The sequence below is a fragment of the Lycium barbarum genome, chromosome 4, assembly GCF_019175385.1.
Source record: "Lycium barbarum isolate Lr01 chromosome 4, ASM1917538v2, whole genome shotgun sequence".
Taxonomy (NCBI): domain Eukaryota; kingdom Viridiplantae; phylum Streptophyta; class Magnoliopsida; order Solanales; family Solanaceae; genus Lycium; species Lycium barbarum.
Window position 1 is genome coordinate 44,430,177 of NC_083340.1, and position 72,089 is coordinate 44,502,265.

General features: G+C 39.2%; 1 protein-coding gene across 3 annotated transcripts; it reads left to right on the forward strand.

The window, feature by feature from the left end:
* The first annotated feature begins 10,553 nt into the window (after positions 1–10,553).
* On the forward strand, positions 10,554–25,406 carry LOC132635973 (E3 ubiquitin ligase PARAQUAT TOLERANCE 3-like). Of its 3 annotated transcripts, XR_009580872.1 has the most exons (14): positions 10,554–10,876; positions 11,590–11,677; positions 13,203–13,263; positions 13,391–13,527; positions 13,629–13,759; positions 13,964–14,134; positions 14,221–14,520; positions 15,419–15,466; positions 15,609–15,649; positions 16,179–16,266; positions 16,347–16,542; positions 16,670–16,801; positions 17,909–18,616; positions 18,761–25,406. XR_009580872.1 is itself a non-coding variant. In XM_060352593.1 (13 exons), the coding sequence occupies exons 1-13, from the start codon at positions 10,708–10,710 to the stop codon at positions 18,519–18,521; spliced, it is 2,175 nt and encodes a 724-aa protein (XP_060208576.1). In that variant the 5' UTR covers positions 10,555–10,707; the 3' UTR covers positions 18,522–25,406. The 3 variants fall into 3 exon arrangements, 2 of the variants coding, with proteins under 2 accessions (XP_060208576.1, XP_060208577.1); XM_060352593.1 differs by having other exon boundaries at positions 10,555–10,876; positions 17,909–25,406; XM_060352594.1 differs by lacking the exon at positions 15,419–15,466 and having other exon boundaries at positions 10,555–10,876; positions 17,909–25,406.
* The last annotated feature ends 46,683 nt before the right edge of the window (positions 25,407–72,089 follow it).

Consider the following 72,089-nt stretch of genomic DNA (forward strand, 5'->3'; position numbering starts at 1 on the left):
AGGCTCCATCTAATACCTCTCCCACTCCACTTGTTTTAGAGGAACAAGAGGGGGCTTCGATTTCGGCTCCTATGCCTACAGTTCCTCCACCGGCTGCTTCGGGTCAACAAATGACCGAGGCTATTCACTTATTGACACAGTTAGTTGCCGCCCAGGAACAGGGGCAGAATTCGGGTCCAAGTGACAGGGTACTGTATATATGTTTTGGGCACGACGGGGTCCTGTCCCGTCCATATGTCTAGTACTCTAGTAGAGGCTCGTAGATACGCATGTGTGGGTAGTATGGTCTCACGGTTTCCCATTGTATATATGTATTATTTTGATAGCTAAAGGGCTTATGTATATAAAGGTAATTATGTTTCCAATGAAAATGGTTTTCCTATGATTATAATCATGAGAATAATGAATAAACGTGGGATGAGTAATGGAATGAGTGGGGCTTGGTGGTTAGCCCCGGGTACCCGTCATGGCCCTAGTCGGGTCGTGACAAAAGTGGTATCAGAGCCCGTGATTTCATGAGTTTGAATCCTCCGGAATTTTTCGGGTCAAAGCCGGATGAAGACCCGCAAGGTTTTATTGATGAAATGTTGAGAACATTGAAGATTATTTATGCCTCCAAAACTGAATCAGTGGAGCTAGCATCTTATAGACTTGTGGCGGTCTCATGGTATAATAATTGGATATCATTAAGAAAAGAGAATGCGCCTCCTCCAGTTTGGCAAGAATTTGTAGATGCCTTTATCCGTCACTATTTGCCACATGAGGTCCGTCGAGCTAGATCGAATAAATTCTTAAATTTGAAGTAGGGGAATAGGAGAGCCCGGGAGTATAGCCTTCAGTTTAATTCATTGGCTAGATACGCTCCCACTATGGTGGCCGATATGGGAGATAGAGTGCATAGATTCGTGAGAGGCCTAGGGCCGCATTTGTTTAAAGATTGCTTGACAGCTTCATTACATGAGGGGATGGATATTTCCCGTATTCAGGCCCACGCCCAGAATTTGGAAGAGTAGCAATATCCGCAAAGGGGTGAGCGCGATATTGATAGAGGGCAGAGTAAGAGGGCTAGATCTATGGGCGCCGGTAGCGACGATAGAAGGGGGATCGAGGCAGTCATATTCTAGACACTCAGGCCAGTCAGCGACTAGTGTACCTCCACGATTTGCAGATAAGAGATTTGACCAGTTCATTCCGTAAGGACAGGGTCATAGCTCGAGAGTTTCAGGTTCCCAGTTTAGGGGTGATTATAGCCAGGGGAGACCACCAGTTCCACGATGTAGTCAGTGCAGAAAGTTACATTCGGGGCCATGTAGTCAGGGTACAGATGCTTGTTATGTTTGCGGACAGACTCGGCACGTGATGCGCGACTGTCCCTTAAGGTACGGCATAGGTGGGATTCAGCCCACAGGATCAGCGGCCGGTTCTTCTTCTGTGCGCCCAATAGGGCAGACTCCCCAGATTCTAGCAGGTCGAGGCAGAGGCAGAGGGGGAGCTTCTCGGCCCCGTATCTATGCTTTAGCCGGACGACAGGATCTTGAGTCCACCCCGGATGTGGTTACAAGTATATTATCTGTATTTTCTCATGACGTCTATGCATTGATAGATTCGGGTTCCACGTTATCTTATATTACTCCCTATATTGCTGGTCGTATTAGGGTGAAACCCGAGCTAATTAAACCTTTTGAGGTGTCTACTCCGGTTGGTAATCCCGTGATAGCTAGACAAGTGTACAAAAATTGTGTAATTGTGATATGTGATCGCCAGACTAAAGTTGATTTAGTTGAATTGGAAATGCTAGATTTCGATGTGATTATGGGTATGGATTGGTTGACCTCATGTTATGCTAATGTTGATTGTCGAATGAAAGTAGTTTGATTTCAATTTCCAGGAGAGCCTGTGCTCGAATGAAAAGGGTAATACAGCAACTCTAAGAGGTAGTTTATTTCCTACCTTAAGGCAAGAAAGATGATAGCTAAAGGCTATATTTATCACTTAGTCCGAGTTCATGACACCGAAGCAAAGTCGCTAACTTTTCAATCCATTCCGGTAGTAAATGAATTTCCGTATGTATTTCCAGATGAACTTCCAGGTCTTCCTTCGGAAAGAGAGATTGATTTCGCTATTGATGTGTTGCCGGACACCAAGCCTATTTCTATTCCTCCTTACCGAATGGCTCCGGCAGAATTGAAAGAGCTAAAGGTACAATTGAAGGATTTGCTTGAGAACGGGTTTATTAGACCCAGTTCATCACCGTGGGGAGCACCAGTTCTATTTGTGAGAAAGAAAGATGGTTCCCTACGGATGTGCATCGATTATAGACAATTGAATAAGGTGACGATAAAGAATAAATATCCTCTTCCGAGAATTGATGATTTGTTTGATCAATTACAGGGTGCCAAGTGGTTCTCCAAAATAGACCTGAGGTCAGGTTATCATCAAGTGAGAGTTAAAGAAAAAGATATTCCCAAAATAGCCTTCCGAACGAGATATGGCCATTATGAATTACGGGTGATGTCATTTGGGTTAACTAATGCCCCGGCAGTGTTCATGAATTTGATGAATAATGTATTCAGGCCTCTCTCAGATCTGTTCGTGATCGTGTTCATTGACGACATTTTGGTATATTCTCAGACAGAATCAGAACATGCAGACCATTTACGTATTGTTCTTGGAATTTTTTGAACTCGAGAATTGTATGCAAAATTTTCAAAATGCGAGTTTTGGCTGAATTCCGTGACATTTTTGGGTCATGTTACTTGAAATGATGGAATCTGAGTGGATACTCAGAAAATTGAAGCTGTGAAAACTGAGCCAAGGCCTACAACGCCTATGGAAGTCCGTAGTTTTGTGGGATTGGCAGGCTACTATAAAAGATTTGTAGAAGGATTTTCCTCTATTTCAGCCCCATTGACAAAGCTAACCCAGAAGTCAGTTAAATTTCAATGGAATGATGCTTGTGAATACAGCTTCCAAGAGTTGAAGGACAGATTAACTTCAGAACCAGTCTTGACACTCCTAGAAGGGCCAGATGGTTATGTTGTATATTATGATGCTTCTGGCGTTGGGTTAGGATGTGTATTGATGCAGTACGGTAAAGTCATTGGTTATGCTTCGAGACAGCTACGGAAACATGAAAAGAACTACCCAACTCATGATCTCGAATTGGCTGCAGTTATTCATGCATTAAAGATGTAGAGACATTACTTGTATGGTGTTGATGTTGATATCTATACATATCACAAGAGTCTTCAATACATTTTCAAACAGAAGGAGTTAAATCTGCGGCAGAGGCGGTGGTTAGAATTATTGAAAGATTATGATGTGAGTATTTTATACCACCCGGGAAGGCAAATGTAGTAGCTGATGCGCTTAGCCGCAGATCAGTGGGCAGCCTATGTGAAGTTCCTCCGGAGAGAAAAGAATTAATTCATGAGCTGCACCAACTAGCTAATCTTGGAATTCGTCTAATTGATTCAGGCAGTACAGGAATTGATGTCAATAATCCCACTGTTTCATCCTTGGACATGGAGGTAAAAGAGCGTCAATATGAAGATCCTCAGTTGAGCCACAATAGAGACACATTTCACGAAAAAGAGAAGTCTCCATTTGAAACTTCTATAGATAGAGTTCTTAGATACCGAGGCAGGCTATGTGTTCCGAATGTTGCAGAATTACGTCGTCGAATTCTAAGAGAAGCTCATTATTCTCGGTATTCTATTCATCCAGGTGCAACAAAGATGTATCATGATCTCAAGTTGATGTATTGGTGGGATGGAATGAAGAAAGACATAGCAGAATTTGTAGCTCAATGTCCAAATTGCCAACAAGTGAAAATCGAACATCAAAAGCTAGGAGGATTATTGCAAGCAATAGAGATTCCAACCTGGAAATGGGAAGTGATCAACATGGATTTTATTGTGGGGTTACCTCGTTCCCGAAGCAAATATGATTCCATATGGGTGATCGTGGACAGACTCACGAAAGCAGCTCATTTTCTTCCAGTCAAAACCACATACTCAGCAGAAGATTATGCAAGGTTTTATCTCAAAGAGATTTTGCGACTCCACGGTATCCCGATGTCTATTATCACAGATAGAGGAGCACAATTTACAGCTAAGTTCTAGAAATCTTTCCAAGAAGGTTTGGGTACTCAAGTAAAGATTAGCACGACATTTCATCTTCAAACTGATGGGCAAGCCGAACGTACCATTCAGACCTTGGAGGATATGCTAAGAGCATGTGTTCTAGATTTTGGTAGTAGTTATGATGACCACTTACCACTAATTGAGTTTGCATACAACAATTTTTACCATTCCAGTATCCAAATGACTCCGTATGAAGCTCTGTATGGAAGGAAGTGTAGATCCCCAATTAGGTGGTTTGAAGTAGGGGAAGTACAGCTAATAGGCCCTGAGTTGATTCAACAAGCAGTAGAAAAGGTCAAGGTCATCCGAGATCGATTGTTGACAGCCCAAAGTCGCTAGAAAACCTATGCGGACAACCATCGACGAAACCTAGAATTTCAAGTTGATGATTGGGTATTCTTAAAGGTGTCGCCAATGGAGTGATGAGATTTGGTAAGAAAGGGAAGTTGAGTTCTCGATATATAGGACCTTATAAAATTGTCCGCAAGGTGGGTCAAGTAGCTTATGAATTGGACTTACCCTCAGAACTAGAATCAGTCCATCCGGTTTTCCAGGTCTCAATGCTCCATAAGTTTGTTGGGGATCCTACGAGGATTGTTCTAGTATATGATGTTCAAGTGACAGAAAGGTTGACTTATGAAGAAGTACTCGTTGCCATACTAGATAGGAAAGTGTGGAGACTTAGAAATAAAGAAGTAGCTTCAGTCAAAGTCTTGTGGCGAAACAATAACCGAGAAGAGTTAACTTGGGAAGCGGAGGAAAACATGAAGTCCAAGTACCCACACTTATGTCAAACCTCGGAAGAGATCCAAGATGAAACATCAAGATTATGAGGTATGTATGTTCTCGTTTTATGCATATGGGTCGTGTGTGGCCAAAATTTATTGCTATTATGTTGTGGCCCTATGAGGCATTGTTATTATGGGTTGTGTCACAGGATGGTAGTGCCATATTACAGGGGAAACTCTGGCGAAATTTTTGTAGAATTCCCGAGTGCTTAACATTCGAGGACAAATGTTCCAAAAAGGGGGAAGAATGTTACACCTCGAAAAAATTTCTGTTAATGCACAGTGAATAGGCTAATGAAGGGCACGAAGTGTACGATGTTTCAATAAGTAAGAAATAGCATTTGATGACCCTAATTGAGATTTCAAAGACATGCGAGGCAAGAGAAAAAAAGTTCGCCAAGAAAGGCAAGGTATACGTTATGCATCGGAAGAGATTTACGAGTAACAAGTTAATGATGACTTAATAATGTCTTGGAGATACAACGTCCCTTAGATTGTTAATGAGGTGTTAAACAAGTGTTAAGAAGGTTCCATAAGGATTGAAGATCAAACGAGTCGACGAAAAGGAGTTCGAAAAAGCTGGGCATTATACGGCCCAACATATTGGCCGTACAAAACATACTGGCCGTATGTTCTGCCCAGAATGGGACTTCCACTGGACCAAATCTACGGCCATACATACGGCCAGTATAAAAGATACGGACCGTATGTTGGTCCGTAGAATGGTGTCGGGACAGCTTCAAAAATTAATATAAGGGACCAACCTCATTTAATTCATTTCATTCTTTCTCTCCACACCTCAAGAACCCTCTAGAAAGATCTCCACACTTATTCCACAAGAACCCAAGATAAATTCATGATCAACTTCATCAAACCAAGTGAATCAAGTGTAAGAAACTCATTGGAGTTCGTCCAAGTCAAGAAGTTCCATTGGAAGTGAATTAGGGTTTTGGCTCAAGTGAAGTATTTCCACTCAAAGCTCATTCCTACACTATTTAAGGTAAGTTTCATGATCATTCCATGTTGTTTAAGGTATTGAGAGGTTGAAAGACTTAGATTATGAAAGGAGATAGGAAATGGGTCACAGAGATGAGAATAATGAGATTTTGAGTGGTAGCTTGGGATGAGTCATGATTCTTGATATGTTGTGATTGTAAATATGTTATAAATGACATTAAGAATATGGGATAAGCATTATATGTGAGAAAACGTAGTAGTGTACTACGACCATGATTATGGATGAATTGAAGTGAAATTATGAAATGTGGATAATGTAGATGAATGAAAATTGTTGGTTATAATGTTGTGAATGTTATTATAGACGTTTGGGAGTTGATATATGATATGAGGAAAGTTGTATAAACAAAGGAAATGCTGCCCAATTTTTCTCTAGCTTTAGTAAAGCACGTTCATATAATCGATTAGCTAATGTTAATACGAACTCTCTTGAGGGTAGAAACGCGAAAATTGAAGGAGAACGATCAAGCGATAGAATAGCTAAACGAAAAGGTATGTAAGGCTAGTCCTTCCCTTCTAAGGCATGACTACTATGGCATGAATCTTTCTATTTTTCCATGATTTTCCTATATAACGGAAATTATGAGTCTATGACTACAAAGAGCTATGTATGTATAAGATAAAGAAAAGAGATAGGACACGAGCATGATAATGATGATGATGAGTTTAAGTCTAAAGAATCCTAAAGTAAGGTACGATGTCCATGAGGTTAATGATCCTAAGTATGGTTCCATTGATATTGTTCCTTGTGTACACTCACCTTAAATGTTAGTCCCTTCAAGGTGAGATATGATGAATATGATCACTCCATAATGCAATCGGGGGTTCACGACCTCATGCCACCCTAACATAGCTATAGTTGCCTTTAAGTTCTAATGCATGTTTTATGATAAATGTATGATGATGATATGTTTATGATGATATGATTCCACCGTGCCTAATTGGTTGGGCATGTCACCGCGAAGGCGGGCTGCATATGATTCCACCGTGCCTAATTGGCAGGGCATGTCACCGCTAAGGCAAGCTGCTTATGATTACACCGAGCCTAGAGGGCCGGGCATGACACCACTAGTGGGTGGCGTATGATGATTACCCGGACGCGGGTTAACGACGGGGGTGTATGTGATATGATAAACGTGATATGATGATATGTGTGATTTCATGATATATGTGATATGATTAAAATGCTCACACTCTTAAAAGTCAAGCAGGTTATATCTATTCTTCACCTTATATCTTATGATTTCTCTATTATGTTCATTTCGTTCATGTCTTACATACTCAGTACAATGTTCGTACTGACGTCCTTCTTCTTTGGATGTTGTGTTAATGCCCACAGGTAGATAGGGAGGTGATCCAGACTCGTAGGAGCTATTAGCAAGCCTTGAGAGCACTCCATTGTTCCGGAGGTGCCATTGATTTATTCTTTTGTGTATATATGTTTTGGGCACGATGGGGTCCTGTCCCGTCCATATGTCTAGTCTCGTAGATACACATGTGTGGGTAGTATGGTCTCACGGCTTCCCATTGTATATATGTATTATTTTGATAGCCAAAGGGCTTATGTATATAAAGGTAATTATGTTTCCAATGAAAATGGTTTTCCTATGATTATAAACATGAGAATAATGAATGAACATGGGATGAGTAATGGAATGAGTGGTGCTTGGTGGTTAGCCCCGGGTACCCGTCATGGCCCTAGTCGGGTCGTGACATAAACCCCTCCCCCCCAAAAAAAAAGATCTAAAACAAAAAACGAATCAGATCTGAAAAAAGAAAAAGAAAACATTGGATTTAGGGGTGTGACGACGGGTGGACGACGGTGCCGGTGGGTGGATGGTGGCATTTTGGAAAAAGCAGGATGGAGGATGATTATGTAGGGCTAGGGTTTACTCACTAAATCTTTTATTTTCTTTTTCTTCTACCTCATAATCTTTTAATCATTATTTTGTACTCAAAATGCCACATGTACGCAGTTAATTCACCACCTTGTCACGTCATTGGCGAGCATTTTACACTATCTTTTTTTTTCCTTCCTTTTTTTTTTTTTTGTTGATTGTCAAAAAAGTGTCTAATAGGTACTCACTTTGTGTATTGTAGGTCAATAGGAACAAGTCTTAAATAAGGCATATGTAGATAACTTTAGGGTGAAATCAACGAGTTGAAGTTCGATTCCATCTCAATTATAGATGGAAGCTAAAAAAATTTAAGAACGTAAACGCTCAATATTACGTTCTATAATTAAAATAAAAATTTAATATTTAATAAATTCAAATTTTGACCTCTCAGTTATAAATAGATTACTGAATCTATTGTAAGATTTCATTTAACTGATAATTGGTTATTGAAATCTATTACAAGAATTTAAATTGTAATATCATTTTTTGTAAATTAAAGTATAAATGTTTTTTTCGTTGTATTACTTTGTAAAGGAAAACAAAAATAAAATTCTATTAACCTAAAGTAATTGAAAGGAGAAATCTTATACATTTCAACTTTTACATCCTACTAATTTATGTATTTATATGGACTAAATATTCTAAGATAGTTGTCAAAAGTATATAATAATGGTGAGATCAACAAGTTTGAAGTTCAATTCTGTCTCAATTATAGAAGAAAGCTAAAACCTATTTTAAGAACGTAAAAACACAGTATTACGTCCCATAATTCAAATTAAATAAATTTAATACTTAATAAATTTGAATTTTGATACACTTCAATTATAACTAGATTACTGAATCTATTGCAAGATTTTATTTTCGCTACATAAATTGATTACTGCTATCTATTAAAAAAACATAATATTGTTTTTTGTAAATTAAAGTATACACGATTTAATTGTTGTATTTTAATACTTAAAACATTTTACTATTCTAAATTTTTATCAACACATATTATCTTTAAACTCTTAAACAAAAATCTATAGTCCCTCCGTCCTAATTTATGTGATGTAGTTTTGATTGGATACGGAGTTTAAGAAATAAAGGAAGATTTTTTAATCTTGTGGTCTACAAGAAGTCAAAGATATTTGTGTTGTTATAAATCATCTCATTAAGCGTAAAGGTAAAGTTTAAAGTCAAATAAGAAAATTTGTCATTCTTTCTGGGATTGACTAAAAAGGAAAGTGTGTCATATAAATTGAACAGGCGAAGTAGTCAAGAAGTTAAAATTGTAATACAATTATGTAATATTTGATAGCAAGTGCATCACACGCACTAAACACACACATACACTATATTCGGTTTTCACCCAAAAGCTACCGTTTGGACCCGAAGGACACATGTTTTTTAAGTTCCAATTGTCTTAATAGTTTATACAACGTAACAAACATGCCGATAACACGTGACCCTAACACCTTAGTCTGTAACGCCTTTTCCTCAATATAAAATGCTTCTATTGTATGCTAGTGGTTGTTTTCCAAACTTTCGTTGCTCTTACCTATTAAGCCCTCTTTCTTTACCCCTGTTTGAATGGTGGTTTTCCGTGATTCATTAATGTATGGTTTTCTATGAAATCATGTTTATTTTTATTGTTTTTAAAAGGCCAAATTCATCGACAGACACTTGTGGTCGTCTACTTCTTTCACTTGAGAACCTAAAGTGACTCTTGTTCCATTTAAACACTTCAGGTGAGTCATTCCTATTCCACTTAAACACTTTTTGCACCGTTATCGGAGCAAAACCAACACCAAAGGGGACGCCACCTCATTGCACATCCAACCAGCCCAAAAGCCCCAGTTTTTAATGGTCAAAACTCCACGAATTTACAAATTAGTGAATTTACAATTAAAATGAGTTGGCACAATTTAATCGAGTTGACATAATTTAAATGAGCTGACATAATTTAATTGGCCACTTAATCCACGTAGGAGACGACTGGTGTTGGTTTTGCTCCGATAACGGTGCAAAAAGTGTCTAAGTGGAATAGGAATGACCCACCTGAAGTGTCTAAATGGAACAAGGGTCACTTTAGGTGCTCAAGTGAAAGAAGTGGACGACCACAGGTGTTTGTCAATGGGTTTGACCTTTTTAAAATTATGTGGTATGGTGTTGTAGACTCGTGGTTCATTCCTGATTATATAATCATGAAAAGTCCCAATTTTTGTAATAATGAATTTGATGGTTTTTCTGTGATTATGTATTTCATTTCCCCATTATACCCCACCCTCCACCATCCAGCCCCCACCCTTACCCTACCACTCATCCCTACCCCACCCGCCACCATCCATCCCACCCCACCCTACCACTCACCCCCACCCCGCCCTACTACCCATCCCCACCCCCAACTACCCCACTCCTCTGCCATCCACCCCAACCGCCCACTACCCCTCACCACCGCCCAACCCACCCCACAATAACTCACCCCACCCTTATCTTACAACCACCCACCTCACACCAACTTCCCCTCCAGCACCCTACTTATTTTTTAAAGTTTCTATTTTATTAGTTTTATTAAAATATATAAACTAATTTCTAATTAAGAGTTAATGGTATTTTAGTAAACTTATAAGTTATTATACAGTACCATACGGTCAAACCAAACAACACAAATATTATATTCATTAATACAGTACAATACAATACCGTTGTACAATACCATACTGGACATTAATGAACCACGGGAAACATCCAAACATAGGGTTAGAACCCTCAAATCTCTCTACACATACACATATACAGATATCTCTCTACACATACATATATACAGATAGGATTATCAAAGACTGATTGAATTGGAGATCTGGTAGAATAGAAAGAATGTCAATTCAGTTCAAATTTAGGAGCTGTTTAAACTTTGATTCTGTTGATGTAGATGGTAGGCCGTCTATATCGTTGCGGGAACTGAGGAAGAAGATCATGCGCCACAAAAAGCTCAGCATTTGTCAGGAATTTGATCTCATTTTCTCAGACGCCCTCTCCGGCAAAGGTTGTTTAATTGTTTTGATTCTATTCCTTCTGTTTTTTGTTTTTGTTTTTGTCGTTGGGCTTCTGTGTAAGTGATTGTGTGGATATATACATTCATGTTTCTGAACTTTATATGAATTCAAAGCTACTTAAATCTATGTATAGGTAGTGTGTATGTATTCATACGTTGTTTGTCAATGTTGAGATGCATTTTTAATGTGTGTGTGTGTGAGAGAGAGGTTGGGGAGGGGATAGAGAGAGAGGGGGAGGGGGGTTTTGGGGGAGGGAGATAGAGAGAGAGGTAGAGATAGAGAGAGGGGGAGGGGGTGGGTGGGTGAGGGGGACGGAGTGGGGGGGGGTGAGGGAGGGGGAGGGGGTGGGTGGATGAGGGGGACGGAGTGAGGGGAGTGAGGGAGGATGAGGGAGATAGAGAGATAGAGAGGGGGAGAGAGAGAGAGATTTTCTAAGTTTCAGGTTCGTTTCTTTTGAGCCGAGGGTCTAACGGAAGCAACCTCTCTACCCGACAAAGTTAGGGGTTAGGTCTGCGTGCATCCTACCCTCCTCAGACGCCACTTGTGGGATTACGCGCTGGGGTGTTGTTGATCATATATCTCTGCATTCCCATATATGTTGTTTCATGTGTGTTTTTTCTATGTTATAATCCACTAGAATTTACACCAAGTCTGAAATTTATTTTAATTTCGAGTGAGACAATTCTTGTGGTCTTCATTGCAGAGTATAATGACGAAAATGTACAGATTGCGAGTGGGTCAAGTGTAATTGTCAAGAGAGTTCCTGCTGGAACGATGCCTTCAGCTGCTAAGTGAGTTCTTACTACTTGAATATGCAAAATCCTTTTGAGGAATTTTACTAATATATGTCTTATTAGGTATTAGCTCGATGAAATTCTCAAAACGGAAATATAATAGTATGAACCTGAAGCACCATATCAGTATAATCCATTTTTTCTACTTTATGCACGTTTAAGGCCAAAACCTATGCTTTACAAGGGATTTCTATTGAGGTCATCCTGTTTTTGGGTCCACTATGCTGCATAATGTTAGTTTAGCCTCCCTTTACATTGGCTATGCATTAAAATCAGGTATTAGAGGAGAAAAATAGGATAATTAAGAAGTTGGTTTATCTTTTGATATCATCACTTTGCTATTATATACTGAAGTCGGCTAGAGGACAACTCTGGGAGAAGAGGGAGATGGCTTCTATTGAATATCATTCATTGGTATATCATGCTAAAATCCAAAACTCTTGAATATTCATGAGAGCCAACTCAATTCGCATGTGTTATTTCTTTCTCCTCCTTTTCTTCTTCTTCTTCTTCTTAATATACCTTTCCTACTTTGAGCCTGTTTGGATGGGCTTATGCCTATAAGCTGCAAACAACTTATAAGCTTAAAAAAAATAAGTTGGGGTAGTTTAATTTTTTTTTTTTTTGGCTTATAAGCTGTTTTCAGCTTATAAGCTGCTTTAGATAAGCTAAGTCAAATGGGCCTAATTATTTTTTTGAGCTTATTTTAAGCACAAAATGACTTTAAGCTGGTCAGCTAAACACTCAAACAAGCTGAAAACAGCTTATGAGCAACTTATAAGCCAATCCAAATGGGCTCTTTATCTTGACACATGGCAGTTTGAGGATTCCACTGTGACCTGTTTATGGAAACATGCTCCTCTATTCATTATGATACAGTTATTAGTTCCCTCACAAGCGAGCTGCCTGTTTTACTGCTTGAACCTCTAGAAATCTTGGCATTTTAAATAGAAAATTTTTCACAAGAATTGAGGTACTTTTGGGGATGGCTTTGAAAGGATTTGGTATAGATTGACTTGCTGAGTTGCGTATGCTAAAGTTTTAACAAATTGGAAATGAATGGAACCTTGGCCTGTTTGTTGTTTGATGAGTCCCAGCTTTCAGAAGTGTAGTTGAACTTATATGTAGTGGTTACTAGCTTGAAGCTAAGTTGGTGATGCTTTTGAATTTTTCACCTGATATGCAAATTCTATTTTCAGTCTTATCACATAAATAGGTATAAATCTCAGTGTGCTTTTCCTGTGTTCACCGTACTTATCTGGCAAGATTTTTAATTTGTTTTCCTTTTGTATGTTAAGGCTCTTCGTAGGCCCTCTTCATCCAAAAAAAAAAAGGCTCTTCTTAGGCCTTACTCACTGAATAGGTTCTGTCTTGTGTGGAATGTTTTTGGTGTCGGTCATGATTCTTGTGCTTCCCAGAACAGTTTATTTGTCTAGATACTGAGGTGTTTTATTAATGATATGTCATTTAAGTTTGTTGCTGCTTTCTGAAGTTTCTCTTATATAATTTGACATGGTAACAGGCCATCAATTGGTACCATGAAGGATTTAGGGCTGAAAGATGCTGATCCTGTTAATCATGTGGTAAGTGTGGTTACGAATTTTACTTGCCGTACCCATGCTATCTATAACCGTTTTCCTTGTAGATAGTCACTTGGAAACCCAAAAATTCTTTATGCATGCTTTGGCTTATGTCTTGCATATATTACAGGTTGGGCAAGCCAATGTGTTTGATGACTTTGGGAATGACATTTGTCCAGTGGCTGAGGGAACATTTCTTGGCAGTGATATAGGATATGGTAATAAGAACTGCCGGGACTTTGAAAAAGAGAACCTCTCTGGTCCAAGGTATGAGCCAACATTGCAAAAGTATTGCATTCCCTGCCTTCTATTTTTGTCATTCATTTAGCCCATAAGCACGGCTGATGTTTGTTGTCTTATGGATGAAGGGTGGTAAGGTCCAATTTTCCAGCTGTTCCTGGTAGTGGTTTGCGTGTAGAACTGCAATGCCCTCTCTGCAATAATTTCTTGAAGGATGCTGTGCTGATACCTTGCTGCCAGCACAGTTTTTGTGAGAAATGTGAGTAGTATCGTCCTTTCATCTGTGTCTGCTTCATTATGCATTTGTTTCTTTTGAAATTTGAGCATCATGTGTATTACCTTCACTCATTGCATTTGTATCTATTACTTACAGAATCGTTTTTGAGCATCTTGTGTTCTTGGATAATATTGATTTGAGCATTGAGAATATAATTCTGCTTTTTCTGGGTGAATGTATCTGTAGGCATTCGGCTAGCTCTTCTTGAAAAGGCAATGTGCCCAAAATGCCTTTCTATTAGATGTAGAGTGGAAGATCTGCTACCGAATTTATCTCTCAGGCAAGCAATTGAGCATTTTCTTGAATCCCAGATGGTTGTTGCTGAGTCAGAAAATGCTTTACGCAGATATGCTCCAGGTGAAAATCATTGTTATGTGAGAATTGTGAATCTTGAATAGAGACTGTTAGTGAATGAGGCGTGACTGACCTGTATGTCAATGCAGATGGTGAATCTGGAATTCATGTGAGGGATGTTTGTTGTGCTGTAACTGTTGTACAACGGGAACCGGAGATGCCTCAGTCACCCTCAGCTACTGGAGAAGGATCCAATCAAGTTATGGCAGAATCTTTAAATGACTCACTTATTAGGAAAAAAGCGTTGGCAAGGACAATGCAACAAATGGATGGAGGAAGAGGTCGATATGCTAATCATTGGAATTTTCCAAGTGTAACTGATGATCCAGAAGATTGTCAGGGTGAAAGCAACCCTATTAATTGCCTTTATTCCCATGTTCAGGATGAAGGTATTAGCTCATAACTGACCAGCTTTCTTAGCTATTTCTTCTGCATATGTCATCGGTGGAAAGTACTGGCATGTATAATGCTTTATCTATTGGCTGAACCTCATTATGTTCCTCCTGAATACATGTGGACATCGATGGAATCATCATGTCGGTAGAATTCCTCTATGAGGGAAATGCCTGATGAGATGTATTCATCAATCTTTTTCTTCCTTTTTCTGAAAGAGTAAGTCAGAGTTGAGCTCTTAATGGAGTTACAAAACCTTGGCCCCTAACATACAGTTCAATCAATGCGCTGACTTGTAGATTCGTGAAACATTAAGAACGAGGTAGAAGTTAAAAATCAGTAGATGAATGAAGCCAAATCTTATATTTATGATTCATTTGCCCATTTTATCCTCCAGTTTGAGGTGAAGAGGCAGCTGAAATGTTTATATGGATTTGTCTTTATGGTGAAGATCTCAATATCCAGTATTTGCAAGTGCCGCCAATTTCCCATCTTCCTATTAAAGGAAAACCAAAGTAAATTTTGGTTTGTAATCATTACTTAATATTATTTAATTTTTCTTTTGCAATCAGTATCTTGCATAGATTTGATTTAAAATTTGAGTGAACCATTATCTATGCTCTTGTCTGGTTATTTTAGTAATCTTTTTGCCATGTTCTAGAGCATGGATGTTTTAGGTTTTCGTCCTTACCTACTATGTTGTGACAAAAAAATGTAAAAAGGAACTAAATACTGTTCAAATTGATAACTCTGGTCTAAAACAAGCTGTATCAATGCATGCGGTAATGAGATTTGTATTACTTCTTACAGTCCTCAAATTTGCTTTGTCTACTGGCTTATTGTTTGCTTATATTGTGGTTTTGATGTAGTTATTCACTGACTATTTGATTGCAGCTGATTCTTCCATCAAGAAGAATAAGGACCACTTCTGTGACACAAGAAGTAGGATTTTAGTGCTTTCACTATCTTTACTTGTTGCACTGGCATTATGAATTTATTTCTGGAACTTTTTCGATCTAATTACTGCCTTTTGCTCATTAATAACAAATCTTTTGTTACTGATTGAGGACATGTCTTAATGCAGGTGGGGACATGAATTTTGTGCCTGCTGGCAGAGTTAAAAAGGTACAACTTTTGTCAGCACAGTTAGTACTGTTTTATGGTGTTTTCAAGTGGAATTGTTTGTTATGACAAAGCTTGATTTTCTGTATCTTATCTTGGGTTCTTGTTTCCCTTTTTCTTCTTTAATTTTAAGACGAAATTGACCAATATACTATCAACCATGTTTTGTGTGTGTATTTGTTTTCTGGATGTCTTCGAGTGGTTCTTTCTTAAAAGAACCACTCTTTGGCTGGATAGCTTTAACTTATGTTTTTTGCTTATTTAAAAAAATAAGCATTACCTTCTTATTAGTGGTTTGTGGATCCCTTGAGGCTTGAAACTAATTGGTATTAGAAAAATGCATTGTTCCTGATATCATGGATATGTTGGGAGTTATACAACATTTTTTGTTTATGTGATCAATGATGGCAAGAGAAAGATATATGATCATGATGTATTGAGTGGGAAAGAAAAATATGAGTATTTAATTAGTCATGTTGCTTTGTAGTGTTGGGCCTATAGGCAGAAACTGATGGTAGTTTTTGGTTCCTAGGATCGTAACTGTTACATGTGTGGTTCTCCTGACCATCTCATCAGAGACTGCGCATTTGCTTCCTATCCAAATCCAATGCTTCAGACAGGTAGACCTATTGTTTGTTTAACATACAAGGTATGCAGTACAATATGTGAGATATTTTTTCTTTGGTTGTGCTTGAATCAGGAAACGCCATGCTTACGGGAGGATTTCCAAGGTATCCATCACCTTACTGGAATTGCAATACATATTCCACAATGAGGCCATTTGCAAATATGTATGGTAATGCTGGAAATGCTCCATTTAATGCTTGCATGGTTCCTCCAACACCTTTTGCTCCTCCTTATATGCGATCTATGCATAGTAGCGTGGCTTTACCCGGGTAAGTAGGCTCTATATTTGATGAACTTTTGTTACTCAAAGATTGCTTGCCTCAATAGATGGGTCCTTTATCATTTTAAGATTCAAATTGATGCGAATGAGTTTGAGACCTTGGGAGCTTCTTGCAGAGGAATCATGGGAATGGGTGGTATGGCACTTCCAGCTGGAAACAGAGATGATCTCCCATTGAAGCAATATGAGTACATGGGCCTCCAGCTTGATGAAGATAAAAGGAGAATTCAGCATGAAAAAATGAGAAGGTAAGTTTTGCTACATAAGTCATGGTAGAATGTAACTGACACGGGTTTATCTGTTCTCGCAATATCTAAAACAGGAAATAGCCTTCCAAATTATGTGGCATAGATTGCTTTTGAGTGTTAGCTTGACGTAACACATTATTTGGAGTGGATACGGTGCGGTTTGTAATCTTTAGCTAATTGGTTATATTAGTCCCTCTGCACTCTCCCTTGCTATCGTATGATATTCTGAATTATCACGTGCCTAAATGGTCGCTGATTAATCATAGCATGCATACTTTTCCTTTTGTCTGAGCACTCAAACACTGAATGCAAACAACAATGGGATCATCTGAACATAATGCAATTAACAATGGGATTATCTGAACAAATATGTTTTGGGAATGTTTTGTCTCTTAGTACTTTGACGTGTTTTTCTGGAATTGCTGATTTCAAGATTACCGTGGTATATCTATCAAAGTCAATCATCTCTCTCCTTTGGTTGCTTCTAAGTATCTGCCTTGTTTTTGCTGATTATGGCTCCAATTATTTATTGTTCTTAAAGTATCTGCCTTGTTTTTGCTGATTGTGGCTCCAATTATTTATTTTTCTTTTTGTCAGATGCCATGTTTTGAGTTAAATCAGGTTTGACAAAGGCTAACTATACAATTTTAAGACATTGCTACTTTTTTCAGTTAGAGTTTTGACCTCGACAAACTCACTCCACATTTGAGTGTTGTAGAATATTGAGTTCATTGACATCATCCTCGCGTCTTAACCACAATAAGTAAAAAAATGCGTTTCTTTTCCTAAAGTATGGTCTTACAGGGTTCTCCTGTACCACTTTAATCTTGTGTGTCCAAGCCACTATGTTTTTGGGAAAACATTACGTATGCTAGATAATTATTCACGCTTCCTTTGGAGAATTTTGTTATTTCCTTTCTATTTCTCTGGAATAAGTTGAGAATTTAAAGCACAACATTAGTGAGTGTCATTTCAGTGTTTTCATTTCTCTTTTGCCTTTATCCTGCCTCCACCTTCTCATCCTTATATAGTTCTCTTTCAATTTTCTTTTTCATGTAGCAGTTGTCTGATTAAACTATAATTTTAATTAAAACTACCCTTGTACAGAGGGCAATATTGTCAAGCTGAGTCTAACTTTAAGGAGCCTTCCCTAAAAAATGACCGAGAAGCATCAGGAAAGGTCCATAAGGAGAGGGAACCAAGTACAAGTTGTTCTGGTGATGGCTTTGCTCGAAAAACACACAGAAAGCACCTCCGTGTTGAGAAAAGAAGGGAGAGAAGTCCTCATTCCTCATCTGATTATAGAGATAAGGTGCGTCGTCACTCTGACAGGTCTAATTCTGTCACTGACGGTTTTCCTAGTAGTTCTGATAGGCGTAGGAGAGAAAGTCATCAACACCATAGTCGGGACTCAAGAAAGGACCATGAATGTGATTCTACTTTGGATCACTATCAAGTTTCTGATCGTAAACGTGGAGTTAATTGTCATGTAAGAGGCTCTCATCAGAAACATCACCGAAGTTCTGCACTTGAACCTAGTGCACCTGTGCATCAGAAAGCACGATCCAAGGAGAGGGGTTTGGGGCATGACGCAAGGAACTCCAGGCACCATGAAAGACACTCCATCGATGAGGTACGTGACAACAAGAAACGGATGAGCAGTGGCTCTTATGAAGATTGCAGAGACAGTTATCATCACAAGCGAAAAAGAGTCCATTGAGAGTAATGAACATGACTCATGAGGTAAACTTGTAAATGAAGTTGTTCAGAAATCAGTGTAGGTGATCAACCAGGTTCCTGTTTCCTTTTGAATAGGTACATTGTATTAACTTGGTCTTGTTGTAGCTTTGGTAAATGGTCTTTTATATCCTTATGGAAATATATTGGTCCCTACAACTTGTAAAAGACGTAGGTGTTTCAGGATCTAATTTGCAATATCTGTTGGCTTTGTTGGTACAGATCTGTAGAGTGGTCAGCTTTTGGACAGTAACATCATGACTAACTTTTGTTCATTTTCCTAACTAATCCTCTTCACTTCTTTAGTGTGAGGTCTGGATGCTAGACAAGGTTTTAACCAGAAGCCATCTGGTTACAAATTAGTATTTTGGACCGTTTTATATGCTGCCCAACAATTGTTTTGGACAAAGGTATGGAAGCTGATTTGAGGTATGTTCTCTGTCTTGGTAATGCTTACCGCAAGTAATTTCCACCCTTTCAGTGGTACAAGTTCCTCTTAAGTCCTATTCACTTAATTTGGTCCGCCTACCACTTCCGTCTAGCTGCCAACTAGATCGATCAACAGATAAAATGCTAATTACTGAGATATTCTTCGGAATAAATGATATAGTATGATGATGGCATAAACTACGATAAAGTTATCTTGCAGTATGTTGGTGAGATGCGTACATTCGAACAAGAGATGCATAAGTGCTAAATTAAGATCTTGTATCATGGTACCCCTTCCGTTACATTGTACTGTACATTGAATCGTCTGGCATTACATAGAACATGAGAAGACAAATTCTCCGCGTATTCTTGGATGAGAATCCATTTTTAACAGAGAGGTGTGCTATTGCATTCATTTTCTTAATAATGGTGCTATGACCCAAAATTCCACTGGTATGATCTCCAAAGTTCATAACAGCTCAACTCATACCTAGCAAGTGTAACATTGGTACAATAATCCACGTGTGTCAGTAAGTAGCATTGACCGTCCCAACAAAGTAGTAGCAAGGGTTATCGAAATACTCACTTTCAAACTTGTGCAATTATTATATCTGACAGTAATAACATATATGATCCACCAGCTAAAAGTCTCGGTCGCACCTATGCGTTTCAACAGACTGTCCATGACGCCCAATTTTACTTGCTTTGAACTATGCATTTCAATAGACTGTCCATAGTCAACAATATCTCATCAATTGCCCAACCAACTATGCGTTTCATCAATCGTCCACAGTGGTGGCAACAAGACTTATTTCGTGGTTTTACCAATGCATAGCAATAGACCATCCATAGAACACACCATTACCTGTGGTGAACTATGTGTTTCAATAATCGTCCATGGTAGTGTCACCTCATCTTATACCCGAGCCAACTGTATGTATCATTAGTCCGTCCACAGTGGTTGTCGCCCCGACTGTGTGTGTGAGTTAAGTACTGCCCATAGCGTGTATGATGCTCACCATCTCATATCAAACATCAATCTTATCAATAATGTCACAGACTCAATAGATATGAACTTGAGCAATTACAAAGATAAAATCATTCTAGAATGTAACCTAGTCAAAAAACAACAACAACAACAAACCTAGCGCAATCCCAAGGAGTCTGGGGAGGATAGAGTATACGCAGACCATATCCCTACCTTGTGAAGGCAGGGAGGCGGTTTTTGATAGACCCACGGCTCAAAGGGTGAGGAAAAAGAAGCAGTAATAACAAGCAATAACGGTAGCAAGATAGTAAGATAACGAAGTGAAAGAAACATTACTGAAGATACTTTTGATGTTTTAGATTACTTGTAAGGAAGAATATAGATAGGATATTCAAGCTGTAAGGTGTAACATTTTGAAAGGGGGACTGCATTCTTTTTGATGTAGTATACCTGTGGATATATAGTTAACTCTTACCATTATCAAAAAAAAAAAAAGTGAAAGAAACAATCAGATAGTACTAAAGATGAGAAGCAAATGCAAGGAAAAAAATAATAATCTAAAACTCCTGGTATGGAAAAGGAATACGCCTGACAATCTACTAACCAACAACATACCCAGTTGGATCCCACAACGTGAGGTCTGGGGAGGGTAAAGTGTACGCAGACCTTACCCCCACCTTGGAAGGTAGGGAGGCTGTTTCCGAAAGACTCTCGGCTCAAAAGAAAACAAGAAAAACAAGAGAAACAAGGGAAAAGAGTCAGATACAGACAAGCAAATCAAAACCATGTGAAAATGAGAAATAGCAAGAGCAACGAAGTCTTGATAAAATAACAAAGATAGATAAGACCAACACATAGAAGCAGGATAAAAATACTCCTAATACGAGAAAGGAAACCTCGCGGCCCCCCACTAGCCTTCTACCCTGATACTCGACCTCCACCCCCTCCTCCTATCACCGGTCATGTCCTCGGTAAGCTGGAGTAACGCCATGTCCTGCCGAATCACCTCTCCCCAGGCCTTCTTTGGCCTACCCCTCCCTCTCTTCAGGCCCACCACAGTCATCCTCTCACACCTCCTCACTGGCGCATCAGCGCATCTCCGCTGCACATGGCCGAACCACCTCAACCTCCCTTCCCGCATCTTATCCACCACAGGGGCCACACTCACCTTATCCCGAATCACTTCATTTCGAATCCTATCTCTCCTGGTATGCCCGCATATCCATTTCAGCATCTGCATCTCAGCTACCTTCATCTTCTGGACATGCGCTTTCTGAACTGGCCAGCATTCCATCCCATACAACATAGCCGGTCTAACCACCGCTTTGTAGAACTTTCCCTTTAGAATAGGCGGCACTTTTTTATCACACAACACCCCCGATGCAAGCTTCCATTTCATCCATCCCGCTCCAATACGATGTGTGACATCGTCGTCAATCTCGCCAGTCCCTTGGATGATCGACCACAGGTACTTGAAACTTTCTTTCTTCGGGATGACCTGAGCATCCAGCTGAACGTCCTCGTCCTCTACTTGACTCCCATTACTCAACTTGAAACCCTTCGACTCCAGAGTCTGTCGCCAAACCTCCAGTCTCGCGTTAACACCGCTCCGCGACTCGTCAATAAGCACAATGTCATCTGCAAACAACATGCACCACGGTACCTCTCCTTGGATGTGGCTTGTCAGAGCGTCCATAGCCACAGCAAACAGAAATGGGCTAGGCGCGGACCCCTGGTGCAGGCCCATCGTGACTAGAAAGTGTTCCGAGTCACCTCCAACCGTCCTCACCCGGGTTTTGGCTCCATCATACATGTCCTTAATCGCTCTAATGTATGCTACAGGAACACCTCTAGCTTCCAGACATCTCCACAGCACCTCTCTTGGGACTTTGTTGTAAGCCTTCTCAAGGTCAACAAACACCATGTGCAAGTCAGTCTTCTTATCCCTATACTGCTCCACCAACTCTAACCCTCTACCCTAATTCTCAACCTCCATGCCCTCCTATCAAAAGTCATGTCCTCGTTAAGCTAAAGCTGCATCATCTCCTGCCTAATCAACTCGTCCTATTCTTTTTTGGCCAACCTATACCTTTCCTTAGGCCCACCATGGCCAACCTCTCACACTTCCTAATTGGGGCGTCCGTGCCTCTCCTCTGCACATGCCCGAACCATCTCAACTTCACTTCCCGCATCTCATCCACCATTGAGGCCATTCCCACCTTGTCCCGAGTATCTTCATTTCTAATCTTATCTCTCCTGGTATATCCACACATCCATCTCAGCATCCTCATTTCTGCTATTTTCATCTTTTGGACATGGGTGTTCTTGACAGGAAAACACTCTGCCCCATACAACATAGTCAGTCTAACCATCACTTTATAAAACATACCTTTAAGTCTTGGTGGCACATTCTTATCACACAGAACACTGGATGCGAGCATTCACGTCATCCATAGTGCTCGAATATGATGTGTGACATTATCTTCAATCTCTCAATTGCTTTGGAATACTAATCCTAGTACTTGAAACTTCCTCTCTTGGGGATGACTTGTGTATCAAGCCTTACGTCCACGTCCGCTTCGTGAGACACGTCACTAAATTAAAAAACATCAATAAGGCATAGATAATATGCTTAACTTATCATAACATGGATATGGAAAATGAGGCTACACTCTAGCGTTTCAACTAATTTCCTTTTCAATAATTAATAGTCGTATATATGCTTGTCACGCGATATATACGCTAAGCACATAGAACATGGATTTTGGGAAAATCCCTCGTTGAGGTCAAACCTTTAACTTATCTCGGTTCGAAGCAACTCTAGCCTTCTCAAACCTTCTTTCCGCACTCAAATCCAACAACACGAGCTCCATCCATTCAAAAGAATACTACGAGGTTGGACGAATCAAACGATACTCATATTGCAATTTTAGACTAGGTTGAAGTCAAACTTAAGTTTCGTGGTCAACATTCGAAATTAATTATTCTTATCGGTTACCCGCATCTCTACTCTGCAAGTCCAAATCTTCTATTAGTTCTCAATTTCGAGTTCAATTTGATGTTCAAATCTCCAAAAGTCACTTTCTTAGAGTTGCTGTCAGTATTTCAGGGAGAGTTTTGTTGAGGTAGGTTGAGACCATATTAAGCGGGACGAAGAGGCAACTGTCAGCAACTAATGTTGGAAAAAACTTAATCACATCCAATGTTTACCCTTAGTTCAATCAATTGAATATGTAACATGTGTTTTTAATACAGTTAATGTACATTCACACTCACATTTATCACTAAACCATGATAAATTAATATAATTCTGGTGTAAATATGGAATGTGGATATGTTTTTTCCAACTAATGTCGCTTGATACAATATGTGCCTTATGGTGCATGATTCAGAAAGGGGAGGACTTATTTGTTTTATTTATCTGTTGTATGCTTAGATAAATAGATTGACTAATCTAGGCTTTGCTAAGGACTCCACCCCAAGATGGGTTTGAACTTCCTGGAGTTTTAGGCCCCGTTTGTCCATAGATACCAAAAAAAAATTCATTTTGTTTTTTGGAATTTTGGAGTTGGAGTTGTGTTTGGCCATAGTTTTTGAAATTGTAGTTTTTGGTGAAATATAGTTGTAAAAAAGTGAAAAAAGTGAATATTTTTTGAAAAATAAGTTTTTTGAGTTTTTAGTATTCCGGAATACAACTTCAAGTTGTATTCGGAATTTTCATGGCCAAACGCTGATTCCGGAAAAAAGTGAAAGAAATTTCCGGAATAAAGTGAATAATTTTTATGGCCAAACGGGGGCTTAAACTCCAGGGACGATTCCTTCGTTTGAACATATAAAGGTTCAACGATTTATGGAGTTCGAACTTTTAAAGGTTCGAACTCCATGAAGTTTTTCTTTTCGTGGAGTTTGAATTAGGTTTCATGGGTGAAGTAATGATAAAATATGTAAGTATTAATATTGGTATTATGAGTGAAATAAGTACGTTTAATAATGCGAAAAGGATTATTTCACCCATGATACCTGATTTGAACTCAAGGACAATGTCCTGAAGTTTCAGCTTCTAGAAGTTGAAACTCCATGATTGTGTCCTGGAGATCAAAATAGGTACCATTGAGTTATTTCACCCGTGGTCCGTGGCGGAGCCACATACAGACACCCCTTCGCCAAAAAATTACAGTGTAAATACTACGTAAAAATTTCTTTTTATATATATATACTATGTGTTGAACCACCTTAAATTTCTTCGTATATTTACTTATTTATATTTTGACACCCCTAAGTAAAATTTCTAGTTCTGCCACTGCCCGTGGTACCTCTTTTGAACTCAAGGACAACATCTTGGAGTTCCAATTTGGAGCGTCCTGGAATTCGAACATTGCAGCAGAGAAGTTTTCCTTTTTTTAAAAAAAATTCTGGTTGGAACTCCAGCATAGCGTGTAGAGTTTTGAGCTCCAGCGTATGATGTTGGAATTGCTTTTAGTTGGGAGTAAGTTTTTACTAAAGTTCTTTTTTCATGTGAAAAGAGTGGTTAACATTGATAGCTTTAAAAAAAGCAGCTAATATTTGAGATCAGCTGTTGAAAGTGTCTGTTTACCTTGGGATGGAAAACAGAACGGGGACCTATAACCATTTTGGTGATATCTTCTTTGAGAAAATCTTATCTAAGTCATGCCACAGTATGCATCATTGACAGTTAACCAAAGTTTTAAAAGACAAGGAAAGAAACGATCAGTAATCCTTTTGCTAAACAAGGAAATTTGCTATCAGCTAACATATTCTAAACTGCAAAAGAATTCGTTGTGAGTTCTATTGATGATACATATTCCACGTTCTAATAAAAAATTCATTACTAAATTTGTATATTGCGAGACATATTTATTGATATCAAAATATACTTCATAGAAGCTTTAGGGATGTGTGCTTTAATTTGCTATAGACATGAGGTCATATGACATTGGAGTAACATTCTTTTCCTGGAAAAAGAAAACCTTCTTATAGCTAGTTTGGATTGTTTTTACCTATTGCATTGTGTTAGTTTAAATACAATGTTTGTTTTGATCGTTACTTAAATTTTATTGTATCGTATCGTTAAATCCATTGTTACGTAACGACGAAAAGTCTCATTTTATGTAATGACCGATTTGGTGTTATTGCGTCGTTGCCTTATTTATTTTCTCTCATTTTTTTCTTACTTATCTTCTAATAATCATATTTTATCCTTTATTGTACCTTTTTATGGTAGCTCTACACCGTACTGTAATTTTATTTTTATATTCTTAAATCTGTTGCTTTAAAGTTTATTCTTAAGATAAATAATGTGATTATCCATTAATGTACAGTTTCACATTTTTTTTTTGGCAATTGTCCTCGAGTTCGTGTGTGTTATGAACTATTATGTTATACTATTATAATTAAGTGTAATTGCTTTCCAGGAATAAGACTCTTTTTGAAGATGTAGTTTTGGAACGGTTGAAATTCTACATTTTCCATTTCGCTTGTGCATTTTAACAGTAGTACAAACAAAAATGGGTCTGAGATTGTTGAAATTCGGCTTCACTTTGAGTTTTAACTTGGGCAGGTTGGGTTATGACCCACAATTCAACTCATTTTATCCCAATCCACTTGACCTAAAGAGATTTTGGATGGGATGGGTCTTGACCCATTTAATAGCATAGCTTGTTTTGACCCGTCCAAATTTGGTCAAGCTGCCCATTTCACACCCCTTGCTGCATTACTACTTGGTTGTTTTGTTGCATTACCATCATATCTTTGCTTCGGTTTCTCTTCCCTTGTATTTTCGAGATCAAGGCTTAGTGCAGCATTTTTAAGATGTAATTACTATACAGTAACAGAATTCCTCCTCACATGTGTGCAGAGGCTTTACTGTTTATTTATAACTATAAACATGTTGTGTTCAGTATCATAGGATGCTGCATATGTACATTTAAGGTCATCCTGTATAGATTTTCATTGTACTCATCATGTCAATTCTCTTTTATCATTACATGGATTGCCTCCAGATACTTTATTTGGTTCCACTTGCAAATAAAATCTCGCTCCCGCCTCATGCAACTTCACTGACTGGTCCTCATAGAACAGTAAAACATGGTCAACTAGATAGCAAACGGGAATACACATAGTTTCAACCCAAAAAGAACTCAAGTATGATGGTATTCAAGTCATGGAAACCAAGTGATCATAGGTATTCCTATGGGTGCATCTCTAGTGTCCCTATAACTCTACAAGTGACCTGATATTTTTTGTAATAATAACAAAAAAACTTCATGAGGACCTGCAATGGCAGTGGTTTATGATTATATGCTTTGAAAGCTTGGGCAAATAAAGTAGCCAAAGAGGGAAGTGAAGCTTATGATGACTAACAAACATAATAAAAGATCAGATACATACTTTCAAAGTGGTCGTTTGGTAGCTGATTAGTAGCTAAGTTATTCATGTATTAAATCACGTTTAAGTGATATTGGTTTGATGACATTCTTTTGCTATGTATAAAATTCAACACACTTGTTTGGTTTGCGATTTAGAAATCCGTATAATTAATATATATATATATATATATATATAAAAGTTATGAGGGAATCTATGTTATTATGTTGTGCAAGATAGAGAATGGAATACGTATTACATGAATAATTAAATTGTGCATAAAATAACACAAAAATTCCCTCATAACTAATCCATGCATAATTCTGACCTGCCACCAAACGATCCCTCAGTAACTAACTAGAGAAGAGGAGGTGGGTATCGCAGTAGGTAAAGGAAAGCTTTGCACCCATGGGTGTACGAGACAACCATGCTCAGCTAAACATGTTGTCCATTGATTTCAAGTGACACGTGTTAATCGAAGATCAATGGAGCAAAGCTAACTGGAAGGGAATCCAACCTACAATTTGCCCATGCAGGTTTCACTAATTTAATTATATTGGTGTTCTTAATGTTGCTCCAAATTTTATACCATGATTGTTTCATTTTATATTTCATATCAAACGTGTTCTTAGGAGTCGTTATGGTTTGATGTATTAAAACAAATAATTATGGTATAAAATGTGGTACTCCCTCCGTCCCAATTTATGTGATATAGTTTGACTTGACATGGAGATTAAGAAAAAAGGAAAATATTTAAAACTTGTGATCTAAAACAAGTCTTCGTAGTTGTAAATCATTTCAGTAAGTTAAAAGGGAAAGTTTTAAGTTAAATAATTTCTAAATATAAAAATGAATCATTCTTTTTAGGACATTAGAAATGAAAGTGTATCACATAAATTGGAACAGATGGAGTATTATTTTATGTAATTTGGTTTATATCATGAATCATGTATAATTAATCCAGTAATGTAATATACCAACCTAATGTAGCGTGGAATAACAATACACGGAGCAAATACCAGATTACCCCATATATTTTTATTAATTCATAATTAACACCTTTTCAGTTTTATTAAGTTTAAAAGTTGCAATGCATGTTTTAAGTTATATCCCATATTTTCTGTTTTTAGTGGAAAGGACCAAACACTATAAAAACTAATGTACTTTACATATAATCCCTGCAGCAGTACTAATTTCTTTCTGAACCTAATGACCCCTTGGAGGTATTAAGCACCAGGTATCTAGACTCTAGAAAATACTTTAGGTCAGGGCCGTTTGACTTGTTTGAAATTGGGCCGTCATGACCTGATCTCTCTAACAGGGGCAATTAGCAGGAATGGCCCCTTATTACGGGGTGGTCTTTAAGTTTTGTCCTTCAAAATGGTGGTCTTTAAAGTTTGTCTTTCGCTAGGGATCGCTTGGACACCGGTTCAAATTCTCGCTCAGGCGAAAATTAATTTTTTTTCGTAAGGCATAAGTTTAGAAAAAAGGTAGAGTTACAGAAAGGGCAGAGTTTGCAAATTCTACCCATTTCTGTCTTTTTTTTTTACAACTTATGCCTTGCGAAAAAAAATTTAAGTTTTCACTGAGCGGGGGTTCGAACCCATGACCAAGGGGTCCCTAGCGAAGGGAAAACCTTAAAGACCACCAATTTGAAGGGCAAAACTTAAAGACCACCCCAAATGAAGGGCAATCCGCACAAAAAAAAAAGCTCTAACAGCTCCTTTGGATGGTGTTACCTATCATGTTACACTATGTCGGCATTACATTGTATTGTATTATTTTGATGAATACAACGAATTGATAGATTGAATTACTTTTTGTCGTTTCCTAGTGTCACACAATCATTAGAAAAATACATTTACAATATTACAAAGAAAAAAATTGGGTATGATAAAGTTATCATAAGAAAAGGTAAGGTTAAGGGTAAAATGAGATCATTAAATAAAAAGTAAGAGCAAAATAAAAAAAATAAGGCAAAAATGTGATCACACTGAATCAGTCTTTACATAGAATTGCACATTTTATCGTTACATAACGACGAATTTGATAATACAATATAATAAAATTTAAGTAATAATTAAAATAAACATTTGTTTTTGGTAATAATATTGCATCATGTAACGACGACCCAAACTAGTTGTAATTTGAGACTGCTTGTTAAAAGTCAGTTGGGTCAGTTTGGATTGAAGTACAGTCAATACAACTTTCCATTGTTTTTTATGTTTTCTTTATAATCTATTTAGTTAATAGGGCTACTGCTCTTCTTCTTTGTAAAGAAATCGAAGAATTCCAATATAAGTAAAGTAGAGTTCTTCCCATTCCTTGACGGTTGTTTAATGGGTAAATTTGGGCTGTTTAGATAGCTCAAGTTAACCTAAGTCATTATATTACGGGGAATTTTCATAAATGGCCTTATTAATGCCTCTATTGACAAATTATAGAGATATTATTTAGTTTTTAAATACTAGCAAAAGCTTTTTTTCAAAATATATTATACACACATATCTTAGCTGTCATACATACATATGTACATATCCTAGTTGTACTTGAAGTACGCTTGACATGCAAGACATACATGGATATCATATGCCAAACATGCAGTTTTTTGTATGTCATGTCACATGTATGTCATATGTATGGTTACTGTACACGTGATACAAAATGATTTATACATGACATACAAGATATATACACTTAACATACAGAGGCATATCACTTGTATGTCACATGTATATGTTAATGCATATATGGTACTACACGTGACATACAATCATTTGCATTCGTCATACACTTGAGATGCAATCATTCCTCCACCACGAGGAGGACGAGGACGAGGACGAGGACGAGGAAGATAGAGGGGGATGAGGAAGAAGAAGACAAAGAGGATGAGGAAGAGGAGGAAGAAGGAGAGAGTTTTGTCGAGAAAAGATCTATCAAAAGTATTGCCTGAGCAAGATCTGCTCTTCATCGTTGGAGTTCTAATAATATCATTACAAATTTACAATTTGAATCCATCAGTCATTGGCTCAGAGCAAATACCGGAAGCAAATGGAGAACCCAAAGATCAAATGCTATGATTTTTAGAAGCTCTGAAACTGCCAAACTGTTTATTGATGAGCTGGAAAGGGAATCTTGTCATGGTACGTAAGGCGTGTGGAAATGGAGGGGGAGAGAAATTGGGAAGAAGAAAAGGGATTGCTATATTTTGTAAATATGTTAGGTCATATTTGCCCCTCTACTAATGAAAAAGGTTTAATATTGATCTCCGTTATACTACTGGTTTGTATATGGCCTTAATGATATACTATTTGTCACGACTCAACCCGCTATGACTGGCATCCACACTATCTCCTAGTGGGCAAACCAATACGCTTAGCCATTTATTCATTCACAGTTCATTTTTTAATTAGCCAATTCAATCCGTTCATAAAAATTTTAACACAAGATTAATCGATAATAGTCATACCATAAACAATAACGTAAATGCGGAAGTCCTAACTAATACAATTTCAAAATTCGAAAGTCACCGTACAAGGACTCTAATCCAAAACATGTCTAAGGAATGTATACTGTCTGAAATAAATAAGTATCAATGTATGGAATGGAAATAGACATTAGAAAAAGAAGATCTTTGGACGACCTGGCATGGATAGAAGCTCACCCTCAATCTGTCAACAAACGACCTCAATGCTAAATTTGAGGTCGGGTAGCAGTCTCTGGATCACAATCTGCACTCAAAAGAATGCAGCAAGGTAGTATCAGTACAAACACTATGTACCAGTAGATATCATAGGCCGACTAAGATTAGTATCATGCATGAATCATAAAATCAATAAAATAGACAGACCAGTCAACAACACATAATCAAATAGCCCAACAACAAGTCAACCAATGATATTAACAATCAAGTCATCCAATTATATCAGAAACCAAGTCAACGGAAGCAAACAACGAAAATAAGTCTCCCGACAACATTCTCACTACTCAGTCACCGATCACTCGTGTACATACATGCTAATTGGTGTCATTGCCCAATAGTCATGACCTGCAGGGGACCCATGGTGTCCATATACCGCTCGTTTTGGAACGAACCTCGGACCACGAGCTCACAATTGGGCCACATCCTTACCCTTGGTCAAATGTGCCTGTTCATACATATAGGTCACATCCTCACCACCGGTCAAATGTGCCTTTTCATATCTATACATATTTATTGTCACATAGCTTTCAATACTCGATTTATCAATTTGTATATCAATTTCATCAAGAAGATCATATTAACTTCTCACCACAATTGTGATCAAAATGTAGATCACAATACATCGAGTAATGGCACTAAACCCACACAATCACTCAATCAATAGCATATAGGAATTTCAACCACACATTACGCCCGAAGACTAGACATGCTTTCTCTTATCAATCTCATAACACATACAATCAACTAATCAAAGTCTAACTCAAGTAGACCGTAATACCTAACGGCAGAGCCGGAACAATGCGAATCACTCCGCTATAGCCTTTCCCTTCCGTAAAGCCTGGGAACGCTCAAAGTCTAGAAATTAAGATGCTAAATAAATCACAATCACTCTAGTCAACAATATCAATACAAGGAACACCCTTCCACCTTACCCCTTTCTAATGGGTGAATGATTACTAGGCGTAAGTCATCCTAATATTGGCCTTAGCAGTCACAAACTATCAATTCATAAGGTTATTTAATCAAGTTATCTCTTACAAGCAGTTTCTTTGGTCAAGATATCATTTTTATGAAACCCTAAGTCTCAATTCACTTAGTTCACGCCTCTAATGGTTCAATTCTTGATTAGAAAGGGATAACCTAAGCCTTTAGATGATAATCACACAACAACATTCATAACCCAATGACTATTGAAAATCTATTAAGTTCTAGGGTTACTATTTCCAATTTACCATAGTAGACCCATTAGAAGGATGGTAATCTTAGAGATGAACGCGTATGAAGGAAGGAATGGTTGAGACTTACCTCTCAAGAATATTCTTGCTCTAGTTGTTGTTGTTGTAGCTTAGAATTTCTCCCTAGGTGCTCCTTGGAAACTGTGTTAGAGTTTTATGAATAAAGAATTCGGAACTAAGTGTTTCAAAATCGGGATTCTGTCCCCGTCGACCGCTGCAGCGGTCTCGCTATAGCGGGCAAGTGATCGCTGTAGCGGACCAACTTTAAAATTCTCCTCCGCTGTGGCGGGCATGGTTCCGCTATAGCGCCATCGCTACAGCGGTCCAGTGCCCGCCATAGCGGACATACCCAAAACCCGACTGACCGCTGCAGCGAGAGGTCCGTCGCTACGACGATCCTGCGGCAGCGGTACCACTGAACCAGTGAGCTTGCTAATTTTCACAGTTTTTCACTCTACCACACAACACTTCACCCGAGGCCTCACAAACATAAACAAAACATGCACATTAATGTAAAAACACCATAGAGACTCACCCTTCCTAACGGAGGTCTTATTTCCTACGTCACCCTCCAATGGACTTAACACAACCAAACAATAATCACAACAAGCCAAATTTTCAGTTCTTAGACTTCTACATTTGAGCTTTTATTAGTTCGTTCTACCCTTGGAAGAGTTCTATTTGGTAGGGTGATCATAGATTTTACATAACGACCGGGAGGCTCGTTACACTATTGGTCCATATATGCTCTTAAAACACTACTAAAAAAACAGGCAAAAATCGACGGACTGCATTAATGATAATGAAACAGGCAAAAATAACGAAATGTAGCAACTTGGAATATATTCCTGATGTTAGAGGTGTAAAAGCTTGAGTTTATCTACTTTTATTCTAGAACAGATCTTAGAGATTTAAAAGATGGTCTTCTAAAGTTCACAAGTTGAACATTGTTTTATTTCTTTAGACCTTTGATGTTTGTCTTCCCAGTTTAAAATTTGACATGAGGTTCATAACTAGTCCTTAAATCCACCTGATTTGCTTTGGTTTTGGTTCTTTAAAAATTGTCTCAAATGAATGTTTGTTAAGTGTCCTTTTAAGTTCTTGGTTTGTTTAAAGATAAGAAATTATTGATACTCATCCTTTACCCTTTCTTGCTTTGCATGACTTGGGGATTCTCAAAATCCCAAATGCTCCTGAGATGTTGATGATTTAGGAAAGCTGCTACACTTTTGGATTCGAAGGATGTTTACTGCATGATTATATGAGCTAAGTTCACTGCCTATTGCTTCCTTGAACTATATGTTGCTATTATTTGTTGTTACTTGGTTATACTTAGTGGATATTGTCACTAGTTCACTAAATGTCCCTTGTTATTACTTGGCTACTGTTTAAGCTCAAACAAGCACTTAATAAAGCTTGCTATAACTAGGATAGGAACTACTGTTCTACAGAGTTTCTTACATCAGTGTTTTGAATTGTGATGGTTTGTTTTTTCCTTTGTATGTCATTGCCGTATGCTGGTTTTATCCTAACTGCTTTTTTTTTTTTTTTTTGGAAAGAAGGGTTTCTATTTGTAGAACCCAGGGATGCACCAAATATTGCTCCCCAAACGATGTGGGAATTTTCCAATTAAACTTTCCCCCTCTTTCCAATTTGTTTGCAATTCAAATCCAAAGGACAAATCCTAACTGGATAATCCTTGAATTCGTACCAAAACTAAAGGAAAAATGAAAAGTTAGATTCTGTTACCGTTGAGAATGAGGGCAAAGTGCCAATGTTGCTGAAATCGTACAACAATAGCTGGATAAGTCAGATTTTGTGAATTTTCCCCAAAATTTGATTGGAACAACTGGAAATTGATGGGAGGATCGTACAGGGATCGTTGGGTTGCTGATGTGGTGTTGTACGTAAGGGTCGTTTGGTGTTTTGTTTGTGGAAGACGATGGGTTTGGGGGTTGGAGTTTATTTTAGTAAACTTCTCCCCCCTTGAGTTTCTAAAGTATTTAAAATGACCCTTATTTCACAATAAAGACTCCTCGTACTTATTTCAAATACATACTCCTCGAAACATATTTGTCTAGATACTCTTTGTAAAATCATTTTGATGAAAACATGATTTGAATTACGTCTTTTTAAAATACAAGCTTTAATGCGAGCCCAATATTGACATATTTCTGAGCAATATTTAAATAATGTGAAAATTATGGTCCAAATGAGCCGTAATTCATACGTTGTTTTAATTTATAATTTTTTCGAGTTAGACGGAGCGGGATACGCATCTTATCTTCAAATTATATTTATAAAAGTAAATAACTCGTCATTTCTTATAATCGTCAATTCTTTAACTTAAACAATTAACGTTAGCTTCATAACTTAAACAATTAAACGTCACTTTTCACAATCTTTGTCAATTTCACAATTTAACTAATTATACATCAATTTCACAATTTTGTCGGGATTTTTAGAATTTTAAAATATCGGAAGCGTCTCCTTATTCTGTCTTGGCTCGAGAATTTTTTGAATTAAAATACGCATTTTATGAGGTGAAAATTAGGTGTCAACAAAACCCAGGTATGTTCCTTGGCATTAAAGGGCTCTACCACTACACCACTCATGTTCTTTGTTCAAATACTTACATTGATTTAATTTATACCGTTCTTTTGCTCTAAAAACCGATGGAATTTGTCGATTTTTTAATAAAAAAAAATAAAATAAAAAACTGACGGAGTCCGTCGGTTTATTTTAGAAAACAATATAAAAACTAATTATATTTTTCGCGCATTTTTGCTCAAAAAATAACCAACGCAGTCCGTCGTTTTTCATAATAAAAAAAGATTTAAAAAATTTATCAAAAACCGACGGATTCTCCGTCTGTTTTTGCCAATTTTTTAGTAGTGAAATTTATAAGTTGCTTAAAATTGCTTTTCCTCTGTGAACCCATCCTTTTTAACCAAAATGACATGCCAACTCATTACACCAACCCTTATTCCACCACTACCCAAAATGTCATCATCACCAACATATAGTCAAGCTGCTCGTCTGCAATGATTTCCATCCATAGGCCTCACCAGTGGCGGAGTTAAGATTTTCACTAAGGGGTTCAAAATATAAAAAAGTAAACATACGAAGGAGTCAAAGAGGTTCGACATCTACTATATATACATAAAAATAATTTTAACCATGTATAAACAGTGTCCCCCACCCAGGCCTCACAACAAACTAATGGATAAAGATGTCCCTTAACTTTTGCAGTAATATATGCTTGCAGATGTATAGCTTGTCGATTTTCTGTTGTTTGTATTGCTAAATTGGTAGTATTAATTAGTAGAACTCGATAAAATTGTCAAAGCGATTTCAAAGCCAATTAAAACAGTTGGATGAAGATTAACCGGTGATAACCCAGTCCTCTTGAAGATCAAGGCTGAAAATTCGAGTATTGACTCTCCAAATCGCTATTTACATCTTATTATGGATTAAATCTCTTCAATTTTGGTGTGATATTAATCTGTTGCTTCTGTTTTACCATATGAAAAAAGGGTGGCTTAAGTCTCACAATCCATTAATTCCCATTAAAATATTCTTCCTATTTATGTCCATGCATCACGTGATCAATTTGCATCATACATTTCCAATTACTAAGATCTCCTTCCTGGACCACTAATCCGTACGATGTAATTCTGTCCAAGACACCTGAAAGAAACTGACTAAATCTGTAAAAAAAGTGTGATGATCAGATCTCATCCTTTCGTGGTGCGAGCTCTAGAATTCCCAATGCTAAATTCATACCTCTATTATTCACAATTTTTTGCGAGAACTGTTGATTTTGGCGGTGATGATACATATGGTGAAGGTGTTGGTGACTTTGGATATTGATAGAAGAAGAAGAATAGTTGATGTGGTGCGTTGACATGCCATTTTGACTAAATTGGATGGGGTTAACAGAGGAAGGACAAATTTGAGTCAATTTTATGACTTTAAGGGCATATAGTAACCGATAGTATAACATGAAGGACATATATGAACCGATAGTATAATGGAGAACAATATTGAACTTTTTTTAAATAGTAGAGGGTAGATACGACCTTTTCCCCTCACTAAAATGAGTAATTAGTGAGCTTAAATAATAATATTGTATACATGTCAAAATATAGCTGGACACGTGGCAAAGTGGTATTGGAGCAAGTGACAGAAGAAGGTGGAACGTTGCAAGTTGTCTCATTTAATTCGAATAAGGAGCCCTGGAGACATCCGGATTAAATCCACAAAGGCAATAGCATCAGGTCATTAATGGGAGAATGACGTTATATGATCGGTCTGGATACATAGTAAACGTTACGATTCAGCATTAAAGCAATATTTATTGCCCATTATTATTCGTTATGAGGATTTAATCATAGGTTAAGAGCTTATGTACTTGTACTATAAAAGGAGCTTAACAGCTTACTACACGTTATTCTACCAGTATTATTATTTAATATTCTACCAAGCTTAATTTTCTACAGTTATTCATTTTGATTGTTCTCTTTGTTCCAGAATAAAATCCTTGTTGTAAGAAGCCCAGGCGCATATTAGTTCCACTGGAGGAAACCTATCAAAGGATTTGCTCCAAGGATTAGCAAAGCCTAGGCCAATTTCCATTTATCTACTATTAAATCGATCTTTATAATTGAAATTGTATTTATTTCATTACTTATAACAAATCAAGTCACGTATCCTTTAAACCATTAAACAAATTTAACTGTTCTCTTTTTTAGGGTAAACAGTTTGGCACCCACTGTGGGGGCTAAGGATAATAGTGATATTGTTTTGTTGCTCTAATCATTAAACTTACTATTCTTAAATCTTTGTCACCAGATAAATCTTGAAAATGACGAACAATGGGAACCAAGTTGATGGAGTATTGAACAACTCAAGCGCTCATGAAAGGAATCAAGCAGCTGGAGAAAACCGGATGAGGACCGAACAAGTCCCAGTTTCACCTCGAGGATCTAAACACATTGGAGATGATTTCGTTCGAAGCGACGATCATGATGAAGAAGTGGTTGCAAAAGCGGACCAGGGGATAGCAAAAATATTGAAATTATTGGAAAAATAGCAGAAAGCCATTGCAGACTTGCATGCAGGGAAAAATAATGCCGGAGTTAATCCGCCCAATATGGAGGCGGGACACAGTGAAGGCAATGGTGAAGTCCGTGGCAATTGGGTTGCACCCGAGGTGATGCAGTACTTGGAGGCTCTTCCAACTAGTTGGAGAAAAATGAGAAAGAATTGAACAACCAGTTGGATCGAAGTGAAAAAGTGTTCAAGGCATTCAACTCCCAGATAGACCAGATTTCGGGAGCCTTTCCAGTGTTAAAGGGACCAAATTCGAAAAGATATATGCAGCTGCCATACCAGCCAAGTGCAACACCTAAAATTATTCCAAAGAGGTTTAAGATGCCGCATCTGCCCAAATACGATGGGACTACTGATCCTCAAGAGCACGTGACCTCATACACATGTGCTGTTAAAGGAAACAATATATAGCCGAATGAAATTGAGTCTGTTCTGCTCAAGAAGTTTGGTGAAACCTTGTCAAAAGGGGCAATGACTTGGTATTCATTGCTTCCAGAACATTCAATTCATTCTTTCGAAATGCTTGCTGATGCCTTTATTAAAGCTCACGTCGGGGCAAAGAAGGTGTCAACAAGGAAGGCGGATATATTTAAGACTGCTCAAGGTGATGATGAATTGCTTAGAGAATTCGTTGTTCGATTCCAAAATGAGAGTATGTTATTACCGCCTGTCCTGGATTAATGGGCAGCATAGGCATTTACTAAAGGTTTAAACCCTAGAAGTTCAAGTGCTTCGTTGAAGTTGTAAGAAAACCTATTGGAATTCCCTGCCACAACATGGGCAGACGTTCACAATAGGTATGAGTCAAAAATCCAGGTGGAGGATGACCAGTTTGGATTGCTAGCTGGGACAACTAGTCAGAATCGCAATTACGATAGACTAAGAGGAATGTTGATTCTGATTCCAAATTTGGAAAAGAAAGATATCAGCCTCGTCCTGAGAGGCCCCGTCTGGGGACAAATGGAAGCCGTGGTAACCAGTTAGAGAGTACGAAAAGCGATTCTAGAAATGAACAGTTTGGTTTGAAAGTTACTTCGGTTGACGGTGTAGAGAACCCTAGCTTGGCGAATTATTGCTTCAACATCGATGCAGCTGGTCTAGTTGCCGCTCTCGAAAAAATTGACGATACAAGAGGGCCTAAGCCCATACGAACGGATCCCAGTAGGAGAAATTTGAATTTATTTTGTGACTTTCATGGGACTCATGGGCATCAAACTGCAGATTGTCGGCATCTTAGAGATGAGGTTGCTCGGTTGCTAAAGAATGGACATCTGAAAGAGTTCTTGGATAATAGAGCCAGGGACGGTTATGGTAAAAGCAAAGGTTTGAGCCGACATCTGATATGGGTGAGCCAAGTCAGGTGATTAACATGATAATGGCAGGAACCGAGATCGTAGGAACACCTTTCCTGACTAAAAGAATGAAATTCTCCACAACACGGGAAAAAAGATCTCAAAATTTTGTCCCATATGAAACAATTGTTTTTACTGATGAAAATACGGACGACGTTATTCTTCCGCATAACAACGCCCTGGTAATCTCAGTAATGATTGTGGGTTGCCAGGTTAAACGTATCCTGATCGATTCGGGAAGTTCAGCAAATATCATTTGATGGAAAGTGGCGGACCAATTATCAATGCTGGATGAAGTAATACCGTCATTCCGGGTTCTCAATGGGTTCAACATGGCATGCGAAACAGTGAAAGGAGAGATTATACTGCTAATTAATGCAGGAGGGATGCTCAAACATACCAAGTTCTATGTCATTGATGGCGATACGAGTTACAATGCAATTTTTGGAAGGTCGTGGATACACGATATGATGGCAGTACCTTCGATATTACATTTTCTTCTCAAATTCCCGACACCGGATGGAATCAAACAGATTCAGGGTAAGCAATCAACAGCAAAAGAAATGTTTGCTATTGAGTCACGGGAAAAGGAAGAACCAAAGCACTAAAAGATAGGAACATATTCAACAAAAGAGGAAGAAGCTGAAAAATAACAATTATAGCAAATCGACTCAGAGGCAGTTCAAGTCGAGGGTTCATGAGAAGTAGAGGTCACTGAGCCGAATACGGAAGAGACTAAGGAGATGGAAAATTATGGGGTTCCAAGATCGTTCGTAGTCCCAGATGAATCAGACGCCACGACGTCCACTATAGAGGAGCTGGAGCAAGTTGCACTCTTTGACCAGCAACCAGAAAGAAAGGTATACCTGGGCACCGGATTGTCTTTGGAGCTCAGACTTATATTATTAAATTTCTTAAAGATAATTTTGATTGTTTTGGTTGGTCCCACTTAGATATGACAGGAATTTTGTCGGAAGTGACGACCTATAAGCTTAGCTTAAACCCAAGGTTCGCTCCGGTAAAGCAAAAGAGGAGGCCCATAGCTGATTACAAGATTAGGTTTGTTATGTCACAGCCCAACCGGAGGGCTATGACGGACACCCAGAAGCTGACCTCCTAGATGCCACAAAACATACATAACATACCTGCTCATGATCATTCTGGGCCACCTGAGGGCGCTCACAATATGATCTGCTGATTGATAGATATCATAAACTGTAGGGTCACAACCCCCAAAAGGTTTTAATACATGCATCACTAAACTGAACCGGGGTACAAGCCGACAAGGCTACTCGATAAAACTATGTAACCAAACATGTGCTGAGCGGGCCACACTGTCTGACTGAATATAAGCGTCTATGAGCCTCTACTGACATACTGGACATGCTATGGACGGGACAGAGCCCCTGCCCTATCCATATACATCAAAACATATACCCAACCTAGACGGCAACTCCGGCACGAGAGGAATGCTCCGCTATCCAGCTGGAGGAGTAGCCTAAGGAGGCGATCTGTCTTCCTGGCTATCTGAACCTGCGAGCATGTCACGCCCCAAAACCCACCCTAGACGTGACCGGCATCCGACGTCATGAACAACATCGGAAGAACCTAAACGACACAATAATAACACTTGAACTCGCCAGGTTCAATACTCGCCTTCAATAGTTTATAAAATAAATGTAACATCAAGTTCCTTTTTAATAATCTTTCCTTAATAAATTAAACAAAGTTATAAGTAACTACATATATCAGGATCACAATTATGAAATAAGATCAGCGGAAGTCTAATATAAGTAAATAGTCATAAACGTGGCAAACACCCATTAAGTCGTCGTACGAGACTTTGACAATCTACCCACAATTCTGACAACTATCTATGGAGCTTCTAAGAGACGCAACAATCATCTAACTTCGAGACGCAACCCGGAAATCTAGAATAATAAATGAAGCAGGAAGCGTCCCACGAACAAGGATGTGGGCTCACCAAATCAACAGCAGCAGCAAGTTCTCCTAAGCGTCGAGAGTATCACGAACCTGCTCTTCTCCGTTACCTAACATACCATAAAAACAACAATGGTATGCTTGAGTACTTTCGTACTCACTGAGTGCCTCGGGGACAACAAGTAATATAATAATACATAAAGAAATCAGTTCTGAAAAGATAGTATAAAAATAGTTATTCCACTTTGTGATTCTTAATATCATTTGTTAAACAGTTTACAAAGCCATTTCAAAATCCCAGTTTCAATTATGCTTTAAATCAATCAGGCATAAATACCAGTTCCATAATAAAGATGGATATCACAATCGCCCATATAGGCCCAACTCAATATCAACAACACTGCGCAATACACCAGAATATGGATTCACGGTGGCTACTCTTCCTCCCGAATAGCAAGGCCATTAATACACCCCAGGTAGCGAACCCGGAAGTGGCCACTCTTCCCCCCGAATGGCAAGGCAATTAATACACTAGGATCCATAGTGGCTACTCTTCCTCCCGAATAGCAAGGCAAACACATCAACAAAGTCCATGGCATAGAAGCCGATTCACAATTTGTCTCAAAGTAGTCACACCATCAATAACATTAAAGTTCATTATGCTATATCGAAAGAATAAGTCATTCCAATCAATGTTTTGAAAACGTATAACTTCTTTACAAAAGATTTCCATGTCCCAATTCATCAATGAGAATGTCATTACCAACTCTTAACCATCATTATTAAGCATCTCTCATAGAGGAAAACATTCATAATATCTTATACATATATAGGGTTTGTTACAATCTAGGTTTAATATGGGTTTGTCCCCTCACACACATTAACCACCATTTATACCTGAATTAGAGTTCAAGAAACATGAAAAGATTACCTTTCTTTTCATTCATTAAAGAACCTTGAATGAAATTTATACTTCCAACAATAGTTTTCATCCAAAATAAGTTTTCAAAAGAGAGACATACAAATCACCTTCATAGTCGAAAGAGTATGTTCAAAAGAGACATACCTTAAATCCCGTTAAAATATTCCAAAATTAAGCTCCATGCTTCAAAGAATCATTCTACATCTAATTGAGGTTTGTATGGCCAATAAACTATAGATATTCACCAAATTCGCAGCTACTATTCATAGCTTGAAACGCACAGCTACAGACCTCGAAATTCGATCTTCACCATTCATATTTAAGAACTATATGTTGGGACCACTCAGTCAAAATTTGGGATCGATCCAATGGTTAGATGAGCGGGAAACGTCAATTTAATATGGCTGGTCGGAGGAAATTTTACAACAAAAATACTAGGGTTTTGTTTTAATAAAGTGCATCTAAATCAATCCTATTTCATGATTCTACCAACTATTCCATTTCTAAAACATAATAATAATCTCATAAAATCAAGAGTCTTACCTTTTGATGGAATCCCACACGCATCACTTCTTCCTCTTCTTGAATTTTCAAGAACCTAGGGTTTGGAGAGATGATATATGGCTCTGGTGGAAAAACCCTCTCCTTGGACGTTTTTGGGTTGTATTTATAGGTTATAATAAAGGCTTAGGCTTTAAAACCTAATCCTACAAGAATCAGGATTTCTATTTTACACGTATTCTGTAAAACAGGTATAACTTTTTACATAGACCTTCGTTTGAATATATGGTTGGAACGGTATTTCAAAGATGTACAACTTTTATGTTTTGGGTTTTCCCAAATTCCCAACTAAAATAGCTTAAAACTGGGCCTAACTGAAACTGTCTCAGACTTAGACAAATTTCAGGATTTTTAACGAACCTCCTTATCTCGTTTGACCCCTTAAAGATCATTTAACACCTGTACCCATCCTGAAGGTATCCATATAGCTAAGATGACATCTAAACCCCCACTTATCTCACATTCACACCTAACTCGAATTTACGGGATGTTACAGAGCATGAACGCAGCCCCTGAAGAAAGGGGGTCAGTACGGAAAATGTACTGAATATGTAAAGCATGAAGTACATTAATGAAGATCATGACTGAGTGAAAAGATGACAGGAGATAAGTATGATAATCAAGGAATACCAATGCATTTGTATCTTATGTTGTGAGTCATGCATATACATACTCTGTATACCGTACCCGACCCATTATGGGACTCGGTGAGTGAAGTCATATACATAAATATATACCGTACCCAGCCCATTATGGGACTCGGTGAAATCTCTCTCTCTCTCTCTCTCTCTCTCTCTCTCTATATATATATATATATATATATATATATATATATATACACCGTACCCGACCCTTTAGTAAGGGACTCGGTGAGATGATGCAATGAAAATGTATACGAATGCCAAGACTTTCATTAGTAACTCATAATCCGGTATGAAGACTCTTTTGTGAATGCACAATCATGTCATCTCAGGATATCTTTTGAAAGAGATAGTATCGAAGTGAGAACACTTAGTATAAGGGGAAATCATGTACAAAATGAATCATCATTTGGGATTCGAGAGAATAGATAGGATGAACTAACACTTGGGGGACCAAAGATGTCACACCCTAACAATGGTAGGGCATGACGGGCACCCGACTTTCATCAGAGCCGAGCGAACCCTCAGACATACGCTCTATCAAAACCTGTTATTTCAAAAACTTTTAAAAACATAAAACTTTTCCAAATAGAAATCATTATCTGTTTAACCATTATGAAAACTTTCAATCAAATAAGTACTTTAAACCATCTGAAATTATCTAAAATACATACTCTTTTAAAATCCACAAATGACTCAACTGACATCACTTTGTCCACATCTCGACAAACATACCACAGGACACTGTCTGGAGAAGTCTCTAAGAAGTAAACTGAACATTTTGAGTCAGGACAGGGCCCTGACATGCCCATAATCATACATATCTACACATGACTCAGCACAACTCCAGAATGAGGTGGAACTTGCCAATCCCAGCTGACGTCCAAGCATCCTAGCTATACACTTAACGTGCCAAACAATCTGGGGCTGCGAGCATGAACGCAACGTCCCCAGGCAAAAAGATGTCAGTACAGACAATGTACTGAGTATGTAAGGTGGTAACAAATCATAATCATAATTTGACTTAGGAGAGAAGAAATCACAAACTAACTCAATACCTGTAGCCTTCGTTGGAAGAAACATAAATGTGCATACGAAGTCTCAAAATAATCTTTAAGTAAGTAATGCAATCCAACACACATGCCGCATCCGACATGTTAACAGAATGGTCCCTTCGGATAGCCGCTTCCGGATAGTATCACAATAGTCCCTTCGGACGGCCGCTTCCGGCATAATAATGATGGCCCCTTTGGGCAGCCGCTTCCGGCTTAGGTAGGGTGGCCCCTTCGGGCAGCCGCTTCAGCTTAATATCACCATCATATCAACACAAACCCAATCCACAAATATCAATTTCAATTCATATCATAAGTCACTAATCAATTCATCACAATCCAGTTATTAGCCTTAGTCTTTCATAAGAAGTTATCAAATTTGTGTCTCGCTAGACTTAGGAGGACATACTTCCAGGTTTGAGGGTAGAATTGTTATGAAATTCTTACTACTTATATTCTACTCAATTTCATCTTATTGCCCTACCCAAGGAATAAATGATCATATCAATACAAAGGGATGATACTATGGAATGTAAACAAAAATCGTAAATAAAATGAAGTAGTAAAATCTCGCACCCGCTTCGGAGTGGTTTTGAAAATCAAAATTTATGTTTCTTTTAGTATAAAACTCATTTCCTCGAAATCATTAGTAAAAACATATACACAACTCAACTTGACACCTTATGGGTGTTCCCTTTGGAACAGAATAGGAGTACAATATCAATAAGCCATCACAAGAAACATTTAGACCTTACTTGTCTAATAATGGAATCATATGGGGTACATATAGAATGAATAACAACAAGGATCATGCCAAAGGAAGAAAGGTTTGCCTTACATACCTTTGCCGCTTTCCAGCTAACCACAGTCCATCTTCGGGTCACGCTAATCTATCAATAATAATATCAACAATCATTTTATATCACTACCCAACTAATTCTATTCATTTAATCATACCAAAACAGCCCCCAAGTCATTTGATATCCAAAAATTATAATCGAACTTTCAACGTCATTTTCTCTATTCTAACCCGTCAAATCTATCAATGATCATGGTAAGAACATCATTAACATCTTAAACATACCTTATATGAGCAGCCACCACGAAACCAACATCCTCCAAGTTCAATTTTATCTTAAAACGACGACAACAACTTGTACTACACTTTACTCTTCACGAGCCTCGGAATTCGGGATCTCGAACTTGATCAAAACTTGGTTTCTCTCTCTAAGGGCTCTCTTCCCTCTCTCTAAAATATTTTGGATCCTTTGGTATGAAAATGAGGCAGATAGGGGTGAAAATTTTCCTTAAATAGCAAGAGAAGTGGGCCTGACCCGACTCGGAGTCTGGTTGGGCTGAGCCCACTGCCCAGTTTGATCTTTCCGCCTTAAAACGTCCATAACTTTCTATCCCTATGTCACATGAAGGCCCACAACCTATTATTGGAAAGGTGTTTCAATTATATACAACTTTCATTTTTGAAGTTTTCCCCAATTCCCAAATAATGATGGGGTTATGGCCTCCCGAAGTCAGATCACCCGAATACGTAACTTAAAAACATCTTGTTGGAGGGCTTCCACTTGGATTTGGCTCAAGAGTCCTTCTTGAGTTGTGTTTAACTTCACATATATTGTCCATATAACTTGCCATATGTCCTTTATAAAAACCCCATCATGTGGGCCCCACCTCAGCTTACGGTCACGAGGGCTATTTATCAAGTAACGCATTAACGCACTTACACCATATGGCCTCCAATGTCATCTATATGTTATTCTTATACATATATAACATAATCTTCATCCCTAATCCTTGTATATCTTTAATATCCCTTGAGCCCATACTAAGTCGTATACAATCTTGGTAACGCGAAATGTTCCGGGGTGTAACAAAAGACAACTATCATGTCAAGTACTACTGAGAACTAGAGTTCATTGGAGTCAAATGTGTTCGTCGTTTGTTCATTTTATGTAATTCATGCCAAAGAAGGAAGAAGGGATAACTTTACATACCTTGAATCTTACCTATTCGCCCAACTTCTACTTCTCGAACTCGCAAATCTACAATCAAGGGAATTTATACTATTGTTAGACTCATCTTCACAGGCCTGTCTTTAGCCCTCAAACTAACTCTTTCTAAAATCTACCAAAATTTCGGCAGCATCTCCCCTGTTTATATCCCTAGCACGAAATCGCAATACCCACAACCAACAACAACAACAATAATACCAACATCATCAACACCAAAATATTCCATGAAACAACCCGCACGATGTTTATCCAATTTCTCAACCAACAACTTTATTATACGATTATGTAATCACTCTATCTTCGTAAATAAACCAAAGGTAATATTAATAAGGAGAGATTCATACCTTATTCTTGTTAAAACAACAATATCTTCAATATCCACCCGCAAAACAATACTAGAACCATAACCATGAGTTATCTGAGCCTCGATTAATACTCCACCACTTGAAAATCACTCAAAACCCTCAATTTTAGGATATCCTCACTCCCCCATATGATTTCTGAGTTTTGGGAAATATTTAGAATGGAAAATGAAGGGCTTTGCCCCTTTTATAGGGTGACAAAGTCGGTGGAAACCGACTTAATCAGTGACCTTCACGAACGCGATGGTCTAGAATATTCATGGCCATCGCGAACGCGAGCCCCTGTCGCGAACGCATAGGGTAATTCTGTCCAGTTCGACCAGATTTTCGTTCTTCACCCGTTCGATCTCCAATCCTTCCGATACATCTTATACATGATATTAAACCCCCATAACCATAATATAGGTGCATATAATCTCATATATCACTTTATCCATAAATATGCTTAATACTTGTGTCGTTCCTTAAATCTGAATGTTAACTTTCTTGATCAAATTCCATGTACTTGTACTTAGACTTGGCGAGCGTTCTTCTGAAAATACGAGGTGTAACATCAATGAAGAGGCAACTAAACTATTAAATATAGGATGTATTAGGGAAGTAACTTATCCTGACTGGTTAGCAAATGTGGTAGTATTACCTAAAAAGGGAAATAAGTTAAGGATGTGTATAGATTTTAAGGATTTGAATAAATCATGTTCGAAGGATTCGTTTCCTTTGCCACACATTGATCGAATGATTGATGCGATGGCAGAACATGAGATGCTAAGTTTTCTACGGTTCTTGGTTTCAAACCACGGAATTGAGGTCAATCTGGATAAAATAAAGGCAATAGAAGAGATCCTGAATGTGTTGGAAGATGTAAAGGAGGTACAGAGGTTAACCGGAAGGTTGGCAGCCTAAAGCCATTTTATGTCTGGTTCCTCCAAAAAAAGTCACCGGTTTTTCTCGTTGCTGAAAAAGAAAAAAGATTTCAAATGGACATCGGAGTGCCAGCAAGCTTTAAGGGAGCTGAAGAAATATCTATCGAGCACACCATTGTTGTCTAAACCTTTGGAGGTGAGCAACTCCTAGTGTATTTGGATATGTCCAAAGTAGCGGTGAGTGCTGTTCTGGTCCGAGAAGATAAAGGTGCGTAATTTCCTGTTACACCTTGAAAAATTTCTCGTTAGCGTACAGTGAGTAGGATAGCAAAGAGCATGAGGTATACGATGATTCGGATAAGTGAAAGATAGCATTTGACGATCCTAATCGAGGTTCAAGACATTAGACGTAAAGGAAGAACTTTGACAAAGGAAGTAAAGGATATGTTGTGCGTCAGGTAAGAATGATGGACGACGAGTTAACGATGGCATAATGATGTCTTGGAGACGAGTGATAATGTCCCTTAGATTGGTATTGAGGTGTTAAACAAGTGTCAAGAAGGTTCCATAAGAATTGGAGATCAAACGAGTCGACGAGAACGAAATCGGAACAACTGGGCACTATACGGCCCAACATACGGACCGTATAAAATATATGGCCGTATGTTAGGCCGTATATTTAGCCAAGAGGAGCACCACCAGAGCTCATGATTTTATGAGTCTAAATCCTCCGCAGTTTTTCGGGTCAAAGCCGGATGAAGACCCGTAAGGTTTTATTGATGAGATGCTAAGAACATTGAGGATTGTCCATGCCTCTGAAACTGAATCCGTGGAGTTGGCATCTTATAGACTCTGAGATGTGGCGGTATTGTGGTATAATAATTGGATAGCGTCGATACGCCTCCTCCCGTGTGGCAAGAATTCATAGATGCTTTCATTCATCACTATTTGCCACCCGAGGTCCGCCGAGATGGAGCGGATAGGTTTCTAAATTTGAAACAAGGAAATATGAGTGCCCGGGAGTATAGACATCAATTCAATTCAGTGGCTAGATATGCCCCGGCAATGGTGGCACATATGGGAGATAGAGTGCATAGGTTTGTGAGTGGCCTAGGGCCACATTTGTTCAAAGATTGCTTAACGGCTTCATTGCAAGACGGGATGGATATTTCCCGCATTCAAGCCCATGCTCAAAATCTAGAAGAGCAACGACGTCCGCAAAAAGGCGAGCGTGATATGAGTCAGGGGAAAAGTAAGAGGGCCAGATCCATAGGTGCTGATAGCGACTATAGAGGGGGATCGAGGCAGTCATATTCTAGACACTCAGGTCAGTCGGTGACTAGTGTACCCTCACGAGTTGCAGGCCAGGGGTCCGACTTCTCTAGTAATCCCGGACCGGATCAGAGTTTCACAGAGTCGGGCTCTCGGTATAGGAGTGATTCAGGCCAGAGGAGATCATCTATACCACAATGTACCCAGTGCGGTAAGCTACATTGGGGACCATGCCGATTGGGTTTAGATGTTTGTTATGTTTGCGGCCAGTCAGGTCATATTATGAGAGAGTGTCCATTTCGAGGCGGTAGGCATGCGGTTCAGCCCGCAGGATCAGCGGCTGGTTCTTCTTCGGCACGCCCGGGAGGGCAGACTTCCGCGGTTCCAGTAGGTCGAGGTAGAGGCAGAGGGGGAGCATCTACTTCAGGTGCCACTCAGCCCCGTATATATGCTTTAGCTGAGCGACAGGATCCAGAGCCATTCCCCGATGCCGTCACAGGTATATCTGCACCTTTGATAATGTGAAAGGAGAAATAAATATTTATCATATTAAACAAGTATTAATTGAGAGGTTTTATGCTATGTAGCGGCGGTAATCGGTAAAATACGATATGTGGGATTAACAATGTTTATATATATATATATATATATATTTGTATGTATATATATATGTATGTATATATCCTTGAGGGTAGTATTGATCCACCACCTGTAATCTATATGAAATACCTTTAAAAATACTACCGATGGGATTTAAAGGGGATTGTAAGGACGATGGTACACAAGTTTTAAAGAAATAGGGTGTGAAGAGTAGTGTCTCCAAGATAGTAATTGCTGAAGAATAGAGAAAAGATAGGATCAATTAGAAAAAGCAAGAGAGTGACCTACGCTACCGAGTAACTTAGTTATGAATGAAAGCCTCCTTATTATATTGTTAATAAGTTTTATGAAGATGTCAATGTAAGGAAAATATCCGAGACATGAGTCATAGCACTTTAGAAGTTACCATTACAGGATTATTGAGTTAGTAGTATGAGGCTGCATAATCAATGAAGGACATGAGAGATGTCTTAGAAGAATTTACTGTATGATCGAAAGGGAATGGGAGACGTGTAGGCAGATATAAAAATGCCCTCCCAAATAGCACCAGGATGGGAGTTAAGAACTAAAAAAAAATGCAAACTTGATAAAGGTATGTACGTTTTCTTTTATGCTTTTGGGTCGTGTGTGGTCAAACTCTATTGCTATAATGTTGTGGCCCTGTGAGGCAATATTATTATGGGTTGTTGTGACATGATGGTAGGGCCATATTACAGGGGAAACTCTAGCGAAATCTTCGTAGAATTCCCGAGTGTTTAACATTCGAGGACGAATGTCCCAAAAGGGGGGAAGAATGATACACCTTGGAAAATTTCCCGTTAGCTTACAGTGAGTAGGCTAGCGAAGAGGATGAGGTATACGATGATTTGGATAAGTGAGAGATAGCATTTGACTATCCTAATCGAGGTTCAAGACATTAGACGTAAAGGAAGGACTTTGACAAAGGAAGTAAAGGATATGTTGTGCGTCGGGTAAGAATGATGGACGACGAGTTAACGATGGCATAATGATGTCTTGGAGACGATTGATAATGTCCCTTAGATTGGTAATGAGGTGTTAAACAAGTTTCAAGAAGGTTCCATAAGAATTGGAGATCAAACGAGTCGACGAGAACGAAATCGGAACAACTAGGCACTATACGGCCCAACATACGGACCGTATAAAATATATGGCCGTATTTTAGGCCGTATATTTAGCCAAGAGGAGCACCACCAGAGCTCATGATTTTGTGATTCTAAATCCTCCGCAGTTTTTCGGGTCAAAGCCGGATGAAGACCCGTAAGGTTTTATTGATGAGATGCTAAGAACATTGAGGATTGTCCATGTCTCTGAAACTGAATCTGTGGAGTTGGCATCTTATAGACTCTGAGATGTGGCGGTATTGTGGTATAATAATTGGATAGCGTCGATGCGCCTCCTCCCGTGTGGCAAGAATTCATAGATGCTTTCATTCGTCACTATTTGCCACCCGAGGTCCGCCGAGATAGAGCGGATAGGTTTCTAAATTTGAAACAAGGAAATATGAGTGCCCGGGAGTATAGACTTCAATTCAATTCAGTGGCTAGATATGCCCCGGCAATGGTGGCAAATATGGGAGATAAAGTGCATAGGTTTGTGAGTTGCCTAGGGCCACATTTGTTCAAAGATTGCTTAACGGCTTCATTGCAAGACGGGATGGATGTTTCCCGCATTCAAGCCCATGCTCAAAATCTAGAAGAGCAACGACGTCCGCAAAAAGGCGAGCGTGATATGAGTCAGGGGCAAAGTAAGAGGGCCAGATCCATAGGTGCTTATAGCGACTATAGAGGGGGATCGAGGCAGTCATATTCTAGACACTCAGGTCAGTCGGTGACTAGTGTACCCTCACGAGTTGCAGGCCAGGGGTCCGACTTCTCTAGTAATCCCGGACCGGATCAGAGTTTCACAGAGTCGGGCTCTCGGTATAGGAGTGATTCAGGCCAGAGGAGATCATCTATACCACAATGTACCCAGTGCGGTAAGCTACATTGGGGACCATGCCGATTGGGTTTAGATGTTTGTTATGTTTGCGGCCAGTCAGGTCATATTATGAGAGAGTGTCCATTTCGAGGCGGTAGGCATGCGGTTCAGCCCGCAGGATCAACGGCTGGTTCTTCTTCGGTACGCCCGGGAGGGCAGACTTCTGCGGTTCCAGCAGGTCGAGGTAGAGGCAGAGGCAGAGGGGGAGCATCTACTTCAGGTGCCACTCAGCCCCGTATATATGCTTTAGCTGAGCGACAGGATCCAGAGCCATTCCCCGATGCCGTCACAGGTATATCTGCACCTTTGATAATGTGAAAGGAGAAATAAATATTTATCATATTAAACAAGTATGAATTGAGAGGTTTTATGCTATGTAGCGGCGGTAATCGGTAAAGTACGATATGTGGGATTAACAATGTTTATATATATATATATATATATATATATGTATGTATGTATGTATATATATATGTATGTATATATATATATATATGTATATATATATATATATGTATGTATATATATATATATGTATGTATATATCCTTGAGGGTAGTATTGATCCACCACCTGTAATCTATATGAAATACCTTTAAAAATACTACCGATGGGATTTAAAGGGGATTGTAAGGACGATGGTACACAAGTTTTAAGGAAATAGGGTGTGAAGAGTAGAGTCTCCAAGATAGTAATTGCTGAAGAATAGAGAAAAGATAGGATCAATTAGAAAAAGCAAGAGAGTGACCTACGCTACCGAGTAAGTTAGTTATGAATGAAAGCCCCCTTATCATATTGTTAATATGTTTTATGAAGATGTGAATGTAAGGAAAATATCCTAGACATGAGTTATAGCACTTTAGAAGTTACCATTACAGGATTATTGAGTTAGTAGTATGAGGCTGCATAATCAATGAAGGACATGAGAGATGTCCTAGAAGAATTTACTGTATGATCGAAAGGGAATGGGAGAGGTGTAGGCAGATATAAAAATGCCCTCCCAAATAGCACCAGGATGGGAGTTAAGAACTAAAAAAAAAATGCAACCTTGATAAAGGTATGTACGTTTTCTTTTATGCTTTTAGGTCGTGTGTGGCCAAACTCTATTGCTATAATGTTGTGGTCCTGTGAGGCAATATTATTATGGGTTGTTGTGACAGGATGGTAGGGCCATATTACAGGGGAAACTCTAGCGAAATCTTCGTAGAATTCCCGAGTGTTTAACATTCGAGGACGAATGTCCCAAAAGGGGGGAAGAATGTTAGACCTTGGAAAATTTCCCATTAGCGTACAGTGAGTAGGCTAGCGAAGAGGATGAGGTATACGATGATTCAGATAAGTGAGAGATAGCATTTGACGATCCTAATCGAGGTTCAAGACATTAGACGTAAAGGAAGAACTTTGACAAAGGAAGTAAAGGATATGTTGTGCGTCGGGTAAGAATGATGGACGACGAGTAAACGATGGCATAATGATGTCTTGGAGATGAGTGATAATGTCCCTTAGATTGGTATTGAGGTGTTAAACAAGTTTCAAGAAGGTTCCATAAGAATTGGAGATCAAACGAGTCGACGAGAACGAAATCGGAACAACTGGGCACTATACGGCCCAACATACGGACCGTATAAAATATATGGCCGTATGTTAGGCCGTATATTTAGCCAAGAGGAGCACCACTAAGCTCATGATTTTATGAGTCTAAATCCTCCGGATTTTTTTGGGTCAAAGCCGGATGAAGACCCGTAAGGTTTTATTGATGAGATGCTAAGAACATTGAGGATTGTCCATGCCTTTGAAACTGAATCCGTGGAGTTGGCATCTTATAGACTCTGAGATGTGGCGGTATTGTGGTATAATAATTGGATAGCGTCGATGCGCCTCCTCCCGTGTAGCAAGAATTCATAGATGCTTTCATTCGTCACTATTTGCCACCCGAGGTCCGCCGAGATAGAGCAGATAGGTTTCTAAATTTGAAACAAGGAAATATGAGTGCCCGGGAGTATAGACTTCAATTCAATTCAGTGGCTAGATATGCCCCGGCAATGGTGGCAGATATGGGAGATAGAGTGCATAGGTTTGTGAGTGGCCTAGGGCCACATTTGTTCAAAGATTGCTTAACGGCTTCATTGCAAGACGGGATAGATATTTCCCGCATTCAAGCCCATGCTCAAAATCTAGAAGAGCAACGACGTCCGCAAAAAGGCGAGCGTGATATGAGTCAGGGGAAAAGTAAGAGGGCCAGATCCATAGGTGCTGATAGCGACTATAGAGGGGGATCGAGGCAGTCATATTCTAGACACTCAGGTCAGTCGGTGACTAGTGTACCCTCACGAGTTGCAGGCCAGGGGTCCGACTTCTCTAGTAATCCCGGACCGGATCAGAGTTTCACAGAGTCGGGCTCTCGGTATAGGAGTGATTCAGGCCAGAGGAGATCATCTATACCACAATGTACCCAGTGCGGTAAGCTACATTGGGGACCATGCCGATTGGGTTTAGATGTTTGTTATGTTTGCGGCCAGTCAGGTCATATTATGAGAGAGTGTCCATTTCGAGGCGGTAGGCATGCGGTTCAGCCCGCAGGATCAGCGGCTGGTTCTTCTTCGGTACGCCCGGGAGGGCAGACTTCTGCGGTTCCAGCAGGTCGAGGTAGAGGCAGAGGCAGAGGGGGAGCATCTACTTCAGGTGCCACTCAGCCCCGTATATATGCTTTAGCTGAGCAACAGGATCCAGAGCCATTCCCCGATGCCGTCACAGGTATATCTGCACCTTTGATAATGTGAAAGGAGAAATAAATATTTATCATATTAAACAAGTATGAATTGAGAGGTTTTATGCTATGTAGCGGCGGTAATCGGTAAAGTACGATATGTGGGATTAACAATGTTTATATATATATATATATATATATATATATATATATATATATATATATATATATATATATATATGTATGTATGTATGTATATATATATATATATATGTATGTATATATATATATATATATATGTATGTATATATCCTTGAGGGTAGTATTGATCCACCACCTGTAATCTATATGAAATACCTTTAAAAATACTACCGATGGGATTTAAAGGGGATTGTAAGGACGATGGTACACAAGTTTTAAGGAAATAAGGTGTGAAGAGTAGAGTCTCCAAGATAGTAATTGCTGAAGAATAGAGAAAAGATAGGATCAATTAGAAAAAGCAAGAGAGTGACCTACGCTACCGAGTAAGTTAGTTATGAATGAAAACCCCCTTATCATATTGTTAATATGTTTTATGAAGATGTGAATGTAAGGAAAATATCCGAGGCATGAGTTATAGCACTTTAGAAGTTACCATTACAGGATTATTGAGTTAGTAGTATGAGGCTGCATAATCAATGAAGGACATGAGAGATGTCCTAGAAGAATTTACTGTATGATCGAAAGGGAATGGGAGAGGTGTAGGCAGATATAAAAATGCCCTCCCAAATAGCACCAGGATGGGAGTTAAGAACTAAAAAAAAATGCAACCTTGATAAAGGTATGTACGTTTTCTTTTATGCTTTTCGGTCGTGTGTGGCCAAACTCTATTGCTATAATGTTGTGGCCCTGTAAGACAATATTATTATGGGTTGTTGTGACAGGATGGTAGGGCCATATTACAGGGGAAACTCTAGCGAAATCTTCGTAGAATTCCCGAGTGTTTAACATTCGAAGACGAATGTCCCAAAAGGGTGGAAAAATGTTAGACCTTGGAAAATTTCCCGTTAGCGTACAGTGAGTAGGCTAGCGAAGAGGATGAGGTATACGATGATTCGGATAAGTGAGAGATAGCATTTGACGATCCTAATCGAGGTTCAAGACATTAGACGTAAAGGAAGAACTTTGACAAAGGAAGTAAAGGATATGTTGTGCGTCGGGTAAGAATGATGGACGACGAGTTAACGATGGCATAATGATGTCTTGGAGACGAGTGATAATGTCCCTTAGATTGGTATTGAGGTGTTAAACAAGTGTTAAGAAGGTTCCATAAGAATTGGAGATCAAACGAGTCGATGAGAACGAAATCGGAACAACTGGGCACTATACGGCCCAACATACGGACCGTATAAAATATATGGCCGTATGTTAGTCCATATATTTTGCCAAGAGGTGCACCACCTAGTAGACCAAGCATACGGCCACACATACGGCCCGTATAAAATGTACGGACCGTATGTTGGTTCGTGTAACTTGGTCGGGACAGGTTTCAATTTAATATAAGGGACCCTTTCTCATTTTATTTCATTTCATCTCACTCCTCCACAAGTCAAGAAACCTCTACAACCTTCTCCGTCATTCATCCACAAGGATTCAAGGGAAAACCAAGATCAACTACACCAAATCAATGAAAACAAGTGTGTGAAACCTAGCAAATGCTCATCTACACCAAGAAAACTCAAAGGAAGTGAGTTAGGGTTTTGGTGCTAGAAGAGAAGTTCCACTCAAGGGTTGTTCATACATCATCTAAGGTAGGTTTTATGACCATACCATATTTTTTAAGGTATTGGAAGGCTAAGACATTTGAATTGTAGAAAGATATAGGAGATGGGTCATGAAAGAGTAAATAGTGTCATTGTTGAACAATAGTTTAGATCGAATGACTAATATTGGTATGTTGTGATTGTAAATATGTTATGAGTGACATTTAGACCATGGAATAAGTATTATATATGAGAAAACGCGATAGGGAGTTATAACCATAATTGTGAAGAGATTGAAGGGAAATGGTGAAATGTGGTAAATGTAGATAAATGATGATTGCCGTGTGCGATGTTGTGAATGTTGTTATGAACGTTTGGGAGTTGATATACTATGTGAGGAAAGTTGTATAAATAAAGGAGATGCTGCCCAAATTTTCCTAGAAATATTAAGCACGTTTAAGTAATCGATTGACTAACGTTCGTACGACCTCTCTTGAAGGTAGGAACGCGAATATTGAAGGGGAACGATCAAGCGGTGGAATAGCTAAAGGAAAAGGTATGTAAGGCTAGTCCCTTCTTTCTAAGGCATGAATCCTATAGTATGATGTCCTCTCCTTCGTCATGATTTTCCTACGTATCAAAAGCTATAAGCCTACGATTATAAAGAGTATCACAAGATAAAGAAAAGAGACACGTTATGAGCATGACGATATTAATGATGAATCTAAGTCTAGGAGTCCTAAAGCTCATGAACGACATTCCTACGAAGATGGCAATCCTTATACGATTCGTATGATATTATTTCTCTACCCCTCCCAGACTTTCTTATATTCCGGAACTACGAGTCAACATTGATAGAGATCTTCTTGTGGGATAAAGATGAGGAATGCGTTATGAATATGATAATGAAGATGATAAGCTGAAGTCTAAAGATTCTAGAGTTCATGGTATAATGTTTCTACCAAGCTAACGTCATTAACTATAATCTACTGGTGTTACTTGTTGTATACACTCACCTTATATACTAATTCCTTCAAGGTGAGGCAGAATACCTATGAATGCTCCATAATGTAATCGGGGGTTCTCGACCTTATGTCACCCCGACATTGTTAGAGATTATCCATAAGCCTTAATGCATATCCTATGACCGATGTCCCGCAAAGTTACGAGCCTATGTTCATAGAGGATTTCATATGAGGTAAAGGTAAGAGATATGCTATACAAACGATAGTGGTAATGTTGAGCTTAAGCCTAGAGATTATAAAGTCTTTCCTACCATATTCATACGAAGTCCGTGCTACGAATCTGATGTGATTTTCATAGGTTGTCTTTAAATTTAAATGTATGCATTAATGAAAGGTTACGATACGCTTATAAGATGTATGTGATGACAATGATGATGATGAGATATATTGATCCTTGTTATGATGTATATGATATGGTCGAGCCACCCGAATACGGAAGATATGTATGTGATACTGTCGAGCCACTACGTGGCCGAATACGGATACTGTCGAGCCACTACGTGACCGAATACAGATATTGTCGAGCCCCTACGTGGCCGAATATGGATAATGTTTTATGGGTATGAGCAGATACGGTACTGTGACGATGAATTATATGACATAATGATGTATACGCTGTGATGATTCATGTACGACGATTATGTATTTATGATATATGTATGAAATGTATTCATTCCTAAAGGTCGCGCAGGTTTTACCTTCACCTTATGACTTATGATTTCTCTATCATGTTTATTTCATTCATGCTTTACATACTCAGTACAATATTCGTACTGACGTTCGTTTTCTTTGGACGCTGTGTTCATGCCCACAGGTAGACAGGGAGACGGCGCAGACCTTTAGGAGCTATCAGCAGATTTGCAGGAGCACTCCATTATTCTAGAGGTGCTAATCGGGTTTATACTTTTGTGTGTGTATATATATATGTATATGTATTTTGGGCACGACGGGGTCTTATCCCATCCATATGTCTAGAAATCTAGTAGAGGCTCGTAGATACGTGTGTGTGGGTAGTATGGTCTCACGATGCTACTGTGGTGTATATGTTATTATTTTGATAGCCGAAGGGCGTGTGTGTATAAAATTAATTATGTTTTCAAATGAAAAAAATGATTGTCTTGTGATTATGAGTTTATGAATGGTAAAGAAGTGTATGATGAGTAATAGAACGAGCGGTGCTCGGTGGTTAGCCCCGGGTACCCGTCACGGCCCCTAGTCGGGTCGTGACATTTCCTATATATTACGTTAGCAGGACATTGGCAAGTGCCGAGACCAGGTATCCTCATCTTGAGAAATTAGCTTAAGCATTAATAACTGCCGCTAGGAAATTGAGACCTTACTTTCAGTGTCATCCTATTTGTGTTGTAACAAGATATCCGTTAAGGAATATATTGCATAAACCTGAACTCTCGGGTAGGCTAGCAAAGTTGGCTATTGAAATTAGATGTTATGACATAGAGTATAGGCCACAAACGGCTATAAAGACCCAAGTGTTGGCTGATGTTGTGGCTGATTTCAGTCCCGGAATGGTACCTGAAGTAGAAAAAGAGTTGATAACCTCTTCTGGGGCATTACCTGGTTCTGGACTTTATTCGCAGACGGAGCAACCAATGTGAAAGGGACTAGATTGGGTATAGTTCTAAAAACCCCCCTCCGGGATATAATTACAAAGGCAATTAAAACTGTGCAATTAACTAACAATGAAGCCGAGTATGAGGCAATGATTACAGGTCTGGAGTTAGCTCGAAGCTTGAAGGCTAATATCATTGAATCCAAAAGCGATTCCCTTTTAGTGGTCAATCAAGTGCATGGAATTTTTGATGTGAAAGATGACAGGATGCAGAAGTATTTGGATAAAGTTCACATACTGCTGTACCGTTTCAAGGAATGGACCCTGGAGCATGTTTCGTGGGAACGAATTACAGAGGCTAATGCTCTGGTAAACTTAGGTTCTTCAACTGACGCGGATGGAATCAGTTCGGGAAAGGTCGTGCAGTTGTTGAATTCAGCGTTAGATCCTAGCCATGATGCGGTGAATTCTACCAGCTTGACTTGGGATTGGCGTAATAAGTATATAGATTATCTTTGCGACGACAAGCTACCTGATGATGCGAAAGAATTTGGGCAGTACGCACAAAAGCGGCCCGATATTGCCTGGTAGATGGGCAATTGTATAGAAGGTCATTTTATAGTCCATTGTCTAGATGCCTAGGACCAGGTGAAACGGATTAGGACCATTGTCTGTGGGAATCACTATGGAGCAGACTTATTAGTGAGAAAGTTGAACGAGCAGGATATTATTGGTCCCAGATGAAGAAGGATGCCAAAGCGTTTGTTCAGAAATGTGATAAGTGTCAGCGCCACACTCCAATGATTAATCAGCCCGCAGAACCTTTGCACCCGGTGGTATCACCTTGGCCTTTCATGAAATGGGGAATGGATATTGTTGTCACAACCCAACCGGAAGGCCATGACGGGTACCCGGAGCTAACTTATCGATCACCTCAAAATGTACATCTCATAGTCATGTTTGAGTGGACCATAAAGCTAACTCATAAATATTGTAATCTGTAAAGGGACGCAAGCACAAAAGCTATATATATCTATACACACGTCATATAACTGATCTCAAGTACACAAGCCGACTAGGCTATCAAAAATACGATGATACAACAAAGTGTGAATCGAGATGGTCATAGAACCTCTAACTGTACATATCTATGTATGAGCCTCTACTGGAATACATGACATAATGTTGCCGGGACAGAGCCCGCCATACCTATGCAATGCATATATGACCATGCTAACTCACAGAGCAACTCCGGAGTAAGTGGAGTACCACAACATTGTCGGCTGAGCTGATATCCTACTGAATGAGTTGTCAACCTGTATATCAAAACCTACGGGCATGAAACGCAGCGTCCCCAGAAAGGAACGTCAGTACGGACAATGTACAGAGTATGTAAGGCATGCAAAACAACATAATTTAGAGACATGAGAGTAACATGAAACATGAGAGAGAATAAACCTGTACATCTGACATGCTTTTGAGGACTAATGATATGCATAGATACTGTGCATCTAAACCGCCTCTGAGGGCTAATGATATGCGTAAATACTGTGCTTCTGAACTGCCTCTGAGGGCTAATGATATGCGTAAATACTGTGCATCTAAACTACCTCTGGCTAATGATATGCATAAATACTATATATATATATAACGCCTGTCAAGCCTCTGTGGGCATCCCATCATATCGTATCGTATCGACCGTTGTGGGCATCATCATCATCATCATCATCATCGTATCATCATATGACCAGCTGATCAGGTGGTAGTGCGTACATGACGACGTCACCTTCCCCGTACCCCATATATATATATATATATATATATATATATAACACATAATATACGCGCATATAGCGCCTGAGGTGTCTCGGGTCTGTATATGCATAAGTATATATATGTGTGTGTGTATATACATGCAACGCAATGCATGAACATGATAGGAGTGCCGGTGACTCTGGAGACCATACTAGATATAAGAGGGACTTTCTGAAGATATCATTATGGATCAACATTACGTATTTGTTTGGTTCACAAGGATCATGCCAAAAAGAAAGAAAGGGATAGCCTTACATACCTCGTTGTCTCCTTACTACTCCTCGCCTATCCTCCTGAGTTTGCAAATCTACATTCAAGATGATTCACACTAAGTTTAAGTCGTGGAAATGCTTATAAGATCAAACTAGACTAGTAGTGAGCTAACGAAATTTGGGTAGCATCTCCCCTATATCACTTACTTCCACAAAATTCCAAAACAACTCCCAAACAACTGTAACAACATCAACAATACCATAGCTAAGAGATTTATATACAAAATTAGACTCAAATCGGTTCAAAACTTCTTTTCATAATCAATCGATAACAACAACTTCAACACAATCCCTTATACACTTGTATACAACACTTCCTCATCATTTTTAGTACTCCTCATAATAAGATTATACTCATAACATACTAATAATTATAGTTCATGTTAATTTACAATTTAAAATATCATCAAATTTATATTTGAACTTTTCCTCCAATTTCTTCTCCTCAAAACTTAACATAATTATCAAATAAACTCATAAGCATGGAACTAAGATGAAATCTTACCTCAAAATTCAAGAACACTTCAATTCCAAGGCTACTCCACCTTAAAAATACTCACCCAAGCATCTTCAAGAAGAGGAGACAAGTGTAGACCTCACTTGGAAATCCTAACCACCTTAATCTTCACTTTGATCTTTGATTTAGGCTTGGAAATATGTTGGAATATGTTTGGAGAGGTTTCTAGGGCTTTCTAGGGCTTGGGGTTATGTTAAAATGAAATAAAATGAAGAGGGGATCATAATTATATAATTCTGGAAATCCATCGCCTCAAATTTTACGGCCACAATTACTGGCTGTAATTTGAATCGTAAAATTTTATACAGACCATAACTTTCACTGTATTCCTCGGATTAACGATCTGTAAATTGTATTGGAAAGATAACTTCGTGAACTTCAATTTTCATAGTTTATGTATTCCATAACTCCTCATATTCTAGGAGATATACGTCCCTCAAGTTGTACCAAAAGTCCTGTCTAGAATTTTGTCAATTTTTTCCAAAGTTTCGACAAACTTAATTTCTTCGATTCGCTTGATCTCAGAACCTTTAAATACTTGTTTAACACTTGATAAAAGTCTTCCTTAACCTTATAGGGGTATCATAGCCTCTCTGGACTTACGTTAGTTTACCCATGACACAATAATTTACGAGGTGTAACATTCTTCTCCCCTTAGGAACATTCGTTCTCGAATGTTAAAGTAGAGTTACCATCGTTTGAATCGTCAATGTCTTTTCGCCCGCACATAACCTTATCGAATTCCTTTCAACTTGCTGTGTCAATCCGCACATCTTAAGCTCTTGATACCCAGGAGGTCTAAATGTTTCATCGAAGGTGTCTTAGTTTTTCCTATCGCGATGCCCAATAGTCTTTTGCTGTCCTTCCTCGCATTCTTCTTGTAATCCTTCTCTTCTTCGCTACCAGAACCCTTGCTGCTAACTTAGTCACTTTCTTTCATTAGCTTATTTCATTTCGCCTTCTTCTTACGATGCTATGCTGGAGTTTCCTAGTGCTTTGTTTCCTTTTATAACTTTTCTTGCTTGACTTAATACTTTCAGCAGTGTAACCTCACCTTCCTGCTCACCAAATCAACTAGCAACCTCTTTTGGATGTTTCATTCGAGGGATATCCTTTTCATATGCAAATCTTAATTGAATTCTCCATTATCTTATACTTTTCTACTCCATATCACTTCCTCAGTCTGTATAGTTCCTCTTACTTTTAATTCTATCATCAACATAGATCATATTCTGGTGGTGTGCATTTTCTCTTGAAATTATTATCTTCGATTTCTTGCAATTTATACAGCACAGGTTGAACGACATTACTTGAATGCTACTACAGGTACTTGTGAAGAAATGATCAAAAGAACTGTATATTCACCGCAAATATTAGCTTGGGTCGATCATAATATGAAGTTTCTCATTTTCTATTAACTGCAAATAAGTTGTATTCATGTCTTCATGACTTACAATCATTCTGGACTGATCATCTGATGTCTATTTCCTTGTTATTTACACAAGTCATATTCACTATTCATCAGAGCTCTTCATAGGGCATGATTATTTACAGGTTCATCCTCATGAAGCATCATCCGTAATTTATCGTCTGTCGAGTCTTATCATGATCTGCAAGATTTTAACTGTCCCTCACTGGTTGTTTCTTGACGTCCTTTGGGTATCCTTTCAATAACATGAAAGACGAATCAATAGCCATTTACTTCCCTTTCTCTTCTTGATATTACAACCTGTCGATCCTTTTGTTTCATGCTGGATTATTATAGGTGCTCTTTATCATTTATCGTTTCTGATATAGACATCATCCTTTCAATCATTTACTGAATCGATCTCGCAAGTTTCTCATCATAATTAGCAAGTACTTATAGGTACACCTTCCTTACCACATCGGATCAACGTTCACTATATAATTAACTCTTGCACACTGTCCATTCTTATATTGATATTAATATCTCACTTTCATCCCTCCATCTATCACTTAATTCTCACGTCTCAACATACTGACGTTGCTTTATAAAGTCGGGGTTAATCTTTACTTTATTATCTGAGCTCTAACGGTGTCATCACCCAACCCGCCATGACCGGCACCCACGCTAACTCCTAGTGGGCGAACCAATACGCCTAACCATCTACTCATTCAAAACCATTTTTATTTATCCAATTCATAACAAAATAAACGCAAGATTAATCAAAAGTAGTCATGACATAAAATAATAATGTAAATGCGGAAGTCCTAACTATTACAATCCCAAAATCCGAAAGTCAGCGTACAAGCACTCTAATCCAAAACATGTCTAAGGAATTCATACTATCTAAAACAAATAAACATCGATGTCTGGAATGGAAATAGACATTAGATAAGGAAGATCTTCGGGCGGCCTGACATGGATAGAAGCTCACCCTCAATCTGTCAACAAATGGCCTCAACGCTAAATGTGAGTTCGGGTAGCAGTCTCTGGATCACAATCTGCACTCAAAAGAATGCAGCAAGGTAGTATCAGTACAAACATTATGTACCGGTAGATATCATAGGCCGACTAAGATTAGTATTATGCATGAATCATAAGATCAATAAAATACACAGACTAGTCAACAACACAAAATCAGAACCTCCCAATAATAGTCTCACTTACTCAGTGATTGATCACTCATGTACATACATGCTAATTGGTGTCTTTGCCCAATAGCCATGACCTGCAGGGGACCCATGGTGTCCATGTACAACTCATTCCGGAACGAACCTCAGACCACGAGCTCACAACTAGGCCACATCCTCACCCCCTGACAAATGCGCCTTTTCATATATAGGTCACATCCTCACCCCCGGTCAAATGTGCCTTTATATATATATATATATATATATATATATATATATATATATATATATATATATATATATATATATATATATATATATATATATATATATATATATATATATATATATATATATATACATACATACATATTTATTGTTACAACACCTACAATGATCGGTTATCAAGTAGTGTCTCAATTTCATCAAGAAGATCATATTAACTTCTTACCACAATTGTCATCAAGATATAGATCACAACACATCGAATTATGGCATGAAGCCCACATTATCACCCAGTCAATAACATATAGGAATTCCAACCACACATTATGCTCGAAGACTAGACATGCATTCTCCTATCAATCTCATAACGCATACAATTAACTAATTAATGTCTAACTCAAGTAGACCATAATCTACCTCAACTGCAGTGCAGGAATAATGCAAATTACTCCGCTATAGCCTTTCCCTTCCGTAATGCCTCAGAATGCTCAAAGTCTAGCAATTAAGATGCTAAATAAGTCACAATCACTCTAGTCAACGATATCAATTCAATGAACACCCTTCCACCTTACCCATTTTTAATGGGTGAATAATTACTAGGCTTAGATCATCCTAACATTGGCCTTAGTAAGCAATAACTTTGCCATGTTACATCAACACACAACCTAGCCCAACACCTGAAGCATCACAATAAATAACATAGCCCTCTGCTCCCTCTGGAAGTGTTAGGACTGGGGTCGAAGTCAATCTATCTTTCAACTCCTAAAAGCTGCGTTCGTACGCGTCCGTCCACTGAAATTTAGCTGATTTCTGAGTCAGCTTCGTCAGTGGTGCTGAAATGGAAGAAAATCTTTCTACAAATCTTCTGTAGTAACCGGCCAACCCCAGGAAACTACGGACCTCTGTAGGCGTTGTAGGCCTCGGCCAATTCTTCACAGCTTCAATCTTTTGGGTATCTACTCCAATATCGTCAACTGAAATAATATGCCCCATAAAAGTGACAGAATTCAGCCAAAACTTGCATTTTGAAAACTTGGCATATAGTTTCCGAGCCCGAAGAATTCCAAGAACAGTACGTAGATGATCTACATGCTCTGCCTCCGTTCGAGAAAATATCAAAATATCATCGATGAACACAATCACGAATAAATCTAGGAAAGGCCTGAATACATTATTCATCTAATTCATGAATACTACTGGGGCGTTAATTAATCCAAACGACATCACTCGAAACTCATAGTGGCCATAACTAGTTCTGAAGGCTGTCTTTGGAATGTCTTCTTCTTTAACCCTCACTTGATGGTATCCCGATCTTAGATCTATTTTTGAGAACCATTTAGCACCCTGCAATTGATCGAACAAATAATCGATCCTTGGAAGTGGATATTTATTCTTTATCGTCACCTTGTTCAATTGCCTGTAATCAATACACATCCACAAGGAACCATCTTTCTTTCTCACGAACAAAACCGACGCTCCCCATGGCGATAAACTAGGCCTAATAAAGCCTTTTTCAAGCAAATCTTTCAGTTGCGCCTTTAACTTCTTTAATTCGGCAGGGGCCATTCGATAGGGAGGAATAGATATGGGCTTAGTATCCGGTAACACATTAATGGTAAACTCAATCTCCCATTCTGGAGGAAGACCTGGAAGCTCGTCTGGAAACACAGTCGGAAACTCATTCACCACTGGGACAGATTGAAGAGTGGGTGGTTTTGCTTTTATGTCTTGAACCCAGACTGAATGATAAATAAAACCCCTAGAAATATTCTTCCTTGCTTTGAGGTAGGAAATAAACCTGCCTCTCGGAGACGATGTGTTACCTTTCCATTCTAAAACTGGTTCTCCCGAAAACTGAAACCGGACCACCTTTGTTCTACAATCCACATTAGCGTAACAGGAGGCTAGCCAATCCATACCTATAATAACATCAAAATCTAACATTTTCAACTCATGTAAATTAGCCATAGTGTGGCAGTTGCAGACTACAACCACACAATGCCTATATACCCGACTAGCTGCCACTGGTTCCTCTACAGGTGTGGACACCTCAAAAGGTTTGATTGGCTCAGGGTTCACCCCTATACAATTGGAAATATAAGGAGTAATATATGATAAAGTAGAACCCAGATCAATCAATACATACACATCATGAGAGGATACTGACAATATACCTGTGACAACATCGGGGGAGGACTCAAGATCCTGTCGTCCTGCTAGTGCGTAGATGCGGTTCGGATGACCACTTAAACTAGATGCTCCTCCCCTACCTCTACCGTGACCTACTGGTGCCTGAGAACCTTGCCCTACAGGGCGCACGGACAATGAAGAACCCGCCACTGATCTTGTGGGCTGGGTCCTACCTCTATCGGCCACCGATGGACAATCACGTATCATGTGCCTTTGCTGACCACAGGTATAACAAACATTTAAACCCAGGAGACACTGTCCTGAGTGTAGCTTACCACACTGAGGACACTGTGGTACAAGTGGTCTCCTCTGACTGAGATCGCCTCTATGCTGGGAACTCGAAACCCTGGAGCTCTGGCCCAGTCCAAAATAAATAGGGTGATCAAATCTTTTGCCCGCGAATCGCGGAGGTCCACTAGTCGCTGATTGTCCTGTATGACTGGAATACTACTGTCTTTGACTCCCTCTGAACTCGCTAGCGGCACCGGAAGATCTGGCCTTCTTACATTACCTCATATCAGGATCACGCTCGCCCCTTTGCGGCTGCTGCTGTTCCTCCAAATTATGAGTATGGGCCTGAATACGAGTAATATCCATCCCGTCCTGGAGCGAGGCTGTCAAGCACTTCTTAATCAAATGTGGCCCCAAACCACTCATGAATGGTGTACACGGTCCCCTATATCAGCTACCATGGCTAGAGCATACCTAGCCAAGGAATTAAAGCGAAGACTGTACTCTCGGGCACTTATATTCCCCTGTTGGAGATTCAAGAACTTGTTGGCTCGGGCCCGTCAAACCTCCGGTGGTAAATAATGTCTAAGGAAGGCATCCATGAACTCTGGCCATACTGGGGGAGGTGCATTTGCCCCTCGTGAAGACATCCAAGTGTTGTACCAGTGGACGGCCACATCCCACAATTTATAAGAAGCCAATTCCACCGACTCAGTATCAGAAACATGTATTATTCGTAGCGTCCTCAGCATCTCATCTATAAAGCCCTGCGGATCTTCATCCGGCTTTGACCCATGAAATTCGGGAGGATTCAGACTAATAAAATCGTGGGCTCTTGCACTAATCTCTCCATCACCCTGGCCCGCACCCTGCAGCTGAGCCTAAGCGGCAACTAACTGGGTCAGCAACTAAATAGCCTCTCTCATCTGCTGATCTGAAGCATCTGGCGGAGGGACTGGGGGTACTGGAGTTGGAGCTGAAACCCTTTCATGCTTCTTTGGTAGGGCTGGAGTAGGAGAGGTCCGAAATGGAACCTTTTTATGAGACTTACCCTCTTCTATCTCTACCAGTGGCTCCCATTTAGTCCTTCTTCCTGCCACCGTCTTGCCCTTCTGGACCGCTGTAGCTTTCCTCTTCATAGGCATTACTGAAATCATAACATACGATTAGGAAAAGGGGAATCCTGATAACATAGCTCTATCCCACGATCTATGATAAGAAAGAATGTCAATTATTCCTAAAATGCCCTGCAGCCTCCAGTTTATACGTGTGGCGTGCTATACACCCATAAACAAGACTCTACCGGACACGGCTCGTAGACACGCCCTAGGACGAACTGCTCTGATACCACTTTTTTCATGACCCAACTAGAGGGCCATGACGGGCACCTATAGCTAACCTATCGAGTACCTCTAAACATACATCTCATAATCATTTCTAGGTGGGCCACAAGCTAGCTGATGTGAATCATACTCTGTAAGGACATGTATCACAGGATAATGGCACGTCGTTATGTAATCATCAACAACCATGCCCATAAACATAAGCCAACAAGGCTGTCTAAATACTATATATCAATATGTACTGATAAGACTACGAAATATCTAGATACATGCATCGGTCTATGAGCCTCTATATAAAGAATACAGGAATCCATAAGGACGGGGCAGGACTCTGCCATACCCAAGTATATGCACAAAAGAGTAGTACCAATAAGCTGCAGCTCCGGGACAATTGAAGCGCTTCTGAGATTCCGCTGATGGGGCTCCTAGGCTGGCCAGTGCCTGTGAACCTTGCCCCATAGGGCGGATCGATGATGAAGACCCGGCTGCCGATCCTGAAGGCTGGACTCTACCCCTACCACCAACTGAGGGGCAATCACGCATGATATGGCCTGGCCGACTGCATGTATAGCAAACCTCTGAACCTAGTCGACACTGGCCCCAATGTAACTCCCCAAACTGGGACCATCGTGGCACAGGTGGTCTAGCCTGACCCGAATCACCTTTGAACTGACAACCCGAAGCCTTAAAACTCTGACTAGGCTCGGAATAAGTAGATCTATCAAATCTCTGGCCTGTAAATCGTGGAGGCGCACTAGTCATAGAATGGCCTGAATGCCTAGAAAACTGTTGTCTTTGCCTGCCTCTAAACTCACTCGTCGGACCCGAAGATCTAGCCCTCTTGCTATACCCTCTGTCATGCTCATGCTCACTTCTTTGCTATTGTTGGCTTTCCTCTAAATTTTGGGCATGGGCTTGAATGCGTGAAATATCCATGTTGTCTTGAAGGGACGCAATCAAGCACCTATCCTTCAAATGTGGCCCTAGGCCTCTCCCAAATTGGTTCACGTGATCACCCATATCCGCTACCATAGCCGGAGCATACCTAGCCAAAGTATTAAAGCAGACACTACACTCTAAAGCACTCATACTCCCTTGCCAAAGATTTAAGAACTTATTGGCTCTAGCTCGCCGAACCTCTGTAGGCAATTAGTGTCGGAGGAAGGCATCCACGATTTCTTGCCATACCGAGAGAGGTGCATTAACTCCCTGTGAAGCCATCCAAACTGTGTACCAATGAACCGCGACATCCCTTAATCTATAGGATGCTAACTCCACCGATTCAATGTCCGAAGCATGCATTAACCAAAGTGTCCTCAACATCCCATCAATAAAATTCTGGGGGTCCTCATCCGGCTTCGACCCGAAGAATTCTGGAGGGTTCAAGCTAATAAAATCACGGGCCCTTGCACTAACAACCCTATCACCTTGCCCTGTACGTTGCCGCTGAGTTTGGGCGGCAACCAACTGAGTAAGTAAATGAATGGCCTTTTTTACATCTTGGCCTAAAGCATCCAGTGGAGGAGTTGGAGGTGCTGGAGCGGGGGCTGAGGCTCCCTCATGCTCCTCAGAAATAGGCACTGAGTGGGAGGACTGAGATTGAGCCGCATTCTGGGACTCACTTTCCTCTACAACCGTTGGCGGGTGCTCTTTCAGCTCGCTTTCCTGCCACTGTCTTGCCCTTTTGGGCTGCCGTAGCTTTTCTCTTTAGAGGCATTTCTGAAATACATAATACACAGTTAGGGAAAGAGAAATTCTTATATCATGGCTCTATCGCACAATCTTATGAAGAAAGAAGGTCATTCATTCCTAAAATGCCCGCAACCTCCTGTTTATAAGTGTGGCGCGCAACACACCCATAAATAAGACTCTACTAGACTCGGCTCGTAGACACACCATAGGACAGAACTGCTCTGATACCACTTTTTTCACGACCCCACCCGGGGGGGCCATGATGGGCACCCGGAGCTAACCCACCTGGGTACCTCTTATCATACATTCATATTTACATCTAGGTGAGCCACATAGCTTAGTTATAACTTCTATCCGTCATTCATGCTAATCTCATTGGGCAACCATGCATTCATACCATTATTAACAACTATACCCATATCAATATACGAAAGCCAACGAGGCTATCAAAATGATATACAAAATATAAGCCGACAGGAAAAAGACATCTAATCATATATAACTGTCTACGATCCTCTAAGAAGAGTATGTCACATCGTATAGGTGGGATAGGGCCCCGCCATGCCCATAGGTATGTACATAAAAGAATAATACCAAAAGCTGTAGCTCCGGATGAAATGGAGCTCCTCTATGCAGTCCCTGAATAATATATCTATGGATCAAGCCTGTCTCTCTGTCCACCTGCGGGCATGTCGCAGCGTCCACAAATAAAAAGACGTCAGTATGAATAATGTACTAAGTATGTAAAACATAATCAACATCATAATAGGAGCATAAGAGACAACATAAGAAATAGCATAAGATGGGAGAATCAATAGATAATAGCCATCATCGTAATTACTTACTTGTCTTTCATAGGGACCTTCCATTTCTAATGCGTGCTCGTGTACATACATATATACATATAAAAATATCCATATCAGTATCCATATTCGTATCCGTATCCGTATTCATATACATATTCGTATCCATAGCATACCCGACCATGAAAGTTCGGTGGTTTCACATACCCGGCCATGACAAGGCTCGGTGTGATACATACCTGGCCCTACCAAGGCTCAGTGTTATCCGTACCCAACTGTAGTGGTGTGCGCGTAATAGGTATCGTACCCAGCCATATAAGCTCGGTGTTGCTTAATAGTCATACATACTTAAATCCGTATACGTAGGAGTTCATGAGTATCATCATTATCATTGACATCATCATTGTTGTTATATCTATCCTTAGAGGATCAACTATCATATAAAAGAGGCAATAGAATCGTCAACGTATCGAGAATCGTAAGCTTTGGTAATCTTAGAGATAGAGTCATTTGGAAGACATTATGGGGCTCATGAAAGGATACATATAGCAAGGGAACCATGCCTTAATGAAAGAAGGCTTAGCCTTACATACCTCGTTGTCTTCTTAACTACTTAACGTTCCCTGTTGAAGCTTGAATAATCTACATTTAGAAGGATTCATACCATGGTTAAGCCTTAATGATACTCCTAAATTCAAACTAGAATAATTCATGACCTAATGAAAATTGGGCAGCATTTCCCCTATTTCGTCAACTTCCACCATATCACAAAACAACTCCCAACAACCACAATAACATCCATAATACACCCATAATATCATAATCAAGTGATCACACTTCATAAAGCCTTCAAAATTCATCCTTATGTTTAACTTATGCTAGCAACTTCACACCCATTTTTGGAAGTTTTCATATAATGCTTATTTATCACCATTATTACATCCCATAACATGATTATATCCATATCATACTAAGAATCATGACTCAATTTAGTTTACTATTCATAAACATCATAAAAGCTACATTTAGAACTCATCTTCTACTTTCTCCTTCTACTCAAGTTGTTCAACAACTAAACATTCTTGATAATATGTAATAAGTATGAAAACTAACCTTTTATCTCATAAGAATGAGCTTTGGAGCAAGCTATCAACTTATATGAAAACCCTAGCTTCAATATCCAAAAACTTCTTGGAGTCTACTAACCCTAGCAAGACTTCTAACACATGGGTATCTTGATTCTTGCCTCTTGATATTTAATCTCCCTTGGATTTTGGCTTAAATTAGTTTATGGAGTTGAAGAGAGGGGTTTTAGAGAGATTTTGGATCTGATTTGGTAAAATAAAATGTCCAAATGAAGTGGAATGAAATATATAAAGCGGAACTTAAAATCCCGTCGGGCAATTCTGTGCTCATTTTGACGGGCCGTCAAAATTCCTACGGACCGTCAACATGGTCCGTAGAACTGCCCAGTCAAATATGGTTCACTATAACCATTTTATGCTGGGCTGGTCCAATTTGATGGGCCGCAGAAATTTCTGCGGGGCGGCAAGATTCCTGCGGGCCGTCAAATGGTCCGCAGAAATTTTCTGCTCAGGCAGTCTGTCTTGAAACACCCATAACTTTTTACTCTGATGTGACATTGACGAGCCGTTTGTTGCGTTGGAAACTAGACTCGATGAAATTCAATTTGGATAAAAGAAACACACCAAAACTCTTCATATTTTAGGAGATATGCCTCCCCCAATTTGGACCAAAATCCTGTCCGAATATTTTGCCAAGTTATCCCAAAGTTCCTACAAACTCCATTCCTTAATTTATTTGTTCTTAAATCCTTCCATAGTATATTTCATGGGCTTAAAAACCCATAACCATAATATGGGATATTATATAATCTCATATATCCTAAGGTAACTCTAGTTTCCATGATTAGGACAACTAACACCTAAACAATCTCAACGGACGAAACCACGAGGTGTAATACTATATTATTCAGTGTTCTTAGAGGCTTCATAGAAATAGTACAGACAGTCAGATATTTGTTATGTTAGCCTTGTTGGCGATTATACTCAGTTGTTCAGTTGTTTTGGTTTAGCCATGCTGGCTACTTTCAGATATTTTCAGATTGTCAAAGTATTTTCGCATTATGATATTTCAGTTAGACATCTTAATCATCATGTGTTAGTTTTATTTTATAAATCAGTTATGTTATGATATCACATGTTGATTCAGCCAGCCAGTTGATTCGCTCGGTCATATGCAGTCAGGCATCGGGTGCCGTGTTACGTCCAGGCCCAGGTTCGGGGCGTGACATAAAGACTCCCCAAATGAGAGGGCCACCCGCCTCAAGTACAGAGTGAGTGTGTTCCCAAAGCTCAACTTTAGGGATTTTTCCTTGCTGACACGAATCATCTCCTGAAGCATCCAATAACCAATGTTGACTGGTTGTCCCATCAAGAAGAAATACACGATGGATACTCTCTCTTTCAGCACAGTAGTGAAATGGTCAAGTGGCATGATCCTGTAGTTCAGCAGCCTTAGCCACCCTCAGGCTTCCTCATAAAGTTCTGCATCAGCATGGTCTTGTGCTTTCTTGCATCATCTCTATATCTAGCTCATTTGGCCTTGGACTCTGGCCCATATAAAGTTTTCGAATGGCTTAGTAGTCTGGCCTTCTGATAAACTCTAGAAATGGCTTCACTGGATGGTCAGGGACTCCCAATTGTGCACACAAAGTGGATGCCGCCAAAGGCACATATTCATTTCTCACTTTGATCGAGTGACATAGCTCACCATCCTCGATCCGTGCCAAGAAGATATTTGCATAGAGCTCCAAAACCCAATCAATATTTGCCGGCCCTAGATTATCAAACACAGAGTTCCGTCCCATTTCCACTACTTGGCTGTAGATTCCCCGAAAATTCTTCTTCTATGCCACTTTGTTGATAGAATGTTCATGAATGTACCCGTCATTCAGAGGGAAATTCTTATACCATTCTTTCGCACAACCAGTCCTTACGAATATGGGACGAGGCCTTAGAGGAGAAGCTCGAGGAATGGGGACTACCGGTTGCTTGCTACTGGGGGATGTTGCTCCTTTTTTAGTTGCAGTGAGCTTTCCCTTTAGCTGTCTTCGATCCTTGTGAAGAGCTTGATTCAATAACTTTTCCTTTTTCTTTGTTAACCATTGTACCTGTGAAGTTCACAACAAAAACATTCCAATTTTTCATTAGCAATTCAAACTTTCACGACCCCATACTTATTTCATGCCGTATGTTTATGTCTTAGCGTTTCAACTTTCTCAACTTCGGGTACTATCATGGTCAACCACCCCACAGGTTTTTCAAACAAAGAAGTTGTCACGACCCAGCTAGGGGCCG

What these genes read in the sequence shown, in the direction of transcription:
- LOC132635973 (XM_060352593.1), top strand. Translation starts at nt 10,708, where the DNA reads ATGTCAATTCAGTTCAAATTTAGGAGCTGTTTAAACTTTGATTCTGTT. An exon ending in TTCCCATGTTCAGGATGAAG is followed by an intron (nt 14,521 to 15,418) that starts GTATTAGCTCAT and finishes ATTTGATTGCAG; the next exon opens with CTGATTCTTCCATCAAGAAG. An exon ending in CCACTTCTGTGACACAAGAA is followed by an intron (nt 15,467 to 15,608) that starts GTAGGATTTTAG and finishes GTCTTAATGCAG; the next exon opens with GTGGGGACATGAATTTTGTG.